Source organism: Taurulus bubalis (assembly GCF_910589615.1).
Source record: "Taurulus bubalis genome assembly, chromosome: 18".
NCBI classification, from domain to species: domain Eukaryota; kingdom Metazoa; phylum Chordata; class Actinopteri; order Perciformes; family Cottidae; genus Taurulus; species Taurulus bubalis.
Window position 1 is genome coordinate 4,579,454 of NC_136606.1, and position 72,089 is coordinate 4,651,542.

Genomic DNA, 72,089 nt, shown 5'->3' on the forward strand with positions numbered 1-72,089 from the left:
CACGACCTTTGCACTACGACCCCTCAAACCTTCCCCTGGAGAAAAGAGAGAAAGCCGGAACACAAGAAAAATAATCTGAAAATGTCTGAAAGCAGAGAGGGTGGAAAGAAATGTAATAAAATGAAATAAAAAGATGAAGAAATCCCTACGAGCGTTGGAGCGTTTATCAGGGGATATATATCCCCAACTAGTTGGCAAGTGTGCAATGAAGCCTGCCACAGTGTCACGCCGCGCTGTGGCTTTTAATAGGAACATGGCTTAAGAGGCCCTTACATCTTTCGTTTCACTTGAAGTTGTCACTCAGTAATCCCTCGGTAAAGTGTAATGCCGCCGGATTAGCGCCGCAACCCCAGATTTCCAAATTATCATCTGAAAAAAGCCACTGAATGATGTCGCTAATAGGAACCAAATTATGCAAAAGAAGCAGAAGAAGAGAGGGGGGGGGGGGGCTTATCCCCCTCCTGCTTCGCTTCTTTCAATTCGTCATGTCACTTTCTCTCTCTGTACATTTTAGAAACGGGCAGATTAGCACGCCGCCGCTGCGTTCATGTCCACTAGCTGCTCAGGAATTTAAAAAAAAGGGGAGAGAGAGAGAATTTTTATTTTTTTTAAATGTCCAGATGAACACACAGCATCACAGGAGGATTTATTAATAGGGGGCAGTCGCAGTCCATCTGTGGTTGAGCTCAGGCCTAATCCTTCCCTCCGACTCTGAATGAGACTGTACAAATTCCCCGTTGATGGCCCACGTCAACAGCTGCTGGAGTGGGCGGGGAGGATGAGAAGCAAAAAGGGAGCAAAAAAAAAAAAAAAAAAAAAGGCGAGCAAAAAGCATCCAAGGCCTCCTCCCACTGTCCACGCTCCCCGGAGTCATCTTAACCAAAGCCGAAACCCAGGCTGACCATGTTTGTTGTGATCACTAAGCCCGGAGACTTCCACTTTCAGGATAAAGATGATTTCCACCGGCCCTCCTCCAAACCCACACACCAAGTCTGACTTCTTTTCACTGTGCGCCTCCTCTCCTCCTCGCACAGCGCTTTCATGTGCCGTATCTCTCGCCTCTCTGCACGTCAGAAGCACTGAAAAGACTTTCTTCCTCCCAGAGTGCATTGCGGCCGCATCTCCCTACCTCGTGCCGAACCCCGAGCGCTACTGGGATTTCTTTGGTCCGCACAAAGGCCCAGTGTTGTGACCGCATAGCCGCTATCCCCGCCCGCCGACAGATCAATGCCGATAGAGGAAGAGACGGAGGGAGCAGACGTGTTTTTTATATATATTTTTTTTGCCGTTCCACTTCCTTCTTCAGACACAGCCAGGGGACATAAGAGGAGGGATGATGGCGCCGTCAACCTGCCCTCGCAGCACAATTGGGGCTGCCTGCCACGAGCCCGGTGATTTATGATGCCGTCAAAATGTACACTGTTTTTTCGGTTTGCTTCACCAAGGGTCACCGTGTTGTCTTAGATGCCTCTATCTCCCGGTCTCACATCTAAAAAAAGAGCAACTAATCTCCAGCAGTCAGTGTCCATTTATCTACAATACGCGAGTATGATGTTAAAATGCTAATCCCGCATTTTTAATATTCTCTCTCATGCTCCGATGCTGTGATAGAGTCCGTTCTCTGCCTTTGTTGCGGTGGTGGCGAGCAGTATCTTTAGATGCTATATGCCTACAAAGTCCTCAGATGTTAGCAGCAATTACCAGAGGAACCCGCAGCGCTGCATATCTACACAGAAGCGACTATTAAGGCTTTTGAATATCACCTTTAAATGGTGAACTGCCGGATTTATACCTCTACATATGCATGAAGTCGTGCTTTTCAAACCTCTGAGGAGATGGGTGGAAAAAGGAGAAAAAAGAAGAAGAAAACTCACACACACCTTGCGAAATTCTGGAGGAAGTGGAATTATCATAATTTAACGGGACCCCCTTATTTTTTGTGTGCATTTCCTGCCAAATCTGGAAGAGTAAATGTGACGTGACAAACTGTTTAGATGTGTGGCTAAGCAGAAGCTAATTCGTTAGCCACACATCCCCTTCCCCCCCTTCCACACTTCCCTCCACACCTCCTTCGTCGGGAGCGCCACCAGTTCATCTGCGGCGGCGCTCCGACAGCAAGAGGGATTTCTCTCTCCGTCAAAAGGGGCTCCGGCTCGGCTCGGCTGATTAACCGCGCTCACTGAGCATGCCCGGACGCCTGGGCCCCGCCGTTAGAGAGCGGCGGAATGGATTGAGCTCGGGGAGGGATGCAGGGTGTGTGGGGGGGCAAGAGGTAAGAGGTTTTTTTTTGCCGACTCAGAGTGCAAAAGCTGAGGTTGCATGCTAATAAACACAGGGTGTCACAGTGTCATGCAAATATAAACTCCCCTTGGCGATTTCTCTGCGTGTTTGACACACTCTCCCTCACTATTGTTACGGTGGCCTGAAGTAGGGTTTCTTTTCTTCTGGCATGTGAAATCCTTTTCAAATGCCTCACCGTGGTTTATTGAGTGGCAGAACTGAACTGTCTCACGGGGGCCCGCCCTCTACGACATGTGCCCGGTTTTCTGCTACAGAAACGTCTTGCGACATTCTCTACGCCACTCCATTAGCCTTCCAATAAACACGACGATTGAGCCCCGCGCGCTTCGCCTCGGTGCAATGAGTCATCCGGAAAAGAGAAGTCACATCGTTGCAATATTTCTTTTGTTCGGGGGAGGGTTATGAGCGTTCGCCAGCAAAGCGTTCATGATCTGGGATAAATTAGTCTCTCGGCCTCTGAGCTGCTGAGAATCCTTTAAAAATATTCCCAGCGACTAATCTGCTGATCAGCATGAGGTGTGGGTGCCTTCCTGTCAGCAAAGAATTATGTTGATTATTGCACAATGTCAGAAAATCTGCACCCTAGTTGGAGGTTCAGAAACAGTTATTGCTCTGCTTTTTCTCTGCATAATACCAATCTCCACTCAGCGGAGGGCAATCAGGATATATAGGTGTGGGAAGTGACCATGGCAATGGACAGATCATAATCATTTCCTTGTGTGTTTCCTTCTCTTAAATAGGAGAGCACTGCTGCTGCACCACAGTACTCACTAATAGCTGAAAAAGAAAAGGGGGGTATTTTGGAAACTGGTAAAATATCATTTTATTATTGGGAATTACCAGAGAAAACCATATCCTCATTTCCAGCATGTACACATAGAGGCCGAACACAAGTGCAAAGACCTTATCAGTTTTCTAAATTAGTGCTATGTGCATAGAGGGAACAGCACTGAGTCTGTCTCGGCGTTGGAGTGCAGATCCACTCTAATTGGCCTCAGTGTATGCTTAGGTGCCCATGCCAGTGTCCTATTAAAACATGTTAAGCACTTCATATATGGAGGCACTGTGCTGTAAATTAGATTACACAACAACTCCTTGGTCATTATGAAAAAAGTCCATCAGTTGGACGCTGCCGAGCAAAATGCTATAATTTCAGTTCAGCCTTGGCGTTATTTCCCCATTTCATCTTTCACTCGGTCTCACACTCTTTCGTGCAAGCAGACACCAGCCAATGCTAGCTCGGTGCATCAGTGGAAGCACCAATGGAAGCTGTGTGCTTCCATTGGTCATGTCTAGTGAGTGTCAGAGACTCGGAATTGAAGTTTACCTGCGTAATATTTGCTGAATTGCAGCAACTATTGAGTAGCAGTTGAAGGTTGAAGGTGGGGTTTTTTTTTTTTTTATTGTGTTTTATTCGCACGGCATTTTATATATATATACGTTTTCCAACTGTTGCCATGAGTACATTCACACAGAACAAGAGCATTACATGAAGATAACATTATTTTTTTCCAGAATGAGGTTCTTTTTTTTTCTTTTCCGCACCATCAAACAGTACTCTATATGTACAACATAGCTGTTGTATAGTGAACAACAACACAAAGTCTCAATAGTCTGAACGAAGACGGCAAACTTGAATACCTCTTTCCAACCTTGGCAAAGGCCGCACATACAAGATCCCCTTCAATTATCAGCTCTCTCAATATAAACTCTCTACACATATACACTGTTAAAAAAAACAATTTTTTTTACAAAAAATCACTCAAAGGAAACTCAATAAAATAGCTCACAGTTGCCTAGAGTGTACAATATTGTTCCTGAGAGACACTGCTCTGGGTCAATGGGGTCCTGTGGCCCGCTGCCTGTGAGCCTCTTCAAACCTTTTCTCGAGAAAGTGGTGCAACCGTTGGAAATTGTCATCGCTGTCAGCGTGAGTATCCTTTATCCGTCACTCCCCCGGCGGGTGAAGGCCTCAAACAGCAGGGCCTTTTCTCGAGAAAAGCCGGTTGACAAAACTCGTAAATGCACAGAATCAAACAGAGGTGCATTTGTACTGCTGATGAACGAAAACATTGATATTCACAGGAGAGAATAATGTGCTATCTTTGTTGTTGTTGTTTCTTTCGAAAATTACAGTCTATAGCTTTAAAGTGGCAGTGTCAATGCTAGGTATGCTAACATTAGCCACCGTAGCCTGCAAGCCTGTTGACAAAACTCGTAAATGCACGGAATCTATATGTCTATAGCTTTAAAACAGCAGTGTGAATGCTAGGTATGCTAACGTTAGCATACCTAGCAAAACTCGTAAATGCACGGAATCAAACAGAAGTGCATTTGTACTGCTGATGAACTAAAACATTGTTATTTGCAAGAGAGAATAATGCAAGAGAGAAATATGTGTTTTGTTGTTGTTTCTTTAGAAAATTACAGTCTTTAGCTTTAAGCGATATCTAGCAAATCAAAAGCCCTTAAACACATTCAAACTTCAGTCTTGACCACAGCTTATCTCCAGAGAAACCTCGGAAACCTTTAACACCGGCTATTTCCCTGCAACCCAACGTTATCTGCAGACCGCCGTGGCCACTTTGGTGCACTTTGTTCTCTCCCAGATCCGCCCTACAGCGGCGTTACAAATGAAAGGGGCTTTAATTACACTCTACAGAGGCTCCTTGCAGAAATGTCCTCATTCCCTCACATGCACCGAAGGTAATGTCACATGATCCGCAGTCATTAGAGGAGCGCGGACACATCTTTCGTGTGAATAGCCCGCTGATGGTTAACCCGTGGTCTTATTACCAGCTCCACATCGACTCAGAAAAGGTGGATGAGTTGTTTCAAATGCTCTTTGAGTTGTGTTTAAGGGAGATTTCAGTTTTTAATCTGCTTTAGTTGAACTCAATCCACCATCTACTGCAACTAAAACTCAAAATGTATAGCACTTCCGTCTTTGTCTGATTGCCAATGTTTTGTTTGTAGTTTTTTTCCATACAGGAGGACTTCTGAGGACAAAGTGTCTTCACATAGCCATGTCAAACCAATATTAAGGTCAGACCCCGAAGCATTGGAGGAAACGATCTACCATGCAGCCGCGAAGCTTGTGACCATCAGCTGTTTTTAAGTGCGAGTTCCTTCAAACAGTGCGCCGATTCAAGCAGCTCCTCCGAAGATAATTCACACAATGCGCCGTACTTTGTCGTAAACAAGCTTGTGACAGAATCGCTTTTCCTCGTGTCGAGCGCGGCAATGACAGAATCAAAAATACGGTCGACGTTCAGGCAGAGGGTTCCAGTTTATGCATGAGACGCGGCATAATTTGCGACTTGGTGAATATTTATGCCACAGAGGCCTCCGAGTTGAAAGAGCCAAACATTTTGCTGTGTTTTTATTTCTCCCGGGAGTTGGGAAAACTATGTTGATAAAAACTTATCTTCGCCTCACAGAACAACAGCGTATCTGATATTCTACTGAAAGAGAAAAAGACTATGATGTCTGTGATACGGGGTGCTTGGGCGCCTGACTCCTCTGTGCTCCCTTGTTCACTTTCCTGTAGCGTATTGATCTTTTTTCTGGGATTGTTTATAGGACTCTGTGTGTCTAAAAGAAGACCTATTGATTTCCTTTTTGGGGGTTTCTGCCACGGCGGAGCTCCAAGTCTCAGCCATAAAATCAAACACATCATAAAATAAGTCCACTCAATCTTTAATAATGAGTCTCCGTGGTGATAAATGCATCTTTAATTGTATTATAAAGCAACGGCGCAACCTAAATGATATTAACGACGATAGCGTGTGTATCCAAAGGTTGATATCCTTCCATCATTGTTTAAAAAAACATTAAAACTCATGAATAAGTCACACTGTTGCCCTGGATGACTTCTTCCTTCATTACCATGGACGTGGGTAGTGTATTTTACACATGTGTATGAGTACGCCACTGAAAATAGTCCCCAACAAATAGACTATTTAGTCCTGTATAAGTAACGTTTGTTTAAAACTACAGTGTTAGTGACCTGATTCTTAAAGAGTTCCTATTGGTTCACCAGGAACCAATGGGCTTAGAGCGCAGTGCCACAGACAGTTTTAATTTAAAAAAAGCACATTATATATTGTTTTTGGTTGCCTGTTTCATTGACTCTTTAAGATAATTTCCAACTTCATCTCCATATTTAAGATGAATGACCATCTGTAATGAGTTCCACTCAGACAGAGGTAATAACGGACGCTGGAGGGATCCGCTGCTAGCTTTGGGGGAGTGAGTCTGAGGCTGGACGGGTTTTACTTTTGCCAGGCGGTTATGAACGTCGTAGCTCATCGTGTCCTCCGTTTTTATCGTCACTGACACAGATTTTGGCAAGGTGAGACAGATTCATGAAATATGGACGTCTATAAACACAGAAGCCGGGAGTATCGGCAACAAATGGGGTTGGATTCCTCACATCTGATACTTTGAACAAATTCCTTTCTCTGACAAATCCTGAAGTATCCAAGCTGTCAGGCATTAGAGGAGCATACATTTGTACGGAGGTCGACCTCAACGTCTCCCCGTCGACCTCCGTGCCCCATAACTGTCATTTCTCTGTAAAGTAACACATGGCGCATGAGGATGAATATCTGGGCCTGTTATTTTAACATCAAGACAACTCCAATGGACTTTTTAGAGAAAATATAGAATATTTAGATTATTATAATATTTATAATAATATATTATATTGTAATAATTAGTATTATTATATAATATTAATATAATAAAACGTGTCAAATATAGTAAGAACGCTCCATATATTCTTAGGAACTGCGTGATATGACAAACTCCAATGCACATTTTAGAGAAAATATAGAATATTTATATTATTATATTTATAATAATATATTATTATAATATAATATGTGTATATATTATATAACATCAATATATAAAACGTGTCAAAGATCCTAAGAGCGCTCCATATATTCTTAGGAACTGCGTGATATGACAAACTCCAATGCACATTTTAGAGAAAATATAGAATATTTATATTATTATATTTATAATAATATATTATTATAATATAATATGTGTATATATTATATAACATCACTATATAAAACGTGTCAACGATCCTAAGAGCGCTCCATATATTCTTAGGAACTGCATGATATGACATATTCTTTCCCTGTTGTGATGTGTTTATGGGGCCAGGCTGTTAAATAAACTGCACCAAATACTGAGGCAACGTAAGCTCATTGGGTAGCGATGATGCAGTCAAGGGCAGCGGTTATTCGTCTCGGCCTGATCTCCTGATGGAACACGATGCCAAATGCAGACGTCCCTTTGGCTCGCTGCGTTCTGCGCTATAGGCGAGAGTTTGATGTTTGGTTGAGAGGACAGGGCCGCGGCAAAGTGGATGCTTGGAGCGCTTCCAGGGATTAAACTCATGAATCCAACAGCAGCCAGTGGTCATCATGACACAAACACTGCATGGGCGGTAAGGCATGCACGACGTGGGGTCTCTGGCTTCGGAAGAAGGAGGAAAAAAAGCAAAAAAAATATTGAAACCATGAACCCATAAACGCCTCTGGACTTGCCTTCCATCTTCGTATTGTACATTTTTATGCATACTCAATTTTTATTAAATGTGACAGATGTTTAGTGGCTGATGTCTCGCTGACGCTGTGTTTTGAAAGCGATGAGATGCGAATGATGAATACGAGACACGTTTTTATATTCCGGTACCTATAATACAATTATAATAATCATATTACAGTGTTTGCAAAGAAATATGGGAGCGCAGAGCAGCTAACGGCGATTTAAAACAAATAAGTACACATATATATTCTTGACGTCGTGATGACGACTTAATTATCCTTTTAACTAAACATAAACTTACTTTATGTACTTGTAATTATAATTAAATCATAATTGAATTAGTTCATAAACGGCTTCTGCAACATACGAGACTGATTGCGTATCCGGCGTGGACGTCCACCCTGATCTCTGATAGGTCGACGCCGGCAGCACCCACGCATGACTGATTGGCCGATTAGCATTGTGTCAACGTACAGTATTTAGATTGTAACACGTATCTTTGCAGCTCGTTCTCTTTGCTTTTGCTGGCGTCTGTTGATGTGAAAACTGATTATCATTATTGCACATTCTGTGTGGGCAGAACGCGTGATGGTAGCCACACATCCCTCACAGAGCAAAAATAAAAAATGCAAGATTCTATCGCGTCCGAAGAAAACAACCAATCAGAGACGAGGACTCAATAACCGCTTCTTAATAAAGCTCTAAGCTCCGCCCACCGACCGGAGCAAACGTTCCTATTTGACGGCCTCCTCGGCTCTGATTGGTTGTTCTTCTTTCACGTCCATGCCATTGGGAGCGCTAACAGGAAGTAGAGGAACCCGAGTACGTCGCCATCTGTCTCGTGGACTACATCAGGATATAGTGAGCAAATATGACCAAAAGTGATCTTTTTATACCAACCAGTAGCTTTAAATAAGGATTCTGACGAAAAAAACAATTCCGACATCATGGAATCATGACCACGAGGCACAGTACCGGCACAGCAACAACAGGACTGCATTACATGTACTCGTACATGGATCAGATATAACAGATTACAGTGTGTAATCTGGGCGGGCGGGGCGCGGGATAAAGCGTTTTAAAAGCTGCATTAGTTTGATTACTCTAAAACCGCTCAGTTTACAGACTCGCTCCGTAATCAGAATCCCCGCTTACCTTCTCCAAAACAGAATCTGACACAGTTAGCGGCTCCAACATGGAGGACGTGTTCCCTCCCTGGCAAAGGTAGAGGGACGGTGAGTGTCCTTTCAAAATAAGAGCATAACTGCAAGCTAAAAGATTGATGCCAAGTGTATTGAACCATTTGCTTGTTACGTAAGTGACCACGTTACATGTCAAACAAGTCCCAGTTGACTTGTGGACCTTAACAGCGGTCTCCTGGGGGAAAGTTTGATGCTTTTAGATTCTGCCATCCACCCCTACGTCGTCGTCCTGAACGTGGATTTGATCGCAGTGTCCATCCATGGCTCACGCTGACGCTAGTTACTTATATGAATTATCAACATGGATTATATAGGAATTATGGTGGATTACTTTTTGTGTCGGCATGCCTTCATGATGTATGAACAGTTTGCACTGTAGCATAATTGGAGTGAGGTATATAGGCCTATTAGCAATTACATGGTGCTATAGTTGCTGCAGAAGTTGTATTTATTTAGCTCATAAACTGAACTGTTATTGTTCATAATACAACCTTTAATAGAGGAGAGTGTCTGTATGGATGGTGAGGACATTATCGTTCAAGGAACACAGGCTAATGATGACAGGGTGATTTTTTTGTATTTATCCTTTTACTACATACATAGCCTCCTACACTTAATTAGCCATAGTCTAATCACACATGATCCAGGGCTTCAGTCTAACTCGAGGTGTTTAGGAAAATGAGCATTTATCGCTTGGTGCAAACCCACACTCAACCTCTGACTTTGCAACTATTAATCAGGGATTATGCAAATGTCAAGGGAGCGCATGCACACACACACACACACACACACACACACACACACACACACACACAGGCGCGCGCGCGCGCACGTACAGAAAAAACAACGCACTTGACTCTTGTTATTAAACTTGAACATCGCACGGCAGTTGAAACGCAGCCTCCACCTTCCTTTTGTTTCAGTCGGTCGTGCGCGCGCGCGCGTGTATCCTCCCCCTTCTCTTTTTTTTTTTTTTTTTTTTGCACGCCGTGCTCTGCTGGGGGACTCGTGAATGGCAGCCAATGGGAGGGTTGAGTCCCCTCAGCCTTTCAGCCTCCCTGACATCCACAGCGAGAAGTGATGCAGCGCGACTGAGACGCGCAGCGGAGGACCGACGGGCAGCACGCGCTGCAGCGAACGGATACACACGCTCTGCTCCAAGAAGAAGAAGAGGAAGAAGAGGACACAAAAAAAACACAAACAAATTTCCTCCCGAGAATAAACTTCATTATCAGGTGAGCTGGATCTTTTTTTGTTCGCAACTTCTTCTTCCTCTTCGTGAACGGGCTGCGGCTCGTGCGCTTTATTGCTCTGCAGCGTTTTTTTGTTTTTCTTTGGGGGGGCGGGGGGGTGAAACGTCCGAGTCGGGTTATTCTGGGTTGCTCACTCGCACGCGCAAAATGACCGATGCGAAAACAGTTGTTATGTAAGAGAGCTGCATCTCCTCTTGTGGGCACTCTGATGAAATCTCCGCTGGAGCAAAGTCAATAACACTAATGGCCGGTCGGGAGCTTCCGCGCTTGGAATTAGTGCACGTTAACCTCCGCGGCGGATTCATTTAAGTTATTGGGGTGGGAGGAGGAACGGAGGGAGAGGGAGAGGGAGGGGGGTGTAATCGATTGCCAGCGTGGGTTGATCAACTTTTTTTTGCATTTTCTTGAAACGACTCCGTGCGTAAATCTCCATCAATGTGTAGATGCAGAAACAAAAACGTACCCATCCCGGTGCAGGTCATGCACGACGCAGTACGTTCTGGACCCCCCCCCCCCCCCCCCCCCCCCCCCCCCCCCAAAAAAAGTGATGCGAGCCGGGCTCCAAAATAAATAAATAAACCTTATTTTGTCACTGTGGCGAACGTGCCCTTTTTTCTTCTTCTTTATTTTTTACGCACGCTTCGCTGGATGTGTTTTATGCGTCCTCCTCTTCCTCCTCCTCCTCCTCCTCCTCCTCCTCCGATATCTCGCTGCAGCCATGTGGCCAATCCGCGGGATGCGAATCGATGCAGGTGGGACGGCGTGCTCTGATGGAGGCGCGTGATGCTCCATCAGTTCCCGCAGTGACGCCCTGCTGCCTTTTCTGTGCTTAGTTTGAGGGATCAGGCTGAAAGGCCTTGCTTGTTGTTGTTGTTTTCTTGGGGGGGGGGGGGGTCCTCGGAGTTGACTCAAGTTTTCTAAAACAACGTGTCCAGCAGCGTTATTGACTATACAATATGATATCAGTGATGTGGCTGTGAATATTGAATGGCTCTCTCTCTGAATAATGCAGGCGGGGCCATGAAAGAATTAACTCGGAGTCTTTGCTCCAAAGTTGCAGGTTCTTGACAGAAGGATGATCAGTGGCTCTAACGGGACTAAGCCCATCCTGAACATTGCATTTCACGCAGTTAGCACAGTTAGCTCCATGTCAGCCTGGGGTGATGTGCCTGGAGGGCACTGAGCAGTTGTTTGGAGGGGGGTGAATATTGCGCAATAATCACTCCTTTGCGCACATTGACGTTGTTTGCATTACGCACAAGGGGCGTGTTCTCATCAAGGGGCGTGTTCTCATCTAGGGGCGTGTTTGGGCAATCACGTTGGCTCTGGAAAGAGAAAAAAGACATTTGTAAAGAGTAGGTTCATTCCCATTCATTCATTTTCTTTTCTTCATCAACTTCCTGCATGTTTTCTTTGGTGTTTGTTAGAAAGGCACGAGAGCAGCTGGGTGAACAGAGATTGTCTGAACCAGACCAGGTATATGTGGTCCAGGTTTTTCTTTTTCCTTTTCTTTTTTCATACGCCGGGTTTGAAGTTCAGAGATGAAAGGGACAGAGTCGAATCTGTGGCTGATCAAAGTCGTACAGAAAACGCGGCAGGTACTGAATATTTAAAGGCTGTGCAAATAGAGTGTGTGTTTGTGTTGTGTGCAGGTGTGTGTGTGTGTGTTGGGAACATACAGTACAGCAATGTGTGTGTGTTCATGGTCCGAGCTGTGTGGCCGCTTCCCATGAAGACATTCAAAGCAGCGCTGCAGTAAACCGGTTTGACAGACAGGGGAGCAGGCGCATCTTTTTTGGAACCAGAGCTCAGATTACAATAGACAGTCGCTCACATTTCATCTTCCTCTTCTCCCCAAATATCATCCGTTCAGCGTGCTGCAGCTTAGGGAATGTGTGTGTGTGTGTGTGTGTGTGTGTGTGTGTGTCGTTGACGTCACACAGGATGGCGGGTTTTTACCCGACGGGCCAGACGACGATGACCGGTGACCCGGCTTGATTGCATTATTCGTGCTCCAGATGGGCAGCATCATTTCTGATGTTTCCTGCTCGTCATATCGAGCGCTCTCTCGTCCCTCTCCTCTGCAGCATCTGGAGCTAATAAAATCACATCCCAGTGGCCGCTGGCTGCGCCGGAGCGCACTCTCCCTCCCGTGGGAATGTCCACGGCCTCCTCCTCCTCCTCCTCCTCCTCCTCCTCTTCCTCGGCTCGGATACTTGTGGATCGTTTGTCGCGGCCCGCACGCGACGCGAAGGAGGCTCTTAATGACACGTGTGCGCTTCGTCGCTTATTGCGGATGCTTTTTGAAGTCACCCCCCCTCCGCCCCCCGGGCCTTGCGGTTTGCTCGATGCACCTTTTGATTGTTTGAGTGCATTAGTCACGGTCTGCGCGGCGTGATAATAAATCATGACGTTGTTTGTACCGCCCAGTGCTGCGGGATTTCCCCCCTTCGGATTGTGCCAAATATATTCATCTGGAGTTGACGTCCATCAGCCGGGCTTCTTTCTCTTTCTCTGGGAACAATGCACCTGCTGTAAAGGACCCACTTCATGGCCACCCTATGAGGAATGGCTATATTTGCCCCCACCCCCATCCCGCCTCCCTTTTTCCTGCTCCAGCTACAATGCCTTTCCTTTTCCTGAGGCTTCTTGTGACCATTATAGAGCAGATTTGCAGCATGCACAATGGCAACTAAATAACGGCTCCATACTAATGAGACAGATTCCCCTCGGAGACGCCTATTTACGGAGCAGTCACAACCGGAAACCAAACGCAGGGAAAAGACAGCTATTTCTTCAGCGTTAGCACCGACAGGCCCGGAGCCTTGAAGACTGCTTCCCGTTAAATCTGTTGGCAGGGGGCCGGCGTCACCTTCTCTCTGAAGGTCAACCTTAATCTCAGATTGAATTTACTAAGAACGCACCTTACAATTAGACCGCACGCGCTGTGTTTTTTTTCCTCGGCAGGGTTTTAGCAGAAGGGATTTTTGGAGGGCGGCCCAGGAGAGTAGAAGGAGCCACCGTGGAGTCCGCCCAAAATCTCCCAAAAAAGGAATAAAGCTGAGAAGATAAACACACATGGATCAGACAGTTTACACCTCCCCTAACAATGAGTAATTATCTCTCCCCGCTTTGTGCAGGAGAAGACCAATTACACAGAAATGTACTCTCCCGAATCTGGTTTCAAAGTGGCAGGACGGAGATGTGGTGTGAACGTATGTGGTGCCGGATGAAGCCGATAGCACACAGTGTGTGGCTTAAGAGCTGCAGAAAAGAGAAGAGAGGAGTCCAGCTTTTATACAGTATGGCACACTAGGAGGGATGTGACTATGAAATCACTTAGATTCATGTCTTTGGGGTGGGAGACGGAGTAAATTGCTGCCAATGTTGAATAATGCAGTCTGCCAGCAGCCTTTTTTTCTCCTCTTCTTCTTCTTCTTCTTCTTCTTCTTCTGCTTCTGCTTCTGCTTCTTCTTCTGCTTCTTCTCCTCCTCCTCCTCCCTCAAACTGTGGCTTGGCTCCACATCTTTTTCTAATTATGAAGTGGCTGAGCGAGATAGCTTCACAGCTCCCCTATCCTGGTGCTGGCCGAGTAGCAGTCTAACTGAATTACCAACAAAGCCTTTCGACAGACTCGCGGAGTTTAGTGAACATCTTTTTTTTTTTTTTTTTTTTTTAAAGAAAAAAAAGAAAGTAACATCCCCTCCCTTACCTTATTCAGTCAGGGAAAACGCCGACACACACACATCTTGAAGTCGCGCACACAAGCACAAAATGCAAGCAAACAAACGCGCGCTACAAAGAGGGAAGGTGTACAGTTCTCCGCACGCTTCTCAGCACAATTTAACAAGATATATTAGTCACCCAGGAGGCAGCAGAACGCCAGGCATCCAGAGTACAGCGGGCTGCAGTCTGACAGTGGGAGATAGTGATTTACAACAAAGGCCCGTAGACCACGTTCACAATTTCAGAGTTGCCGAAATGACACTGGTAAAGCAAGGGGGCGCGAAAGTATATCCAGTATTCTGACGCCGCTTGCCCCCGGAAAAGGAGGCGGGGGAGGGGGGCAGGTGACAAAACGCAGCGTAGGAGCTATACCGCACAACGAGGAGCCGATGGAGGCGGAGTTCTGTTCAGAGGGTGTCATCTTAAAAAAATCTATGGGCGAAAAGTAGAAGGAAGCCACCTTCACCTTCTCACCCCGCGAGGGTACCAGTAGGGGTTGGATTGGATTTGGAATGAAATCTCTATATCCAATGTGTGTGTGTGTGTGTGTGTGCATGGAGCGTGTGTGTATCCAATGTGTGTGTGTAGAGGGGTCGTCCCCAATAATCATCTAATAGTGGAAATCACAGATCCAGATCACCATCAGAATCTAATCGACTCCTCCGCTCGAGGCCGATCTCGCCACCAACTTCTATGGAAATCAGCTCATGAGTTGTTTCCTGACACCGTGTCTAGATTAATGAACACGAGCAGTAGAAAAGAATATTACAAAAAAATGTGATCTTTATGTGAACTCGCTCACGTAGTCTTGTGTCAAAACAATACACTTCCACGACTAATGGATTTCCAATTTGGCTGCAAAATAATAGAAAAAGAGGGAAGATGTGCTCCTCCTCTGGATTCCATTGTTTTCATCAAAGTCATTCAAATGTTCCTACACTGGTCCTCTGCTGAACCGGCATCAGGAGGTGGACGTCCTGCGTGGCGCAGGAGGAAGAGTGTGAGTGAGTGCAGCAGACAGATCATGTCCGCAGGTCCTGCCTTCCTCCCTCTAGTTGGATTCCTGTCTGTGTAAAGCCCAGAGGCTTAACTCTGGCTGCAGTAAGTGGACTGAGGAAACGCTAAACACTGTCTTGGGGTGGATGAGGGGGGGGGGACTGCTGAACATGACAGCCAGTTAATAAGAGTATGGAAGACGGGAGAGTGTATGAAGGGCTGGAAGAAAAGAGGAGAGAGAGGGGAGGAGGGGGAGGGGGGGGGGGGGGGGCAACATTGTCTGACTTTGGAGACTTTTTTGTGTGTGTGAAAGCAAAGAGAAGGAGAGGAGAGGGGAGGATAGTATTGACTGTCGGGATGACGGGAGGGTAATGGGAGATCAGAGAGTCCGGCCGACGGGACGAGGAGCATTAGCGCCGACGACTGGAGCTCAATGACGACGGAGGAGGGAGAGACTTTGAGAGAGAGAGAGCGAGAAGGTGATAACGATGCTTACTCTGCCCCTGCGTGAGCTGTCGGCTTCAGGCAAACACGGGCTGCTGGGACGCCGCTGCGATGCCAGTCGGCATGTTAACCACCCCCCTTCACACACACACACACACACACACACACACACCCGGCCCACCACACCCTTGACAGTATGTGATAGATTACAGGTGTGTAATTGCATGTGTGTGTTTGTTTGCATGTGTGAGAGAGAGAGACGGCGGCGGGCGGCCCTTTTGTGCGTGCGGCCGCGTCTTTGTGTGACTTTTCACGTGTCAATTTTTTTCTTGGCAGCGGACGAAAGCAGAGTGATGTGATTTTCCCCTCTAACAGCCTCCAGGAGTAATGATCCAGGTTATTGCAGATGGCGTGCAACACCTCAACCCAGCGGGCATTGCCGCTGCGAAAAGAAGAAAAAACACACAACCTGTCCTCATAGGTTAGGCTTCAGGGAGACTGTTGTCTCGGGTGGCAGCGGTCGTGCGCACAATTTCTCCAGCTCCCCCGCCTGAAAGCTGTCACCTTCAGACTGGGGACGGGGGGGAGGGGGGGCTCCTCCCGTGGATAATGGTCTTCTGTCCGTGTCGTGAATGATACCTGGACTCCATTGTGCGGCCGTTTTTCCTCCGCTGTGCTATTGTCCCGCTGCGAGTTCCTTCTTTCTTCCTTTCTTTTCGTGGCGATGCACCGAGCGAGCCGCGATCTAAAAAAGGTGCAGTAAATAAACAGGCAAACACATCAGCAAAGGTCCCTATTTACTCTCAATCCCCCCCGTCCCCGGGAGTGCAAAAGAAGGTATTTTCTGCCGTCTCTCAAAAACATCAGGACGGCGTGTTGCGAACGAGGGGAAACAGAAATAAACTACCCGGGCGAATCAAAGCGGTTCGTACCCGTCCCGGGGTCCCGAGTACTCCTCGGGGGGAAAGGAGCGCTCTGCAGGTAATAACGCCGCGCTGAACAATACCCAGGGCGCCTGGCAGACAGGAAACCTGTCCCCCTCTTTTGAGAAAAGGTCACCCTTTGAGAAACCCCCAACAGCTGAACACTGCTCTGACATGAATAAGTGGCAAACGGATGTGTGTGTGCCGGCCTTCCAATTACCAGCCTCATGCCGCATGTCCGTCACGGAGGAATAAGGGGCGGACACGCCGGAGGAACCTTTGAGCCCCCCCCCCCCCACACCATGTGATCCAGAGGTGCTGCAAGCGCGCTGCAATAATTGAGCTTGATCTAATGAAGGTAACGCCGAACTTGTTGGGTTTGTTGTTTTGGCCCGAGGACAATGCGAGAGGGTTTTTTTTTAATCCGTTTGTTGAGAAAGATGCCGGGGGAATTTCTTTGAAATGGAAAAATTGCATTAAACATTCCATTTGTGTTAATTACATCGCCTCTTTTTATTAACATTGGCGCGGCTGCCGGTGGTATTGTGCTCAAAGCGAGAATATTAGAGGCGACCATCTTTGCCCGAGGCGCTCTGAAGCCGCCTGTGATGCCAATGAATACATGGCTACAGCTTTATCCTGACGCTTTGTGTCTAGACCTTTGGTCCTACGAGACAGCAGTCACTCAAGTTACTCACCACTAGATTCAATTAATCATTGCCTTAATTCAATCCCATGGTCGGGGCCGCCCAGCTGTAAGCCTCTAAGTGGGTTTTAAGAGAGAGCCGGAGTTCGGTCCTCCAATGCCGGAGCGGAAAGGGCTGCAGGGATTTAATGACACTCCAGAGGGGTCAAGGGTCAGCCTTTACAGAGTTAGGTGGAGTGGTTACTTGGGTTCTGGAGTGAATGTGGAAAGAACAAAACAGTACACACATTTGAGCCCAACGGGAAAAAAAAAAAAAAAGTGGACCCTTACATTCAGCCGCTGAGCTTCCAGCATCAGAAGGCGATGTCAGAGCTCGACCTGCAGGAGCAGGAGCAGACACTTGCCAGAATGCGGCGTGTGTGTGTGTATGTGTGTGTGTGTGTGTGTGTGGATCCTCCTCAGTCTCATAAATAATGGACGCTGGTGAAGCATCTGTCAACTTTTCTGTCAACGCTGTTCCAGATGGGAGTCAGACAGGCCGGGCGGGAGCAGTGTGTTACATACACATAACAAACCTCCATCCAGGGTGCCTCATGCACCCGCGCCCTGTTTACAGCAGCACACTGACACCCGGAGCACTCACCTGCACGCCTCAGCCCATCCGCTGATTTATTAGGCCCTGCACCGTGGGCTTCCTCTTTTGGACCTGCACACACACACACACACACAGACACATGTAATCAAAAAAGGGCAGGCGTGCTCTTAAGACCTCCCCTTGGTTCAATAAATAGAAGATGAAATAAATACATTCTGCTCTCTATATCTAAATACACACGAAGCCCTTTGAGTAAACACATCAGTGGCACCTCGTGTGTGTGTGTGTGTGTGTGTGTGTGTGTGTGTGTGTGTGTGTGTGGTAAGTACACACCGCCGGTGCCTTACTTGCTTGTTGACTTAAACATGGCAGCGCTCGCCCCAACACTAAACACTCGCTGTGAGTTCCTCCGCTCGCCCACTAAATCCTACTTCCTTGACATCTGGCCCCGGAGAAATCTGTGTGTGTGTGTGTGTGCGCGCTGTGGGCCCGGTGGGGTGGGGGAGGGGGGAGGAGGAGTTGAAGAAGTTTTCGGTCTTGCTTCCCTTCCCCTGTGGCAGCCCGGGCGGCAGGATGAGTGGGTCGCGTGCCGCCGGGTGGCGGTTACTGTACGGCTGCTTTATGGACTAAAGCACCGTCTTCCCGGCCTTGTCGTAATAGAGGATTCAGCTCATAAAGCAGCATCATGATTTGCAATAAGCAGAGTTAGGGGAGAGTAATGAAGGTGTAAATCAACTGAGCCATTCTTCTTTTTCCTACTCTTCTTTTAATCTGACATTGGCAGTCTCTCTCTCTCTCTCTCTCTCTCTCTCTCTCTCCTGTCTGCTCCCTCCTCCTCTGCTTCTCCCCACCTCTCTCTCTCTCTCTCTCCCTCTTGCAGTAATGGAAAGCTTGGCACTGTAATAAAGCAGAGTGAGCAGCAGTTTTAGTAAACAGTCTCGGCAATCATTCAGCCGAGTCCAACTCCTTTATTTTGGGTGTGTGCGCGCAGTATTTTATACCCCCCCCCCCCCTCTTCCCCCCCTTCCCACCCATACGGTGCTCAGGCTGTGGGTGTGGGGGCTAATGAATGAGGATGGAATGAGGAGTGTTTCATTCCTGTCTGGGAGAGGGAGAGGCAGGGACTCCTCATAAGAACGCCTTTGTTTTCTTCCTTTTTTCACAGACGTTCTGGACAACAAAACCCTTCTTTTATCCCAACGGCAGCGTTGGGAATGTAGATGCAAATGTGGCTGCACACAAGCTTTGCAAAATGGGACCACACAGCCGACGGCAGGGCACCGGGGGCCTCGCCTCGCCTCGCTCGCCGGGGCCCTTCCCTCGAATGAGGACGTCACCAGACATCAAGAGAGTAGGGTCCAATACTCCCGAGTTAAAATGTCGGGCCGGGAATCATGTTAAAATTCCCATTCCTCGCTCCAAATCGATCGCACGGGTCCCTGCTCTCCAATAGCCGTGGTCACCTAAGGTATTACTTCTTTAATGCAGTGGGGTTTCACTCTGTGACCGGTGAGGAGAGGAAGGAAAAGAAATGTATCTGGTGACCTCAAACACTACGAAATGATGGCTGAGGATAATGAAAGAAAGTGGCCTGAATTTTAACAGACATATATATATATATATATATATATATATATATATATATATATATATATATATATATATATATATATATATATAGGTTCATGAGCACGATTAGTTCCTTGAAGTCTGCCCATGACATTGGGTTGAATTATGTTCCCCGTCTGCCTGTTTAACTCCAGGTAGGCTCTGTGGACACGTTAATGCAGTATTGATTGTTTATCTGTAATAACACCATGCTGTTGCTGCGCTGGTGATACAGGGGAGGATGGGGGGGAGGGGCTCACGGTTCGGGGATGGAGGGGAGGTTTGCCGCGGGTGGTGATAGATAACGCACACGCCACCCTCTCTTGATTGGTGGCTGGCGATTTAGAATCTGGGGGTAAGAACGAGGTGGCTGGACACATCCTATTGGCGATAGCCCAAGTGTGAAATGGGAAATAGAAACTGGGGTGAAAACGTCGGTGCAATGTGGCCGCTGCTCGATAAGGAACTGTCTCCTGTCTCCGAAATAATTCAATCTCCTGCTCCAGAACTGTTTTCTGGTAACTTTGCCCGGGGTGCCAAACGACGGCGCCCCCCCTCCCCCGGGGCCACGGAGCCCATATGGCCGGCTACAGTGCGTCTCCTTGACCTATGGCCGGGCTCAGCCAGCCTCACTCCCCACCCCCTCCGGAGGAGCTTGGTAATTACAAACAAGATGGAAGTCACACCAGCCGTGAGGAAAGGTGAGCGTGATTAAAGATGTGTGTACAGCAAAGTTCAAGGGGTGCTCCGGCGTGTTGCCTCGGCAGCGATCGGGAATCAAATGCCGGCTCGGATCAATCAGGCTTCTTTGTTCATTAGAGGCGTCCCGGGAGTGGCAATCTAAAAAAAAAAAAAAAAAGAGAAGCAACCCGTCCACCCGGGCGCTCATTTCAATGATGAGGCCGCCGCCGCCGCCACTGCCGCCGTCCCCTCGGGGGATAACTAGCCTACGAGGTAAATAAACATGAGTCACGGTTTAAGGTCAGAGGAGATCACGGGCCGTCTGTTGTTCATCTGGGACGACGCCTGGATCCCCTTTGACGTGAAAGAGCCTTTATTTTACCAGCTCAAAACAATGTCACAGCAACAAACGCAAATATAACCCCAACCCCCACCCGCTCGATTTTCGTTTCTTGCTAACGAAAATGCGCGCTTTCCATTCCACGAGGCATTTGAATTCAGATGCCATCCCTAATTTAGGGGGCTTATTCCTCGAATTGTACTCGTATGATTTCCATTTGTTTTTCTATCCCGAGGCCGGGCTGATACCCTGGCAGAAGTCCTGCCTGTGACAAATGGCTTTCTTAACACTCCAATGCCTCAGTGGTTTTAAGTTGGGTGCAGTTTGAGAGAATTTTGTCCAATTTGGGAACAGTCAAAAGCCGTAGTGTCGCTGGCTCGTGAGCCCGTGTGAAGCCTCTGGTTTTAATAATGTAAAAACAGGCGCTCCTTACTGTCGCTGTGTTATTTTACGGCGGGCTCGAAGGGAAAGGTCATTACTGTTAATCGAGGATGGGGCGAGCCTTTTACCGCGGCTATATTTTAGGTGTGTGACGTCTTTGTTTTGTTCTTTATTTTGCTCCGTGCCATATTTAGTGTTTGTGTCTCACCTGCTGACCCGCTGTTACAGTCGATACATACGCCTGAATGGAAAATGTGCTTTCACGCCGCTCCCGCTCATGTAATTGTCACGGCGGGGGAGGCCGAGGCAAACGTGGGAACACAACTCCTTCACTGATTTTCAATTCACTGCGCCGAGTTTGACCTTTGTCTCGCCTCCAATCAATGCATCTGCTCTCAGAGACGCGCTATTCATCCCGCAAGCGCCGGGATCTCACGGGGGCTAACGTTGTAAGGAGGTAAACGACGCCGCTGATGTCGAAGTAACATAGCTATTAATTAGCGAATTTTTAATGTGGGTATTATTTCCGCATTGATGCAGCTCTGGCGTTTTTCTTCTGCTCCGGCCCTGCGTGGGATGCTAAACGTACAGAGAGAGAAGGTCGACTCTTGTGCTCGACTGCACACGGCGCACACACAAAAACACTCGGGAGGCAAACAGAGATTTGCATAGAGACGGAGGCTCCCGTTACCACCAGTGTATCACCACAAAGGCCCCAGTGGGGAAAGCAGGAAGCCGCCAGACCCCTCCATTGAGCCGCCTCCATCCTCCCACCCCTCCCCTCCTCTCGCTCTGCCATTGTCAATCCCTCACAAGAGAGCTGTGTTGGACCACACGGCCGCTGGTGACAAAACATGTGCTGTCCAACACACAGGGAAGCAAACAACCGAGGATGTCTCGTCTCCTGAAGTGTCACCGGATGAATGCCATTAATCTATTATTTCTTTGCTCTTTATGCGCGAGGATGTCTCGTGCTCCCATTTGTTCTCTCCTGTCCAGCAGGGAATGACCACATCTGTTTGCCACCAGGGTACCAGGCGTTATTAATCTTCGCGAGAGGACATTTAGCAGAATCAAACCTCCATTTATTAGCCCCCCGGCGCAGGATTTGGAGAACTGGCGAGTGGGAGATAATGACTTTAAGCTCCCATTTAGTCAATTAATTCGGAGAAGTGGAATCAGAAACTGCACGGCAAAAAATAAAAAAATAAAATAAAAAGTGAGGCTCTCTCCGTTTGTTTACGATGACGCCGTTTATTTCGGGGGCGGAAAGTCATTATTCGGCACTGAGAGCGAAAATGACGCCCGCCCTAATATACTGAGAGGATCTGGAGTGACTTCAGAGAAGAGGGACCCTTTAAAAAAATGATTGTGCTGAGAGGGTCCTCTTCAACCGGCGTGCAGCTCGGTGGTAAACACGGCCGTAAACGCTGCTGCAACTTCACGGAATCCCATCTTAGTTTTCGTCAAAAAGTGACAACGGGGAGAAAAGAGAGAGGGGGAGGGGGAGCCAAAAAAAAAAAAACAGAGCACTGTGCGGAGAGCTGGCAGCTCACAATTTAGCCCAGACTGTGGAGACATAAAATCAAGTGCACTAGAGGAAAGGTTACTTCAGGAGCCCTCGTGGGTTTCTAAACTGGGCCACTCAGACGATGGTCTGCGAGAGTGATGCAAGCTGCGCTGAAGGATGGCGCGGCGGAAATAACTAGAAAACAGGGAAAATAAGCGAGGTTGGTGGTGGTGGGGGGGGGAGGTTTCATTGGCTTGGCCCAGATTGTATGATTTATATGGGTTATTTGCTATGCATTTGGGCAGCGAGGCGAGGTAATGTGTTTGCAGTGAGCTCTGGAGCGCGGGCACTGGGACGAATGCTGTGGGCACCACCCCTGCCTTTACACGGGGGGGACGCCATGACGCTAAATTGTTTTGGATTACAGTCGTATTCAATCGCAGCCTCACATCCCCCCCGTCTGTCACGTACGATCAGGGGAATTGATGAACCGATGATACGAGGGGCTTTCGTACCAATTCCTTCTGTTTTAGCAGCTCGCTGATGAGTAAAAACAGCTTTGGTGTCGGGGATAAAGTTGATATGTTGGGCAACACGTGCCAGAGGGAAACTTAATGCGCCATTTAGAAGCAGGAGCGCGACTTAGAGGACCGTTGACTAAGTCTCGGTGCCGGTTCAGTGTCGTAGGTTGAATCCTAATTCCGACTCGAGGCCTCTGGTGTTTTTGCACCACAGTGCTGACATTCAGTCGGGAACTCCGCTTCAGCTTTGCATTCCAATTTGACTGGGGATTTTCATCTGTTTATTCGCCCCCGTCTTCCATGATGATTTTGCCCATCCTCAATCCGTAGACAGTTTTTGTGTTTTTGTATTTTGTTTCGTGGGTAATATCCCCCCATCTGTCTGAAATCTCCCGTTAGTGATCAATTTCCTCGCCTTAATCTGTGCGGCGTGTGCTTCTGTGTATGTCAGATTGGAGTGGAGTGAAGTTTTTTTTTTTTGTGAGACAATGCGGCAGTGTGTGTTTCTCAGCGACACACAAAAAAAAATCAATATATATTGACAGGGGATTTTTTTCTCCTGTTTCCATCTGCGTCCATCTTGCTGCAAGGACAAGGGACAGACGAGGCTTGTTTCTTTTAGACAGCTGCAGAGCGAAAGTTCACCCAGCTAGCCAGGTTTTTTTGGGGGGATAATTTGCCTCCGGGAGCTCGGTAGTGAACCGCTAACCCACATGGGCAATAAGACAAATGGAGAGCCACCGGATTTGGGTCGAGCGCACGGTTTCCCCGAATCACGCCTGGGATTTATCTGAAAGTTTCCCTGGAGAACGGAATACAAATGAGTGACACCTCCTCTGAGTTGTCTGGGTCGTATTAACAAACTGTGTCTGAGACGAGGTGAGGAAGAGGAGGAGGAGGAGGAGGAGGAGGCCAAAGAAGAGCGGAGATGGTGGAACAACCTGCTGCTGACACCTGCACACCAGCAGCCTTTAAGGGTCTCCTTTGTGGATTGTAACCACGTTACCTGTGGCACCACAACCCAACCACCAACCTCCTCCCCTCTCTCCTCCCTCCCTCCCTCCCTCGTCCCCCCGGCTGACATTCTCCTCTCTCACTTTTTAATTGCACCCCCGGGGCTCTTTCTAGGTTGCTGTGAAAGTCTTTGGCTCGACGGGCGCGATAGGGTGCTTGGTCGTGTCGCTCATATCCCTCGTTAGGGAAAAAGAAAAAGAAAACAACAAGAAGAGGGGGAGGGCGGGAGGGGAGAGGTAGACGGCGGGGAGACAGGGAGTATAGGCCCACTCTTAAGAGGTCACTCCCGAGTCTAGATTAGGCTAAAATTGTGTGGACCTGCACATGTGCACAGGAAAGGCCATTAGCCGGCCAGATCCAATATGTATTGACAAATGCATTTGTGCGCCTCTCCGTGTCCCCGTCTCTATCCTCGTGGCCCCGCGTTCGATAAAACCAATAGATACATTTAATAGCTAATTGTCCTGATTCAAAATGTTATCCCAAGCATTTCTTTGAGCGCAGAAGTCGCACGGGGCATTGGGAAACATTGGCAGCAGACACATTAATCTTGCTTACCCAGCGCCCAGCGCAGCACACGGAGCCTTATTGCTGCACGGCGACTCCACACAATCTGTGACAGGCAATTTAAAGCAATTTGCTTTTTTCATCAAGCGTTTTTTTTTTTTTTTCATGCAATTAAATGGCACATGATATGAAGCGACGACGGGGCAGAGAGACAGAGAGAGAGAGAGAGAGAGGAGGGAGGAAATAAAGGCAGCCTTGTGCCTTGTTGTAAACACTGCCTCTTAACTGGGAGAATATAATTATGGTGTCATGTTCTATTACACACCTTCATTATGACGCCGCTGCTCCCTGAGAAAGCGAACAGGGAAAAAGACGAGACCTGTGGCTCCTTTTTTTTTTTTTTTTTTATAAATACAAATAATCACCTCCAGCGACGGGGCCTTCGAGGAAGAAGAACACGCTCGCTTTTTCTCCTCGGCACATTTCCCCGTCATGGCCCTGCAGCCCGGCTCCTCTCAGGGTGTTTTACAGCACTGGGTTTTGTCGCTTGTTTTTTTTCTCCCTTTGGTTGGTTTAGGAACATCGTACTCATCGTGTTAAACGCTGGAAAAACGAACGCGAGCGCGGCCGCGACGCCGCCGGTGATCACTGATGAAAACCGTGTTGCCCAGCAACAACAGCCAGTACGGTAGAGGCCGAAGTTGAACCGGGGACTTAAAGTCTGTAAACGGTGATGGATGTTTACGCCGGAATATTCTTTCCGCGTGCAATTCAGCGCCGCTAAACGGGGGATTAGCCGAGAACGTTGTGCTTCTCGACCTATCCCGCCTTCTTCTAAATCCTTATTGTCGTTATTAATCTGAGTAATGAACTCGGGGGGGTCAAGGCCAGTGCTACGAATGAGATCAGAGTCTCCATCTCCATCTCAACTCCCCTCCCGTACAGTACGGACTCAAAGAAGCAGGCATTTTGTCGTGTAGCCACCGGGCAACATGTGGCGTCTCCTAACCAGCTGTGACATCTTTTGACGTCGCAAGAAAATAACTCTTTCGCTGACTTACTCGCGGCCGCGGTCCCTTGTCAAGAGAGTTATCGGGGCAGGAGGGGGGGAGTCGTACGACACGGCTTCCGGGGGAATGACAAATGTGGTCAAGGGGGCGAGCGCTCCGGAGGGACGGCGGAGGCCCTCCGACACAGGGAAAGCATTAGCTTTTCCACTGTGACATTATGAAGAAATCCATTGAAAAGGCCGCCTTCCCAGTGCTGGGGGAGTCGAGGTAGAAAGCTTCATGAGTCCACCCCAGAGACCGACTGGTATTTCCAACTCTGCCGAAGCCTACAGCAAATCAATAGCTCAAAGTCCCACTGGCTCCTCACCAGCGTCAATTAAGTAAATTCATAAAGTCGAGTGCGCTGGGAGTTGGGGGAGGAAAATAAAAAGGGAGAGAGAGAGAGAGAGAGGGAGAAAAAAGCATCCAGTCATGTAGCAAATTTGGATCGGAAACAGAGCTTCTGCCATGAGAGTTGCGGCTTAGTGAAAGCAGAGAGAGAGTGGTGAGAGACTATTTCTCCATGGGCGTTATTAAGAAGCCTGACAGTCCATCTCACTTTCACCTGCCTCCATCAGCACACGCACCGATGACCCGGGAGTCCTCCCCGACCTCCCCCCACCCCGTCTCCCCCAGCTGAGCCAGGCAGAGGACACATGCAAAGTGACTGGCTTTCAGCGAAAAGCCCAGCGATAATGCATATCAGCTCCGGCCTATGCAAGCAAAGTAGGCACAGCGGGCAGGGAGGGGGGGATGGGAGACAGGAGTGTGTGTGTGTGTGTGTGCTATAAACAGCAACGCATGAGGGAAAAGAGAAAGAGGGGACCTCACCTCCAAGCTTCAACCGCTCACAATTTGCCTCATAAGGGGAAAGCGGGGCATGCCTTGGCTGCCTCTGGAAGACAGGTAGCGTAATGGATGGGCCCGACTGCTGACGCTGCCCTGACAGGACGCTTCTACCTCTCCTTCACTCACCTCTCTCTCTCCTCTCTCTCCCCGTTTGCCCCTTAGTGTCGTCACAGTAACTACATCTGATTTTCAAAAAAACTTTTTAGCAAGTGTTCTGGGGTGGAGAAGGGGAGGGGGGATGCTGAGAAATCACATCTCGAGGGCGTGAAAACAAACACGGCAACTGATGAAACGATGCCAATTCAGAAGAAGAAGAAGAAAAAACACATGCAAAAAAAAAAGAAAAACGGGGAAAAATACATTTGTGCTGCAGGAAGTGGAACAGCTTGATTTGTTGCTCTCTCCTGGTATTCTAAAAGGCGAAGAACAAATGTGAAAAATAATGTGTGTGTACCTTTTCATCTTGTCTCTTCCTTGCGGAGAACAAACACACTCTGTTCCTCCCGCTTCTGAAGCTGAAGCTCTGGCGCTCCTCGTGGAAATGCTTTAGGTGCTTAAGGCTTGACCCTGTCGGGCCACCGTACAAAAGGAACCTGGACAGTGGGCAGTTATGTGCGAGGGTGTCGCTGTTCAAAGAAATGTAAATGTAGTCTATGAAATATGTCTCTATTTCCAGCTTGTTTTTCCTCTGTTATATAATTATAAACCGTCAGGAAAAACAAGGCAAAACTGACGAGGCAAAAATGAAAGAGAAGCTAGTATGCTAACCGGCTAACAAGTGAACAAGCTAGCATGCTACAAACACAGTCTCGTTCTCTGTTCTGCAGCTCTCTGGGAGACTTTTTTTTCACAGCAGTGTTGATAACTAATAATACTAAAAGAAAACCAGTTCACTAGCGTCTCTCGTCGTCTCGGTTTTTGGCGACGGGCTTGTGAGTGAAAGCCAACAAGATGGCGACGCCGTCTCCGCGAGCTGCTGCCAGAAGCAGACAGAGACGAACAGCGTCAACTGGATCAAACCCTCCGTTGTGTTTCTGAACCGCAAACAGCTTGACAGACTGGTGCATGGTGGGATATAAGCAGCTACTGTATTTTGTTCATCGAGGCCCACAAAGACACCCAGCCGGCATCAAGAAACCCCCCTGAACAAAATAAATAAATAAAAAGTTTCTATAAAGCTTTTTCCGAGTCGATGTGGTGAGACATCTGTTTGTATAAAGCTCAGTGGTTGTTCTGTGACATCGCTTGATGGCTTGTCTTTTTGTTATTTTATATACAGTATCGGGTTTGTTCAGATACTAAACTTAGTGCCGGCATCCAAGACGGCATCGTGGCGGGGGGGTGGCGGTGGCGGTGGGAGTGGAAGCGGCAGTCCTAAGCCGGCACCCCACTTCCTCTCACTTCCTCTTCCCTCGCTCCCTTCAGCCTGTCACATGCAGGTCAGGGTACTTAATTCATGTTCCAAAAGACGTCGCTTTTCCTCATTCCCCAACACAGGGGCCGACCAGACGTGGCATACATAGACTGCCCCCCCCCCCCTCCTCCTCCTCCCTCCCCACCAGCCTTCTGAGAACGTGCGATACGGAGGAGCGTTGCAGACGCTCCCCAGCGGACCCCGCTGATAACCCCTCCTACCGAAACCCCAGCCCAGGAACAGTGGAGGCCTGGATATCGGCCAGCCGGGGAGGAATAATGGGAACAAAAGCAGAATGCATGGCCTTCTTTCTCATTCTTTTTCCACCCGTCCTTCCCTTCCTCCTCCTCCTCCTCCTTCACCACCACCGCTCTGTTCCTCTTGTTCCGTTCCCTTCAAACGTTTGCCAGCAACATTCTGCGTCGGCCTTTGAGAGGGCGAGAGGAGAATAAAGAGAGAGAAAAGAGAGAGGGGAGATGGGTGGGAGAAATGATTGAGAGGCGGAGAGCGGGAGATATCCTCACTGCCCACGTCAGTTCCCTCTTCTCCGCCGTTTGCAAACAGTCATTTTGTTCAGTATCTTTACTCTGATCTTAAGGTAATAAACTGGGGTTGACATTGCCCAGGGTCTCCACTGGCATTCTGCTGGGTCCGATAACAAAGTGTGCCGAAGCAGATTGTTCAAAAAGATAGACTGGGCCCGCTGCACGTTGAGCCCGGCGCTCCATTAGATGTTGATTCAGGGGCTTAATGCAGATAAAGTGTGCTGAAAAACATGTGAGCCAATACCCGGGTGTGTAATATTGCTAATCCCATATTTATCAGGTCGGGCAGCACTCAGCCCGCCAATCAATCAGATGACTGACAGTCAACATACATCCGAGCGTGTGCACATGAATGTATATCAGGGCTTGTGAGGACGGACGGACGGACGTATGTGTGTGTGTGTGTGTGTGTGTGTGTGTGTCAGATTTCAGATCTGCTCTCCAGCTCTTGCCTTTTATCTGTCTGCATGTCTGGTTTTCACCAGTACAGAGATGCTTGATTTTGACAAAAAAAAAAAAGAAGAAGAAGAAAAGTCATTATTATCTCGATTATTCAACACGGCTGACTTTTGGAAACATCGTGCATTTAGAAAGAACCTTTTGCCGCCTGCACTTTAAAGTTAAATGCATCAATCTGAGGCACAGATGAAGAGGCGGTGAAGAACTGTGTGCCTTAGGAAACGATACATCACGAGCGCATTGGCTGTATAGATGATGACTCTTTTATTGTTTCTCATTCCTTGTTTACAGTGTGTGTGTTCACGGTTTACTTATTTTTCTTCATTTGTGTGCTTCCACTGGATTAATAGAGTTTTTTATTAACACAAAGCACATCTCGAGGAGTTCATTTTTCTTTGCAGTGGACTCAATTTAACGCGTACTGCATCTTCAGAGCCTGACCCCGCTCTGAGTTGGTTCGGGAAACAAAATAAAAGTAATCGCCGCCTCCACTCCCAGTATTGACGCTCCTCTTTTCTCTGTAAATGTTCCAGGTGCTGTTCTTCCGCCCCATGTGAGCCTGAGGAGCCCTTTCCCCGCTTCGCTAGATCACAGCATGTGGACCGACCCGACACTCTGACCAGGAACCACCGGGACGCGGGCCTCTGAGCGCGGGGTGGGGGGGCGGGGGAAGAAGACAGAAGGTCGTGGCGGCGCGGCCACCATGGACAGGAGGAAAGTCTGCGTGCTGATGGCGCTGTGGGCCGTGGCCCACCTCGGCTCTCCGGGCCACGGGCTCAGGGCCCTGCGGAGGACTACGGGGGGGCGGAGGGGGTCCGCGGCGGGGCTGACGGGACAGGACGCCAACGGGTTGCCGCTCCGGCGCTCCAAGCGCGGCTGGATGTGGAACCAGTTCTTCCTGCTGGAGGAGTACACCGGGACGGACATGCAGTACGTCGGGAAGGTAAGCGGCTCGCTTTTCCTCATTCGGCGACGCACAGAAACCAAATGCACACACAATAACCACACGAGGGCCGGCACTACATGAACACACTTTAAAAAAAGCTTCCTTTACATGTCTGTTGTCCTCAAGCGACCACAGTCTTTCGCCACAGTCGGCTGGGAAGCAAAGCTTACACGTCTGCAGGGAGACTGGTCTGGTCGGGCTGGTAATCTAGTTTGTTTATTCTTTGATCCAATCATTTCCTGACTGATGTGCTTTTTGTTTTTTTGTTTTTTTTAGGCAAATGTCTTGCGGGGCTGACGTCTGATGTAAATCATCGACCTGAACTAAGACGTTTAGAACTGTGTTCAGCTGGTTTTGTTGGTTTCTCCTTTAACTAACTCTGCATGAGTGGAAAAGGTTTCTATTTATCTAGTCTGACCTGTGCAAACTAGCTGTTTTCAAGAAGGTTCAGGTGTCTCAAGGATGCCGATGCACAGTGAAATCCCTCATAAACTGGAAAAAATTAAAGGAACAGTAGCCCCAAATATGGCATGTTTTGAAGTTAAATGCAGCTTGTAAGTTTGTAGCCGGTGCATCAACTCCACAGCTTCCAGCCTCCTGCATCCCTCTCCCTCATCCTGTGTGTTGTCCTCAATGTTCCAGTTTTTGTTTTGGAGCCACAGTCCACACAACACAACCTGAACTTTTCACATTTAAAAAAAAGTTGCTCTATGTTTTTGTATGGTGCTCATTATGTACTGTTTTGTCAATACATATTTATGAAGACAGATTTCCCCTTTGAATCCTCCCCATCCATCAATCCAAATGAATGCACATTCCACCAGATATTCTTTTATTTGCATACTACGGTCACACCAAAAAAAAAAAATCTGAATTTGCGACTATTTAGAAAACAGTTGGTTTCTACTCTACTACGGGTGGGAGGGGCTTACTGTGCCCTTTCCTCAGCAGCATAACGGCTGTCTAGTAAACACAACTGTCCGTTACCAACTCAAAGATCGGCACTTTAATGAGACGCTTCCAAATAAATAACTCTCCGAGAAGCAGCCCGTCAACGGAGAGTCGGCTGGCGCTCACGTATCAGACTTCCATCCGTCCGTCCTGCAGGCTTCGTCCGATATATATTGTTGTGCCTGCTGCTGTCGGCTCTGCGGTCCCTTCCCCTCAACATCAAGCCGTCCCAGAGCCGGGACGTCTCGCCCTACAGTCAAAAACTGTACAAGAAGACAGGCCAAATAATGCTTGCTTTACATGCAGCGGAAGTCAAGATATCAGTCTCCTCTTGCAACCTACTGTAATTGAGGAGATTGTGAAGCGTCGCGGCAAGGTCAGGACGGCTGAGGGGGAAGAAAGGCGGTTTTGTGCGAGCGGCTGAATGGAGCCCCGGCGCTTTGCATTCCTCTCGCGCGTCCGCGGAGGATAGAGTCATCCAGCCAAATGAGATCCCGCAACATGCGTCCTCCCCGAGCGATGGGGTCGACTTTCAAGCCACCGCGGTCTAAAAGGATTACCACGGCAGCAAATACGAGAGAGAACAAAACAAAAAAAAAGTTGAAAAGAACCACCCCACAAAAAAAATAAAATAAACCACACACACACGCACACACACACGCACGCGCGCAAAGTGAATGAAGATCAGAAGTAAGTACCGAGCGCGATCAAACCACTTTGGCTTCACAGAGTGGTGATTGATGTGCCAGTCGTCCTTTTAGCTTGTAAAATGACTAATAGCGAGAGAAGAATGGATTATCTGAGTGTGGTACACTTAGAGAGCCAGAGGCTGCGGCCTGAGAGCCTGTCTCCTGAAGATGCCATTAAGGCATCAACCCTTCCAGCGCCGCGCTTAATCATGACTCTGGGCGCGTGTTGTCTCCCCCCCCTCCCCCCACCTCCCCCCCAAGTACATGCAGCTGGGAGCGCCTCCTCATTGTCAGCTCACTAGCCGGTTGTCACACGGGATCGCGGCTTTATCTGATTGCAATTACTGTTTGTTTATTGCTTGATAAAGTGCACCGCCATGAATGACCCCCGAAACGGAAGGAAGAGCTTCTTCTTTTTGAGTTCGAGGCTTTAAAATAAAACAAACATGGAGAGCAGCCATCTGTGTCGTCAGGTGGAGGCCGCGCTCTCACAATGTGTAGAAGAAAAGAGTGAAGAAGAAGAAGAGGAGGAAAACTCACGCAGAAAACACAAAAGGGAAAGCTTTTGTCGCTGCAAGCGGCTTGGTGGCAACCGGAGAACACAGCATGGAGCAAAAGCACTTTTGTTAGTGGTGGGGGAGAAAAAAATGAATTGGAAATAACACAATGGCAGGTTATTATAAACAAGGGAGCAGCTCTTGACACAGTAAAAGATAGAATGATGAAACTACACTTGAATTACAGCATCCCGTCTCTAGTTATTTGGTAAACTCAACCCCCCCCCCCCCCACCCTTCCCCGCTTTTTTTGTTTTTTCTTCTTCATTCTTTTCTCGACGGCTTTATCGAGTTGTGAAGTGCGAACAAATGAAAGTTTAATCTTTCCTGAACAAAAGCAGTCAGGAACAGGAAGGAATTAAGGGAAGCGATCGAGATGAAGGAGGGTGTGTGTGTGTGTGTGTGTGTGTGTGTGTGTGGCTCGCTGTGGAGCTGGTTGGCTGATGATCTTGCTAATCTCGCTGTATTGGCCAATGATTTTTTTTCCTCTCTCTTTTCCTGCAAGAGGGGAATCGCACATTGCCTCTCTCATTAGCAGGCGAGCCGCATGCGGGCCTCGCAGGGCCCGGGCTGTCACTGGGGGAAGAGAATGTTTGTTTATTTCATTATTTCCTGGTTTACCAAAGGGCACACATCCACTGAAAATGGTTAATGGCCTGTGGTTTAGGAGTGTTTGTGCTGTACTATCATATCTCATAAAGTATTTACAGCCCCTGATAGGCCCCAGTGGTTCTGGGTCTGCTGGGTAGAGTCCTCAACGCAGTCCCTAGCAAGAACACACACACACACACACACACACACACACACACACACACACACACACGTCTGCAACACTAGCCTCCAGTAATGGGCGGGAAATCAGAGGAAAGACACACACAAAAAAAGGCAGATGAACGCCGACATAATATTCTGCCCAGTCCTGCATGACTCAGCGGTTGAGGCGACCTGGGGGAAGGACTCCAGCGTCTTATGGCAGCCGAGTGGAAAGGTGCAGGGATCTTTTTCTGTGTTTGTTTGTGGGGGGTTGGAGGGATTTTTGCCCCCCCCCCCGATTACCAGCTGCTCACCTTGGCAAAGAGGCGAGGAGCTTGCAATATGGCAGAGGCCCGGCTGTCCCGGCGCCTCGGCCTCCAGCGGCGACCCGGAGCACACGTTGGCCGTGTTTGTTGATTAGCCGATAAGTTTCTCTCCCGCTTGTGCGACCGGGAGGGGGCGACTTCAATTATGCTCCCTTTCTCCTTTCGGTGTGATGAGGTCATGCGGCGCCGACGCCCGGCAAACATCTGTCTGACAACGTGGCGGAGGGGAGCGATGTCTGAGCGAGATACGCCGACATCGCCGATTGTTTCCGCGCTATCGCCCGCCCACTGCTGTTTCTAACACCTGTTGCTTCTGTCGGGGGGAGATTAATTGATTTTCTATCATCAAACATGCTGCGCTGGTCTCTGCACGCGATAGTCAGCTGACCAGGTTTCACTCCGAAGAGATATGACGGCAAAGCGAGGCTGGAGCTGAAATATCTCTTTGCCCAAATCAGTCAAATTATTATAAAATGTAAATGTAAAGTCTTTTTTTTTTGTCATTTAATTATATTTTCTGTATTTTTTAAAAGCCTACACAATGGTCTAAACATTTTATTTAAAGCCTTTGAAGCCTTTTGTCATCTGTATTTATTTATTTTTAATCTGCACACCAAAGAATCCCAACGTCACAAACTAGTTACTTTCCAAATTTGAACCATAAAAACGTTCTTCAAAGAAAAAGTATTTTTATGATATTTTAGCTTACATTCCACTTGTCAATGAAAAAGAACTTTCCTTGAGAATTTTCCCCAAATCTACATATATTTGTTATATATACAGTATGTATATCAATACAATGGCTGCATCTAAAAAAGAAGAAGATGAGTAACGCAGGTTGTTGCACTAGCTTTTGAATTTTCTATATTATAATATTTTTTCTACACAATAAAAACGTTTTTTTTTTTTCTGTGTTATAATATCAAAATAAATTGTGAGCCTGAAATAAATATCAGTATCAGCCTTAAAAGGTCACCATTTACAGTGTGTGCATCACTGTGCCCTGTAAACAACCTCTCAGGCTGTTAAAACACACAAATACACTGAGGATGACCTCGGCTGCAACGCCCCGCAGCAAAGTGAATGCAAACCAATGAAAAAAAGGCTCGTAATGAAACGATAACATGCTGGAAATTATGCATGGGACACGAAGCAAAAACAACAAAAATAGACGTCAGATGTCCACAAGAGAGAAATATATGTTAACTGACATTTTCACCTTTAAGTCTCTGCAGCTCTGACCACATATCTCAAGTTTACACATCAACAGGCATTTGATAGGCTATTTCTGTGCACAGTCTGAGGCTACCATCTGGCTACATAGAAGGCAGCCAGTTCTCTACAGGCCGGGACACAAGGCCTTAAAGGCTAACTGGCTAATTGCCCCAAGCAGCCCATTTCCAGAGCCATCTTTTTTGGATCACTCGAGTGATGCACAAACGGCGGCCAGATCGAGTCTGCGCTAACATTTGCTGCACTTGAAGCTGATTAATTTCACAAACAAAGACAGCTCGCTGCTAAGTTCTCACACACAGATGTCTGATGAGAACCACTTCACGTCTCTGCCCACTTCAAACTGGAAGATGAGGCACGTGAAAAATCGTCTCCAGTGAAAAAATGGCAACCGTTGGAGGTTTTTATGGTATCAATCTGCAGAGAAGGCTAATTGAGTGGAAGGTTTTGAGATATATAGCACGTCATTGGTGGTATAATGGTTCGAGTGCATGCTCAATAGTTTGCCTCGCAGCGGATTCACTGCAGAGAAATCTTTGCGAGTCATTTCTTTCTTACATATGTGAGAATTCTTTCCCAATTTTGCCGATAAAAATCTGCGATTGAGTGCAACAACTTCCCTTGATCTTTTGCCACTCGAGATAACGACGTAGCATTTTCAGAGAAAAAAACAAACACTTTCTGTTGTGAACAGTTTGAAATAGTGTGTCACTTGTTTTGAAGGAAGCGAGGAATAGGAATAGTTTGACATTTTGGTAAATAGGTTTTAGGGAGTTGAAAGGAATGACATTACTCTACTGTACCGTAAATATGAGGCTTCCACAGGCTACCTGTTAGCTTAGCGTAGCCGTCTCTAAATGTCACAAAAGAGTACCAGCACATACTAGGAAAAAAAGAACAGATGTTCTACCCAAAATCATCTGCTTCTGAAGAGTTTTTCAGGGTTCTTTTTGAAACCCTTGGAATATAAAAAGGTTCCTGGTAGAACCGCCTGGGTGGGTTTTTAGACGAAACCCGTAAACTCTTTCCACTGAAAGTGTTCCTTCAGGAACCTTCAAAAAAGGTCCTACCAGGAACCAAAAAGGGTTCTCCTATGAGGACAAGCCAAAGAACCCTACATGGTTCCAATTGGCACTGCTATTTTTAACATTAACATATTCATGCTACGCTAAGCTAACTAGCTGCTGTCTGTAGCCTTATATTTACTCATCAGAATCAGCTTTATTGGCCACATTTACACACACATGGAATGTGTCTCCGGTTATACGTTGCTCTTACACACAATAAACAGGATGAATATAAAAAAGACATTAAAGACAACAGTAGTCAAAAAATGTGCAAGTAGTGCAGATGGAGGAGTTAACTGTTCATCCGAGTGACGGCCAGTGGAGAGAAGCTGTTCCTGTGTGTAGTGGTGTTGGCCTACAGTGCTCAGTGGTATCGAGTTACTACTTTAGCATATATATATATATATATACATATATATATATATAACCCAACATGCCAAACTATTCCTGTAAGAAATCGAGGCCTTTAGGCCGCTTTTCCAGACAGAATGACTTGATAAGATGGAGATTATTTTTGTCCTCTTCCTTCACAAAAGACCAAAAGTCCCGGTGTTAATGCACATGGCGTCATGTTCTTTGCCTTTTTATTTTTTTTAATTTTTTTTTACGATTTGGTACCATAGGAGGGCAAAGGAGAAAAGGCGAGCTATCGACGTGCCCGAGCTTGGCGGTGACCGTACTGAATGCACATGTGGCTTTCTCCGCTCCCCCTGTGACAGTTTAATTGTATTTTCGATATAAATTGATCAAAAGGCCATTGTGAATGCACGTTGGGCTGCCACATTGATTTCCGGGAGAGGTTTTTTTTTCTCCCCCTCTTAATTTGAGTTGAAGAGCTGCAGTAAATTCTCCTCTCCAGCTAGGTGGGCAGCTGGGAGGGACGGGGTCACTGCAGCAGGCGCCGGAGTTCGATACTCCGAGATGCCTTGAAACATCCTTCAGGGGAGGCGAGGAGGAACTCTTCAGGAGCACAAGATCTCTCTGTTTCCATAGAAATGACAGCCGACACAGCACATGTCACACGGTCTATCTGGCGTCTCAGCCCAGAAAGGAGAGGACTCAGCGGTTATTAACTGAATTGTCGTGCCGGCAGAGATAGGCGGCTTGATAGACAATCATAGAAAAGGTCATTGCGGCTATAACAGCGGGAGAAAGATAATAATGTTGAAGTGGATTGTTTTCAGCCGACCGAATCTCTGTTGGAGGCACGTACTGTAAAGCGGAATAGAAAACAAATAAAAATCTGCAGGATGTTCTCCTGGCTTGGTGAGACAGAGAAGAAAAATAAAATAAAAAATTGGATTGTTTTGACCAGACTTCGAGTGGGTTAATGAAACAGTGCTCCGCTCTCCATCCTAATCCGAAGATGCTGAAGTTCTGCAACACACACTCCGACTGGCTCGGTTTGACACACAGAGAAAGGAATGAAAACAGTTTTCCACCAGCATTCAAGCAGGCGAACAAAATAGTGTTAAAGATGCTAATCCACAAAGCTGTTCGTCGCGCGCGTGCCAGCTTTGCCCTGATATAACAGCATGAATTAGTAAAGCTCCCGAGCACCTGGGATGAAAAGCTTTTTAATATATGATGAGAAGGGAGACTTTGCAGCGTCGCTCCCACGTGACCCAGCTGAAAAAAAAAAAACGCACAATATCCCCCCTCAGTCTGTCCACCGGCGGAGCCAAGAGGGAAGCGCGTGTCGACGCGACGACGTCCAAAAAAGGAGAATAACGCTTTCAGACTTGCGGGATAACGAGGTGTCAACCGCAGAACCACCAGCGCACGAGTGGAACATTCACATGGCGTTCACGTGCCCTCTTTTATTTTGCCCTTTGCCTCCCCGCCTGCAATTATTAGTATGTCCTTGGTTATTAAAAGAGGGTAAAGAGGAAGTGGGCAGGCGAGCAGTGGGAGGGGGAAACGACTGGACCCGCTTTTGATGAGTTCTGTGAGATAAATATGTTGGGGATGGGGGGGGATTTGGCCGTGGAATTAAAATGTCAGCGCATGCTAAGCTGCTGTTCATGCAGAAAAAAAAGGAAAAAGAAATTAGAGAGAGAGCAAATCATAATGAGGAGCTCCACACACAGACGAGTGGACTCTGGTGGTCCTCTGGCATGTCGGTCATGATGCTGATCCATCAGGGATTGGCAGGCGGCGGCGGCGGCGGTGGACGTGCGCTCGCTCACGCTGGTGCTTCACAGACTTTTGACCCACCGGCATTCTGTTTTACAGCACTGTGAAAATGCCACCGTGGGCCTGCGGTGAAAAAAAAAAAAAAGCATGATGACAACCTGCATGCAACAATACCAGCGAACGCAACATTTATAAGCTCTCCGGCTCTGTGTGTGTGTGTGTGTGTTTGTTTTTCTTGGCAGGATGTGAATCTCACAGAGACGAGGTGAAGCCACGAATGTGTGTCGGGATGACAGTTTACTAAAGATGATATGAATCTGTTAAATAACATCAAAGCTGTCAGTGTGTCTCTGCCAAAGGCCCAGATTGGTCAGATCATTCATATGCGCGCGGCGTTTCAGAGAGACTTTAAGTGGAAAACTGGGATTCTACTTTGAAATGTGATATTTGTTGACATCTTTGGTACAAAGTGCTTATTGCGAGGATGTGTGTGTGTGTGTGTGTGTGTGTGTGTGTGGGTGTGTTTCTTCTTTTTTCGCTCTGCACTTCTCAAAGATCAACTGCCAATCAAACAGTGCAGCCAGCGCTGTGATGTTTTTTCCTTTCTTGGACTTTGAGTCGATGACGTGTCTGTTCGCTCTGGCTATTTTCTGCTCATGCCGACGCGGAGATCTCTCCCTGCTCAGAGCGCGCTGACACTCGCTGTTCATAAGAGCACATTAAGCAAATGTGAAAGCTTCCATCCACCCAAGTTTGAATCTCTCTGCTGTGCTATAATAATTAGCAATAGAGAGCTCCAAAGTGGAAATGTATTAATGCGAAAATGCCACAGACTGTTGCTTGAAATTGTTGTTTTCTGTGCTGCAGGTATCCACGCTATTATATTGTATACATATATTTAATATTGTGTGTTTATTTTTTTTTGTCACAGCTTCACTCTGACTCGGATCGCGGAGACGGGAGCGTGCGGTACGTCCTCACGGGGGAGGGGGCGGGGTCCCTCTTCAAGATAGACGAGAACTCGGGGGACATCCACGCCACCAAGAGGCTGGACCGCGAGGAGAAGGGCTACTACATCCTCCACGCCAAGGCCGTCAACCGCCTCACCAACGAGGCCCTCGAGGGCCAGTCCGAGTTCGTCATCAAGATCCACGACATCAACGACAACGAGCCCCGCTTCACCAGGGACCCCTACATGGCCAGAGTCCCCGAAATGTCCGACATCGGTGAGTTGCTGCAGGACGGCGGGGAGGGGGGGGGGGGGGCGGAGTCACTGGCGTGCAGCGGGACGGGGAAACGATAGGCGGGGCACGTGCAAAAATAAAACTCATCTTAAAAAGCACATTTAATAGAAAAAAGTTAAAGTAGAATATGAGTAGAATACAAGTTACAGTGGAAGAAGTAGCAACTAGCAGTTTTACTAGTTTTTTTTGTTTTGTTTACTTTGATGTAATATTTAATTAATAATGGACGGTTTATTTAATAGAACATCGTTTTGATTTGGGAGATTCCTCTTTGACCTTCACCTTCACGTCAAGGTCTGAAGACTCCGAGGTGTGGGTGAAAGCTCTGGAGGAAGTTTTAGCGAATCGACCTTGAGTTAATAATTTTTGGTCAAATCATTTTTGGAAATCATTAAATATTACATGAGTTTCTTTGAGGAGCAACTTGCTGAGTTTAGACTGTAGAATTGTTCACTAATGCGGGTCACCACAAGTAAACATGCAGCTTTTCTCCACCCCTGAGATATTATACAGGGAAATTAATTGAATGAGTTAATAGATAAAAAAAAAAAGACAGATTAGAAATTGTATCATAACAATAATAACACACGAATGAAAATAATGAAATAAAGAAATAATCAGTGATAATAGGCTTTGTGTGCACAGAAGGCTGAGAGAGTTGCATTTAGTACGTTAAACCGTACATATTGATCATGAAACACACAATAATTAAGTGTTTACTGTGTGTGTGTGTGTGTGTGTGTGTGTGTTAGCGGCTGGGTAAAAAGGCTTATGATTCAAATAGGATAGAGATGTTGTAAAATGCCATTCTTCCTGGATCAATGGGACTTTATCAATCATAATAACGACGCAGACCCAACAAAGAGACTAATTAAATGAGACTAGCAGCTGATTTACGACCGGAGAATAAACAAGGTAAAGCATCTCCGTGTGACGATGCTCAGCACTGGGTGCAGATTATCTTTTTAAATACAGTACCGTATTTATTAAAACGGTATTTCATTTAATTACCGGCATATTTCAGCTGCAGTGAGTCTGCAGAGTCAGCAGAGTGTCTCAGGCGGCGCCCTCCGCTCTCCTCGTCCTATCACTAGGCACCGAATTAAACTTTAATTCGCCGTGCACTTTGGCTGCGGCTCTTAGTCTGAAAAGTACATAGTGGCCTCATGAATATAGATAAACAATGCAAAAAAAAAGAGGCTGCTAATCAATACTTGCATGAACACACGGTTTAAACTGCGTGTGTTCTGGTTCTGCGGGGGCCCGAGGGACGCCGGCCCTGCAGCCCCGGACATGTGACAGAGTTGTCACTTGGTTCAGCAACCCCAAGAGACAGAGAGGCCGGCACTTATCTAAGGCCAGCGCGGGTGCCCATGGCAACAACCGAGGTGTGATGTCACCGCTCGGCAGAGCATGTGTTCACGAGTGACTGCGTCGCGGCGCCGGCCCTTTAAATGTGACAAACACTTTGAGTTTTTCATTGTCGTCTCACGGCTCTGACATTCTTCGCTCTCGGACTTTTTCGCGACCCGTCCCCTTTTTTGACAGCCGAGAGCGGTTACAGTCGACCCCATTTAGCCCCGCCCCCGCCCCACAAAAAAAGAAAAAGAAGCTGCGATTGTTCCCGACTTGTTTTGTCAGAATATTATTTCTTCTCAAAAAGCTTAAAGTCGGCCGATGAGATGGCTGATGTGGATCAGTGATATTTTCTAAAAAGCCGCCATGTCAGAAAAGCCTCTTTGAGTCTAATTCCCTAGTTAAAGGTATTAGCCAGCAAGGTTGGGTGAACTTGCTCAGGAACCCTCTCGAACTGTCACTTACACCAAATCAGACAGCCGTGGTCTATCTCTCTCTATCTCTCTTTTTGCTTCTCCGGTCTTCCGATTTCTTTGCCTCCATCCATACGGATGACATTGATTCCTAGAGAAGGAGTGAAACTCTCCTCTCGCCGCCCGTACAGATCACAGCCGACGTCGAATTCGAGAACTTCCGTGGGGTCGTTAACCCCTTGTATCGCGCGATGCTATATTTATGCCGCTTTGCCATTAAATATTTCTACTCAATTAATTTCCCCCTGCATGTAATGAGGCACCGCTTGGCCCCGCGAGGCGCCATTTGGGAGGTAGCACTTGGCTACCCGCTTCCCTTTGTTCCACTGAAATGTGGACTTCATCCCCTCTTCTGGAAGAGGAAATGGATCACATCAGATGTTTTGGCTTCTCAAACACCTCCAGGTCTGTGGATACGCTAATAGGCTTTCTTGGGGGTTTCGCAGTGAGAAACAGAGAGATATGCTTAGAAAAATACATTAGGACTTATCGATTAGCCGCGAAAATCAATCGTGTATACGGGCGTAAGTGGCCCGAGGATAACGATCGGTCTGCGTAATGCAAAGGGACAGAAATGATCAGTCATATTCTGTGAGCGCGGTCGGGAAGAAGACGCGACACCTCATCAGAAGGTGCATCAGCCTGACCAATTATCCAGCGGGGCCATTTTCATCAGCATTGAAGAGTTGATCGAATCTTTTTCTTTTCTTCCCCCCCCTCACAGGAACATCTGTGATCCAGGTGACGGCCACCGACGCGGACGATGCCACGTACGGCAACAGCGCCCGGCTGGTGTACAGCATCCTGGAGGGGCAGCCGTACTTCTCCGTGGATCCAGAAACCGGTCAGTGGAAAGTTCAACGTCCACCCCCCCAAAAAAATGATGCGCATGGCTTTCTAGAAGTGACCGTCTGCATCCAGCATGCAGAATCAAGTACAACGTCTCTTGATGTGATGAAACACATCCAAATGACTTTTAGTGCACTTGAATATATGATACATTCCCATGTGTTGTATCAAAATATGCAGGAAAAGCTCAGCTCGCTATATGATGAGGCACCAATTGCCCTAAGGCACTGTGTAAAGACATAATTTGGCCTTAAAGCAAAAAAATGGAAGTCCGATTTGTGAAATTCTTCAAATCTCTTGTGAAAACCTGCCTTTACTCATGTGGATGGACTGTGTTGGGGATTGAAATTGGTTCACCAAAGTCTTAGGCTCACACAATAAGTTGAGATGTTCACAGTGTTGAGATCTTTCCGGCTCAGCAGCAGCGAACGTAGACGTGTTCGTCCTTCATAATCAAGAGATCTTTGTTCATCTTGTTCCAAAACGTAGCGCCAAGAAAAGAGAGGCAGAGATTATAATGTCTCCTCAGTGGACCAGCATGCACTGCAGCCACAAAGGATGTTTGCTTCCTGACTGTGTGCACTTCTTCTTCAGAAGAAGAAGAAAGTCTTTCATCCTTCACCTACTCATGTAGCCCGCAAGTTTACACCCTTTTTTGTCTGGAGGTGGCCATTCCGCAGGAGACGTAACAAATCACTGACACTAAACTGTGAGCAGGAGGCGAAGCTGAGCTTTCACCAAGAAAAAGGAAATTACAACAATTTATCACAAAATTACCCCCCTGGAATGCTCGAGCGTCCCGTTTGAACCGGATCAAGAGCGGCGACTCGCCTGCCTGACGGGTTGGGTCGGGTCGGGTTGGGTTGGGTCGGGTTGGGTCGAGATGGGATGGGTTGGGTCGGGTCGAGATGGGTCGGGTCTGGTCTGGTCTGGTTGGGTCGGGTTGGGTCTGGTCGGGTCTGGTCGGTTTGGGTCGGGTTGGGTCTGGTCGGGTCTGGTCGGGTCAGGTTGGGTTGGGTCGGGTCTAGTCTGGTCTGGTTGGGTCGGGTTAGGTTGGGTCTGGTCGGGTCTGGTTGGGTCGGGTGGGTCTGGTTGGGTCGGGTCGGGTTGGGTCGAGATGGGTCGGGTCTGGTTGGGTCGGGTTGGGTTGGGTCGAGTTGGGTCGGGTTGGGTCGAGTTGGGTCGGGTTGGGTCGGGTTGGGTTGGGTCGGGTTGGGTCGAGTTGGGTCGGGTTGGGTCGAGATGGGTCGGGTCTGGTTTGGTCTGGTCGAGTCGAGATGGGTTGGGTTGGGTCGGGTCTGGGTTGGGTTGGGTCTGGTTGGGTCGGGTCTGGGTTGGGTTGGGTCTGGTCTGGTTGGGTCGGGTTGGGGGGGATTTGTAGAAGGACGAGTGGCAAATCACCAACCCCAAAAATGTAGCCGCTTGCTAGTTTTAATCATTAATGTGCGCTTTGGAACACATCCCGCTCGTGTCTTAAACAAAAGGGAAACAACGACCAGAAATAAATAAATAAAAAAGCCATTTGCAGATTAGCGCAGGGATTAACAGTAATATGGTTTATCCCACATGTGGTATGTAAGCTGACATCCCCTCTTTCACAAAGACATGCCTGGACATCGCATTATAAGCAGGATTGTGTTGTTCTCCTCCTCTGTGTGTTTGTGTGTGTGCATTGTCGTCATTAAGCAATAACAAAGGTAGACGGGGATTCAAAGCGCCATAAAGCCGCCGCACGCGTGTGGAAGATAAATCGTGCAAAAAAACAAAAGAAGTTGCCTGCGTTTTCCTTTCTGCCACACGTTCTGTACGGGAGGGAGCGAGGAGCAAAGGTGGAGGGCCGCGCCCGTCTGATCCGACTCTGAGTGATGCGCCTCATCCTCCTTCCCCATTGTTTGATGTGCAATGAATCATCTCTTCACACTGGGAGCGATGGTGTTTGTCAAAGCAGTTTATTTGGGGTGAACTTTGGGGTTTTTCATCTTTATTCTCTGCCTCCCTCTTCAAATTAAAACGTGTAATAGCAGACAGGATTTAAGAACCGGCTCTGGTGGGAGATGGAGCGCACCTTTTTGAATGCGCTGCCAATTACCGTTTCACTCAGTCTCTCCGTCCCGACTCCGAAACCGGAGAGATCTGACGAGATCGGAGGAGCGAGAGCAAACCGCTTGAAAAAGGCGGGAACGTTAGCGGAGTCTTAATTCCAAAGAGGAGATCAATGATGCCGAATGCATCTGGAGGCAACTTAAAGGGACACGCCGCGGCTTTTAGGGCCCTCTGGTCCACTTCAATTGAAATCACAAGGACGCAGACGCCACCATGCTGGTCCCGGAGAGGACTGACCTTTCAGCAATATAATGTTCCTGGTGGTTTAATTATCTGCCCTGTCGATGCATGAGTCCAAAAAAAAAAGAAATATCATTAATTCAATACAGCTGAGGCTTATTTTAGGACAATTCCAGGTGATACAGTGATCTTTGAGATCTGCGTAGTCCACCTGTGGAAAAGGTTATGTCATCCGGCGGGGTTTGACTTTTGAGAAGGTTGTACACAAACCGGCACGGTTTTTAAAGATGAGCGTCGGAGCCGCACGTCATATTTATTGGCTCCGCTCACACCGAGGATGCTTATTGGGATCACACAGCTGCATCCGCTCAGAGGGGTCGCACTGCGGCCGACGACTGATCTCATTTTCAAAAACCCGGAGAGAGCCACGCGGACCCGCTTCTGTCTTGTTTATGGGCACAGGCGGGGTGGCAGGTCGACACAGAAGTGGATTACATCATCTGAAAGCCGGGACAGATTAAATCATTTACATTCATTTCAGATGCAGCTCAGCAGTGTGTGTGTGTGTGTGTGTGTGTGTGTGTGTGTGCAAAAGTGTTTCTATAGTCATAAATCAGAAAAGTGTGAAAGTTTTCAAGGGCTCCTAACATTCTGAAAGAGGTCTGCATGATGGCCGTTCCCCTTGAACTATTTTGTCTCAGATGTTGCAGCAATTTTGCAGGTGATACCATTTGTTGCACAGATTTCTTTCAAAATGGAACATTATTTTACCATAATGGTCAAGAAATCTCTCCAAAATACCAAATGAAGGCCCCGGAGGAAGAAGCAATGCTGTGATCTGGAATCAAAGACTTTTGCAAGAATTGCACATTTTTATTGTCTCAACAAACTCAGATACACTGAATAATCATATCATATGAATCGTTTGCACATATTACGGTTACCGTGCACCGCTATCATTACAGCTGCATGCACTGTGCAACCTGCTGTTCTTATTGAACATGCATTCTATTTACAGCACATCTGGATGCACTTTGCTGCCGTTTGCCCCTTGTGGTCGGATTGTGAACTGTAGCGGTGCTACTTACTCACTATAATAAATAATAAAGATGAATCAACTGTAATGCCATTTAAGAGTGAATGACTTTCAAAACCATTTCTAATTTGTAAAATAACTGATAAACTGCATATATTAAGATTGCCAGTTATATATATTTAGTTTGACCATAGATCAAAACATGAAAACACTTTAGTTTTCCAGTAGTTTAGACACTCGGCTGCAGTTGAGGGTCGACGAGGTGCTGAGCACGGCGCGTTCAGGGAACCGACGAGTAAAACGGACAAACAAGCTTCTCAAGAGTCCGTCTGGCCGAATAAACACAAAAGTGTTTAAAAGTTTTCATCAAGGTCAGATTAAACACCGTCAATTAAACATTGACAACATCTTTTAGGACCGCGGCTAATGATTATTTCTCTTTATCATCGATCAGTCTTCTAGATTGGTCTATTAATCATTTTGTCTATAAAAAAATAATAATCCCGGAGCCACAGGTTGTGTTTGACCTTCATGTCTGACCTTCAGATATTCGCTTTACTGTCGCACACAAAGCGAATAAAAGCAGCACAATCCCACGTTCTGAGAGCTGGAACAAGAGGATTTATGGCTTTTTTGGGGCTTAACAGAGGACGTAAACTATCCACTAAATACTAAAATATCCGCTGATTAATTTTGATCTTAACCGACTTCATCTTAAAAGAAGAAGAAAAAAACACCTTTGTTCATCCTGAAACACAACAAGATTCTTGTGAGTCCACAGATTGTGGAAGAGCCCTTGTGATTTTTGGCTGTGTGAACACACTTGACGAGGCGGTGAAATAAAATAACCAGATGGGCTTTCTTTCTTTCTTTCTTTCTTTTTATTAAAATAAAACTCCCACCTCTTAAATCAGTGCGTTTCCCCCCTGCAGGCCTGATCAAGACGGCGCTGCCCGGCATGGACCGGGAACTCAAGGAGCACTACCAGGTGGTGATCCAGGCCAAAGACATGGCCGGGCAGAAGGGCGGGCTCTCCGGCACCACCACGGTCAGCATCGCGCTCTCCGACGTCAACGACAACCCGCCGCGCTTCACAAAGAGTGAGTACACACACACACACACACACATAAAGCACCCCCCCCCCATCTGGTGTCGGTTTGGAAAATGAATTTGGATTATTGCGGCGATTTCTGGGTTTTGTGCGACTGAGGCGGGCCTCTTAAAGGCAGGGAATAATTAAATATAGAGCCATATGACGGAGCGGAGGGTCCTGCAAAGTGCATCAGATCAGCCCCGTAATCCCTATTAAATAAAGAGAGTACATTCACTGGTGTTTTATCTCCCCTGCTCTCTCCCTCTCTCTTTGTCTATCCGACTCTATTAAGTCTTTCTTCTGCTGCCTTTTACTCCGTAAAGCCCATGTTCTCAATTTAGTGCGCCGACCGTCCTTGGTGCGTTTTCTTTTCTTTTTGTCACTCGTCAATCCTCCTCTTCTGTACTCACTTTTCAGTCTCACACATTGTCTCCCTTACTCTCCCCCCGTCTCACTTCCTCTCTCGGGCATCTGGCAAACGGCAGCCAGATCAGATTGACAGATTACTGGCGTCGTTGTGTTTTTCCCCCCTCGGTGGCGGCGGTGCAGTACAGTGGGCGACGCGCAGAACTCCCTCCTCCCTCTTTTGGGGGAGAGAGAGAGAGAGAGAGAAGGGAGCCAGACGCTGTCATCTCTCCACCAACGAATGAACAGTGCGAGGAGGGGAGGGAGACGGATAGGACAGGGATGGAGGAGGTGACAGGAGGGGAAGATAGAGGAAGAAAGAAGAGTGATGCAGGCGACAGAAAGACAGCCTGTGATGGAGGGAGTGAGGGGGGAGGGAGGGAGGGGGAGCTTAAAAAGAAGGAGAAAGAGGAAGAGATATTGTAATGGGACACCCAGAGGAGGTGGAGTGTCAGGAAGCGATATCATTGTTGTCTGCCGGAGTGATGCCTCTTCTTTTCCACCCATTGCTAAATACCTGTTAGCCTACGGAAACCTTCTCCTAGTGCGTCGCTTTCAGTGTGTGTGTGTGTGTGTGTGTGTGTGTGTGTGTGTGTGTGTGTGTGTGTGGAGGCAAAGTGTCAGCGTCACCGAGACCTGCCGACTCAGGCGTTGCCAAAACACTGTCAGCATGTTTTATTAGTGTGTCAGTGCTGTTTGTCTCTGCAGGCTGTGTGTATATCACCCCCCCCCCTCCTCCCGCGGTCCAGCTATTTATTTAAGCATACGAGATGCAGCTGCGGTCGACAGGCAGCCATCAATTTGCCCGACTCAAACCAGGAAATCATCTTGCGGAAAGAAAGAAAGAAGAAGAAGAAGAAAGCAATTAATTTATGTGCAGCAAAAATTGGCCCGAAATTTATGTTCCACCCTAAACTCCTGAGTAGAGAGTCAATAGCGCTTGTAGCGACTTGCCGTGAAAGGCCAAAACATCTGTTTTTTTTGGAAGTGAAATATGTTTGGGATGGCTGCTCCAAACAGCTGATCTACAAACGCCCCCCCCAAACCCCGGTGCTGCTTTCTGATTGGCTCTGACTCACCCTCCACCTGACTTGTATTCTCACGCCCCACTAACAAGGTCATAAAAGAGGTGGAGATGTACGACCGGTTGTCAGGGCCTCTTTGTCTTCGTAGCATTAATCCCGGGTGCATTTTAGGGCTTTAACGCTTCTCTACTTTTAATTGTGATGAAATAAATCGTCAAAGGATCGCATCTTGAGCCTTGACCTCTGCGGTTCCTTCATCAAATGCCAAAATCTCGAATATAATCCCACTTTTCTCTCCCCTCCTCACCCTCCTCAGCCCTCTACGACTTCAGGGTGCCCGAGTCCATCGAGCTCGGGTCGGCCGTGGGACTGATCCGGGCCCTGGACGCCGACATCGGCGAGAACGCGGAGATGGACTACCGGATCATCGGGAGCGACGGCCCCGGGATGTTCGACGTCACCACCAACCGGAGCACGCAGGAGGGCGTCATCGTGCTGAGGAAGGTCAGCGGCTCTCTTGATTGGGGGCCGTGTTGGGGGGCGGGGCCGTGAGAGGGAGGGTGTAGCTCCGCCTCCCGGGGACTCGGAAGACATGTCGAGTTTATTTAGGCCTCTGAATAAAGATAATAGATTCAAGTTATTATCATTAAAAGGTCTCCATCCAGGATTCAGAGCAAATCAAAGATTGAGGGATTGCCTCCACACAGCTCTCAACATGGCGATGAGCTAGCCTCTGTATATCTTGACAATGCTAATAGCTGCTAAGAGGTTTTAGTTGTACATGACAGCAGGAGAGTTGGAGGTTGTTGCAGCTCTTCATCCTCACAGCTCACGGCAGCTCCTCCTTTTCCTTTTCTGCAACGTTTAAATCGGATTCGCTGCAAATCCCGAAATGTGTTTTGTCGACATATTTTGTGATAAGCAATCCCAGTAGGTGTCCTGTGTTTTGCCAGTTGAAAACCTTTGTTGCAGAGCAGCACGACACCAGTGAATCCCTTTAAGTGGATGAAGGCAATTTGAGTGCTGGCGGACTCCTTCACTATCAGGGGAAACTATTCTAAACAGAGGTAATTAGAGCGTGGAATGGTTGGAAAAAAAATAATAATAATCCCCACAGACAAGAGGTTTGATTTCATAAAAATCTTGAAAGGACAACATGCTGTAATTTAACATTATCTGTAATTATATCAAGTCTGTATGAATTAAACCAACAAGGGTTTTAAGTGTTATAGTGCAGCCAAATTCACAGCATGGATTAAAGGTTAAGGTGTAGACGGCATGATAACAACATCATGATATTTGTGCTAGAATGATGCAAGAAATTCCATTCACATAGTTTTTGCTTCACTTTTCTCTGTCATGCTTGTGAGAGGGAGAGAGAGAGAGAGAGAGAGAGAGAGAGAGAGGAACTTTGTTACGTCTGTACGCTCCGGCAGCCAGCGGATGGACATGTGGAGTTATTAGATTCAGACTTACACTTCCCCCCCCCCGTACACGTGTTTTTGAGCGAGGTTCATTTTTCCCCTCGGCTGAGACCAAAGCAGAAACATCGCGCCGTGTTTCAGCGGCCGTGGTTTTAAGCGCGCCGTGTTTCTGACGTGCTCAACAGAACCCGGCAGTCGCCTCATCAAGCTCACGCTCTGCAGCCTCCCATTGATCGCCTCCATCATGCCACCGTTAAGTGCAAGATGGGCATAATTGCCTTTTTGCAGGAAAAATCCAGATGGAACGAGACGTTTTTTTCTTCTTCTTCTGAACCCGATGCGACTTCCTGGGAGGAAGTCGCATCGGGTTCAGAAGAAGAAGAAAAAAACGTCTCGTTCCATCTGGATTTTTCCCACTTTCTTAGGCCGTTCCCCCCCAAACGATGGAGATATCGTTACATCGTTCATTTGTACAGTACAGTCTCACTCTGATCCAGCTGATCCATCACACGTGGAGACGCGACAAAGCTGCTTCCTTTCAAGCTAACAAATGGGTAGAAGGGAAAAGGTCGAGAATAAATATACATTCTATTAAATATACATACATGTACAACAACAACAACCGCTTTCACAGAATGCATTATGATTGTCATCTATATATATTAGGTGCTGGGTTCACATCATTTACATAGAGATGTTGCGGTGCTGAACAGATGAGTCCTTCAGCGTAACACCAGATATGCTATATCGTTTTGCACATTTCAGTTCTTTTTTATATTTGTATTCTTTTGCTCTCAAATCTAGAAATGTTCACGACATTTTCTTTTCTTCTGCATAACTATTCGTACTTTTCCGTCATGCAGTCAAATGAAAGGTCACGCCAACGTCTCAAAGTCTCGTTCCCTGTTGCGTATTCACTAATCTGATCTCTTCATTTAGAACAACAACAACAACAACAACAAGTACGGATGTCAGCCATCAGGAAGTCAGGTGGAAAAGGAAACAGGAAGCTGACTGAAGACATAAGAAACGTGCACTGCGAAGCATTAACGCTTAATAACTGCAACAACAGGACTCCATACAAGACAGTGAAAGCATCACCTGAACACACACTATGTGTCTCCTCTGCATCCTGCCTCGTTAAAACTAAAAGGAGCGTCGGTTCTCCACCCAGAGGCCACGGCGGCCCCATTGTTCTGGTGGCAGCCGGTAATAAAAAAAGGCCTTTAAGGTCTGATCTCAGGTCTGATCCCTGCAGCAGCCGTGTGTGTCCATCAGCGCTCTTGTTAGTGTCCTTGAACACGACACTGAGCCGCTTTCACGCGCGCTCATTAGACCATCGGCGGTTTATTAATGCATAAAAGAAAAGAAAAAAAAATCACAATCTGACCTGCAATCCGAGTTCTCACAAAATCAACAGCTGAACAGCGTTTGCTGCCGCATGCAAATGAGGCTTTTTTATTAAAGCCAATATTAAGGGGGCAAACAAGAAGTCACTGCGGAAACTTCTTTTTAATTCAAAGGGGGCGGGAGGAAAAACAACAGCAACAAAAAGAAAAGATGTAACGGCCGCGGTGCGTTTAAAGGTCCGTGTCACCGCGGTTCATCGCGCCGTCAGCTCGCATTAAGCAAACGGAGGTTTGGCGCGGTCAGGGACTCCTGCTCCCCGGGTCCAGATGCTCGGCGCCGTGTTCCCGTTGGCGAGGTTCTACAAGAGCGTTTCATGTTCAGCTGCGCGACATCTTTTTTCAGGTTCCCATTAAGTGCTGCATGTAGCTGGAACCAGTTATATATATATATATATATATAAAACAATAAACGGGTACAGAAGCATCCATCGCACATGATGCGTTCAAGGGCAGTCAGAAAGATGAATATTTTCGGAATAATGATTTTTTGTGCCGCACACGTCACACATCTATCTCTCTGTGTGTTTCACAGCCTCTGGACTTTGAGAGGAAGCGTCAGTACAGCCTCCGGATCCAGGTGGAGAACGCCCACATCAACCAGCGCTTCTACTCCTCGGGGCCCTTCAGGGACGAGGCCACCGTCAAGATCACCGTGGAGGACGTGGACGAGCCGCCGGTGTTCGAGCGCGCCAGCTACGTCATGGAGGTCAAAGAGGACGCGGCCAGGAACACCGCCATCGGCTCCGTCAGCGCGTCCGACCCGGACGACAAGAAAAGCCTCGTTAGGTACTGAACCCCCGCCGTCCCGCCTTCAGGGGCCACATCTGTGTTCCTAGCGGGTTTTACCGGTCCCACAATAAGGAGGGGCGGAGCCAGATTATGAAATCTGTCCACACGTCTGGTGTCTCAATTTTGGACTTGAAACCTGAAGCTTGTGCATTTGTGATCCAGCTGCAGTGAAAGGGTAGAAAAAGGGGATGTTTGTGCTTCGTTTTGAATAATAAACAGCATCAATATCCATAATGCGCCCTCAGTAGAGGGACACAATGTTCCGTTGGACGCACCAAAATGCTGGCAACTACTAAAATGTTTAAAAAAAAACAAAGTTCACTGACTGGACTTGGTTCAAAGGGATGCAAGTGTTCTATTAAAATGGGGGTAATGGCTGCAGCTTCCACTCCGTCTCAAAGACTTCTTTTTTTATGACGCACTAAGGGAGTTGGCTCTCAAGGTTGAAGTTCCACCACTTTATTGCAGGTGTCAAATATGATATCATTCTCTTTTTATCGCCCCATCATCAAGGAGGTAGCTACCCCGTGGCATTTAGAGCCACGCAGCGGAGGAGGAGGAGGAGGAGGAAGAGGAGGGCCGGGGAGCCTGGGGGCCGCCTGGCATGAGGAAGTCACTGAGACGCTTATCTTTACGAGCTCGGCACCGCACGTTGAGGCTGGATGTAAAAGCCTACTTCCCTCAGTGAGGATGCCTGCATGCGTGAGCATTTATTATGGGATGTTAGTGTCAACCCCCAAGCCAGGACGCTGGTAAATATATATTACTGACAATTAAGCCCCTGGAACGTGAACGCTATTCAAGGTTTTTAAAACCTGAATAAAGGAATTGTGTTTGAGTTTAATAGTATGACCGAAGTGGGAAAGATACAGTAACCTAGAGTAAAAAATAAATACAAAGCTGCTAACTATTTTATTCGCCCCGGTTTTGAATGAAGCTTTTTTCGTGCGGCGGTATTCTAAACGCCGTGTTCCCGTCTCCGGTTTACCAAGGGCAGACTTTTGCAAAAGCATTGAGAAGTTTTGATTAGTTTGGCATGAAAATTGCACAATGCAGCGATTGAATGTGCATTCAAAGTGTGCTGCGTCCTTGGGGTTTCGGGTTGTCCGCACACACACACACACACACACACACACACAAGTGCTCGGTGAGTTTTTTTTTTGATGGTTTTGAAAAATACATTTGTGTTTAAAACTAGGCTGAATTTCAGCTTCACAGTTCATCTTGACCTCCAGGTCCACGACGTAGCTCTTCTGAAGGTCATGTGACAAGGTCACAAGATCATTAGTAGCTGCTAAATGGACCTTTAGTGGAGATTGTCTTGAGTGATTTGGTCTCCCGGGTTCCATGCAACCATTTTTTAAACAATATTTCTTTGTGTTTCTTACGCTTTTTTGTGCCCACGTCTCCGTTATGTTGCATCCACGTATTTCCCAGGTCAAACTCCAACTCCATTCACCTGCAAATCCCCCGAATCAGCACTTTTGCTGGCTTCATACCGACTCTCGAGGAACATCTTCTAAAAAAAAACACCCCACCGCTGCTGCAATGCCGGGCGGCCGGGCGGGTCATGAAAGAGGATATATACGTCCCAACCCTCCGTGTCCTCCCGGCCTGCTGAGAGCAGCACTTTGGGTGCCCGGTCAGGACGCGGCGCGCTGCCATCTCTCCGTCGTTAATCAGGGGGGGGGGGGGGGGGGGGGGGGGGTGCGGGCCCGGCGCCGGCTGAATTATTGGGAATATTAGAAAAGCAATTAGTAAAGCCCGCGGCCTCGACGCAGATTTAACGAGGTTAGAGTTACCGGCGGAGACGAGGAGGGAGTGTTTTAGATAGAGACACTAAACATGGTCGATGCGGGAGGATGGAGGGGAGGAGGGCGGCGGTGCGTTTGAGAGCCGGGGTTCACAGTCGCCCCCTCGGGGGTCTCCTCCCTCTTACAGCCGGCCCTCCTGATGCCCGCTACTCCATTAATCACACTGATGTATCACAGCAGTCTGGGAAGCAGAGGGGGAAAAAAAACCAACACGACTGGATAACCTGTTGGCTCGTGTGTGTTTGTGTGTGAATGCAGACACTCACACACATCCATCCCCACCATGGGACGGGACCGTATATGTTCATGGCTGCTGCTTTACTTCTTTCTCCTCGTGCAGGTGTTTCACGTGGGTTCAAGACATTTGCACTTCTGCATTTGATTCCAGCTGTAATGCGTTCGGTTGTGGGAGAAAGGAAGATGGTCACTTGAGTAAAGACCGAGGCGGCATCCAATCCCTGGGTGTGGATGCAGGTGGTGGGCGGGGCTTTACTTCACACTTGATCCCCGATTGGATGTTTAAATACAACTCAAGGGCAACTTCTAGGACATCCTCCTGAATCTGTATATACATATATTCTATTTTTTTCTTCTTTTTTTAACGTTATCTTAAAATTTATGTAATTTATGTGTTTTTTTGTGTGAGAAACTTTAACGCCGCCCTCCTGGACATGAGATTTAAACTCTCAGCGGGACGCCGCTGGTTTCGTGTTAAATACAAAATGGTTTGTTTGCGTGGCAGCAGATGTGTCAGAGGTCCAAACCCCAAAACTATCTGCCTGGTTGGATAACACAAAAGGGTAATTGAGAAAATACGGTGTGGGTTTTTCCTGATTGGAGCAGAGTGACCCTCCTCACAGCAGAATGAACATGTTGAGAAGCGCTTTATTACCGCCTGGAGTTTGGCTCATTTATGCAGGTACAAAATAAAAGTGTTGTTCTCTTTAACAAAGATGGCCTTTCTTCTCAGGGCAAACCGCTGCTTTGGATTGATAAAAAAAAAAAAAATTTTTTTTTACTTAATGCGTTTCTTGTGTGGTGTGAATAGCAAAGAAAGGGAATAATGGCAGAGTGCAGACAAGTCCATCACGCTTTGTCAGACTTGTTTTGAGTGCCTCCCGCCCGCTGAAACCTCGCTAATCACACGTGGGCGAGACAGTAAAAGGGACTATTTTCTAACAAAAAATGACTGCACCCTGTATCCCTCACCCCGGGAACACCACCCAGCCTGAGTGCTCGAGTCCAGAAGCCAATCTGTGTGTGTGTGTGTGTGTGTGTGTGTGTGTGTGGAGCAGGTACTCTATTGATCGGCGCACGGACATGGACAGAATGTTCAACGTGCACGCGGGCAACGGGTCCGTGTTCCTCCTCCGGGAGCTGGACCGAGAGGAGAACGCCTGGCACAACATCTCCGTCATCGCCACCGAGTTCAGTAAGTGAACTTCCTGTTACCACGCCGGGCCAAAGGGGATTTTTTTAATTTTTTATGGGGAATAAATTCTGGTTCGTTTTTTTTTTTTTTTTTTTGGAGAGTGCTAAAAAGTCTCCTGTAGAAAAAAAAACAGGCAAATATTAAAAGGGCTTTTAATCCTAATGTTTCCTGGGATTGTAATATTACAAATGTGTGAAGAAAAGTAGAGCCTGAAGGAGTCGTTTACTCCTTAACCGTGCTGCTTCATGTGATATTTATATATATATATATATATATATATATATATATATATATATATATATATATATAGTAATTTACTTGTCACATATCATTTGTATTTAATGCTATGAAGATCCCAATTACACCGTTGCCTAACAACGTTGCCGTTGCTTGTGTGCAAGGAAACGGGCAACCAACAACACACACACACAAATATTGACGTGTGTAAATCTCCCCCGTGTTTCCCAGACAACCCGCGCCAGATCAGCCGCGCGCCCGTCTACGTCAGAGTGCTGGACGTCAACGACAACGCGCCGGCGTTCGCCACCGGCTACGAGACGTTCGTGTGCGAGAACGCGAAGGCCAATCAGGTTGGTGCCGCCGCCGCCGCCGCCGTCACGGTTTACCCTCGACTTCCTGTTCCAGCCAGTGATGAGCAGACAGTGTGTGTTTTAAGCTGGAAGAAGTACCTCAGTAGACGGGAGCGTTATGCATTATTAATTATGCATTATGCTCACAAACATCTCAGGTGGATAAAAAGAGTTTCCTCCTCCGAGTAGTCAAGAACACATCAGTTCAAAAGGAAACAGCTGCTCCACAGACTTCATTTGTTGCATGTAGCGCTCACACATACAGATGTTTTTCAGTTCTTCTGCTGCCGATGCTTCCAAGTTGGAAACCCACAATGCAGCAAGGAAGGACACACACACACACACACACACACACACACACACTTTGACACTTTAGAGAGTCTTCGCTTTCAGTTTCACGTGTAAATTGCGCCACATATTTTGTGTGTTCACACTTGGGTCCGACTCACATGCTGCTGTTGGAAGCGCATCGTGGCTCATGAGGAGTGTGATGATCCCGGCTCCGACTCGTTAGACTGTGAAGTCAAAGCAACAGGAAGAGATCTTAGATATTGGAGCAGCAGCAGTGGAAGAAGAGCTCCTTTTTATTTACTAAAAAGTAGCACGTTTGAGCATTAAATTGCACTTAAAGCGCCAAAAGTAAAAGTACACAGTATACAGATTAATGTATTTGTACATGATCCGATTAGAACTAGTGATGCATAAAGTAAGCAGCTGCTAAAACGAGTCCCGCGCACTTAAAGCCCTTTATGTACTGCTGGGCATCATGCGGCTTAATAATGCACCATACAGAATGAGTTGATCACGTTCATTATCAATAATCCGAATCTGACAGGTAGCTACGAGCTAACGCTAATGAGTAAATGTCGAGGAGTAAATTGTGTAAAAGGGAAAGTACACAGTAGAAGTACTTAAGTTCTGAAGCAATGAAATGCAGCTTCAGCATCTGCCCAGAAGTGCAAAAAGAAGCAGTAAAAGTGCAAAGTGCTAGATAAATAAATGTAAACAAAATATATATATATAGTCTTAAGCAGTGGTTCTTAAATGGGGGTAGACGGCTATATTCCCCAAATATGGCGACATACCGCGAGAACACAAGCGCCCGCAGCCGCCCGATTCTTTTCTTTCCCGGCTTCACGCGTTGCTTCTCTGACCGCGCCTCTTTCTTTCCTTCAGAGGATACAAACCGTGAGCGCCGCGGATCCCGACACTCCAGTCGGGGGCCACCGGTTCTTCTTCAGCCTGGCGCAGGAGGCCTCCGGGAAGGCCAACTTCTCCGTCCGCGACAACAAAGGTGAGGCGCGCTCTCGTGGTTATTCCCTTTGCAGAGATGGCTCCCACGAGGCTCTTCCACCTGCCTGCTGTTAAACGGAACCCCATCTAGCGCTGCACTTCATTTTGTTTGCTGCACGAAAAGCACATTCACAGGCCAAATGCAATTTAGCGGAGAGTGTATTGAAATATGAATTGGGATCGCGTAGTAACCGGACGTCCCGCCGTGTGTTTCCAGACAACACGGCCTGGATCCTGACGCGGAGGAACAGCTACAACAGCCTGCAGCAGAGCATCTACCACGTGCCGGTGGTCATCTCGGACGGGGAGTACCCGATGCAGAGCAGCACCAACACCCTCACCGTGCGCGTGTGCAGCTGCGACCGCGAGGGCAACATGAAGCTGTGCAACGCCGAGGCCCTGACGGCGAGGGCGGGGCTCAGCACGGGGGCCCTTGTGGCCATTTTGCTTTGCGTCATCATCCTGCTCAGTGAGTACGGGGGCAACTGACCGGCAGACATTTTGGTTTTTTTCTTCCAATTTGAGCTTTTTGAGCTGCAGAAGTATTTGATTTGACGGTTTCCTGAAGCGTCGTACTTTAAGAGCACGTGGCGCACGTTGGTGGAGAGGCGGGTTCACGGTTCCCTCCTTTAAATCGGGTCCATCGCTCCCGCCGGCCGGGTGCAGCTGCAGAAGCTCGGTCCGAACCGGATTCAAACGCTTCAGTGGTTCCTCATCACGCCGTATCAGAGGAGGGAGAAAACGGTCCACTGCAGGATAAAAAAAAAAGAAAGAAAAAAAGGAAATAGCACTTATGAGGAATTTATATCTACTGTGAGTAAAAGGTTTGAATTAAATTACGGATGAAAAAAATAAATTAAATGTGTTACAAAAAGTGGCTTTAGGGCCGGAGAGTTTTCAAAGCTTTCACATTGAGTCTCTTCAATGAGCGCTAAGGAAGGGAGAGGGAGGGGGGGGGGGGGGGGATAATTTCAGGACTTCATTTGACAAATTATTTTTTTCAATATACTATAGTGTGACTTGTGTTTTGACTTAAGATTTCTTTCTACATCCTGTACTGTGACTTCTTTTACAATCTTTTGACATGCTTGACTTTTCTATGACTCATGATATTTTACGACTTTTCTTTTGACATACTGCCAATTACTTTTATTGACGCGCTCTACTATAACTTTTTTATGGCTATTTTTTTTACATATATATTTAATGACTTTTTTGACATTATATACTATGACTTTTCATCAGTTTTTTTTTTCCTCCAACATTTGTTTTGTAACATTTTAAAACGTTTTGGGTATTTTTCTAAATACTTTCCTATAAAGTTTTTCGACGTACTAAATTGACTTATTCTTACATTTTTCAACATACTTTAACATACTTTTTTGTTATGTGTGTGTGTGTGTGCGTGTGTGTGTGTACTCGTATTCTTTTTTTCAAAATGCTATACTTTGACTTTTTTTTTAACGTTTGACATGCCATGACTTCTTTATGATTTTTTACAAACTATACCGTGACTTTTGGGGGAAATCTTTTCAACACGATACACTATGACCCTTCTTAAGCAGTGAGAGAGTCAATGTGTTTGAGGTCAACTTGCTGATATTCACTTGGTGCCACATTGTATTCACAATACAGGAGCACTCCAGTAGTTTAAATCCATCCATTACCTGCTGTCGTGCTCCTGTAATGTGAATACCCAAACTTTATTCCTCAAAAGTCATGGAGTTGTGTTTCTGGCGCACAATGTTTTTTCTCTTAAACTGCATTCCTTTGTGATCTCGAGCATCGCGGCCCTGAGGAGGGAACATACATAATGCATCTTTGTGGTAGCTCAGCCTGTTTCTACAAAGTCAGACAAAGTCCCTGAACATCAGTGAACACTTGTGCAACATCAACAAATCCCCCTGGAAAGGCACTGGCCTTCTGGAAAGCAAAACAAAAAGGAGAGGGAGCAAAGAAACATCAGCTAAAAGTCACCAAAGTGTATTATTTGCTTTGTTTTGGTCCCGCAGTGATCGTGGTGCTGTTCGCGGCCCTGAGGAGACAGAGGAAGAAGGAGCCTCTGATCATCTCCAAAGAGGATGTCAGAGACAACGTGGTCAGCTACAACGACGAAGGCGGCGGAGAGGAGGACACGCAGGCCTTTGATATCGGCACGCTGCGCAACCCGGAGGCCATCGAGGAGAGCAAGCAGCGGCGGGACATCGTGCCCGAGACCTTCTACCCGCCGGCGGTCCGGCGGCCCGCGCCGCCCCCGATCCGGGACCACAACGGGGACGTGAGGGACTTCATCAACCAGCGGCTCCAGGACAACGACGGCGACCCGACGGCGCCGCCGTACGACTCCCTGGCCACCTACGCCTACGAGGGCAACGGCTCCGTGGCCGAGTCCCTCAGCTCGCTGGAGTCGGCGACCACCGAGGGCGACCAGGACTACAACTACCTGAGCGAGTGGGGACCCCGGTTCAAGAAGCTGGCGGACATGTACGGCGGCGACGACAGCGACAGGGATTCCTAACGAGAGCCCGCAGAGAGAGAGAAAAAGTGAAATGAAAACACGTTTAAAAAAAAAAAAGACTTTCTTTTTCCTCCCCGCCCCCCGGGGGCAAATTGTTGGTGCATGTTGCGTGGCGCGGGGAAGAAAAAAACGGCCGAAAAAGGGACCCGAAAAACTGAGCGCCGTTTGTCCACATGCTCTTTTTCCGCCGCCACCGCTCCGCTCACCACCCCGCCGACCCGCCGGTGACCAGACGTAGAGCTTCGTGTGTCCAGTCAGTGTTAGTTGCGTTTTTTCTTTTTGTTGCCGGGGTGCAGTGAAAAGATACTTTGTGTCGAGACTTATTTTTTTTGTGTGTATATGGAGTGTACATGAGGCCCAAATATATCTATGCCGGTATTTTTCTTTTCTTTTTTTCCCCCCAAAAGCTGGTGGACTCTTCAACAAGCAGCTTTGTAAACCAACACATACGCCGATGTATTTTTCAGTGTTTCTGGGACAAAAAGACATGCTGCATATTGTGAGTTCTCTTTGCTTGTGTACGTACGGTAACATGATACAATACGCTGTACAGTGTTTGTTTTTTTTGGGGGGATTTCAATCGTCCGAAATGATCCCCTCGCACCGGTTGTCCGTTGGCTGGAGCCAGAAGTGCCAGGAAAAAGGTGGAAACAGATTGGACGATATCACGATGCGCGTGTCGCCGTTGGAGATAAATATGGAATTCATGGCCGCAACAAATGTTCAGAAAAACACACCAGTTAGTCTTTTTTTTTTTTGTCGTATCAGATTTTTTCCGTCACCAGCTTTGAGCATTCGCTGTGAGGTGAGCCAAATACCAAATATTTCTTTATTGAGCCGAATGTCTTCAGAATATTTTTTTTCTGGCTGAAAAATGAAGTGTACACACAAAAAATATGTTATTTTCTAACATACACTGATACAAATCCTCCAATCTAATGCGCACCAGGCTCAGTGAGAGGAAAATACTGGTCTTGTTGGACTTTTTCTTTCTTTTTTGGTTCATCTCGGCCACGGCGGTGTGTAAACGATGCTCACAAGTCACATTCACTCCCAGAGCCGATATGACGCCGCTGAGCTTGAAACGACGTCATCAAATTAAGAGTTGGATGAAATGCTACCATCAAAATTAATCATGCAATTTTATTTTATCTCGTTAGTTGGATTGGGATTTAGATTTATTATACTCTGATGTTTCGTCACATGAAGTATATAAGCTTAACATATGGACAAAGTCTATGGTATGAATAGAAAAAAGTTGCCTTAATTAGGAATTAGAAAAAAGGCCGGACGTCTTGAGATTTACTTTATTTGGAAGGAAAAAATAAATACAAGTCTAAATAACCATTTAAATGCATCACATTACACACACAGCATTCAGAAAATAAATATGTAAGAGTTTTTCTCACACTTGGATCAAGACTGCGTGTCCTGAGGAGGCTCAGTCGAATGTATAATAATGTAACATAGCAGTCGGTGGAAAAGTGCCAAAAAAAAAAAAGAGCAAAGAACACCAGTATTTTCCTTGAAACCTCCTCCCACTCCCCTGCACCGCTCCGTGCCCTTCATTACTTTGCTGTATGTAGTGTCGGAACATGACGCCGGTGTTCGCCAAACTGATTTCCTGAGGGACGAACGGCCTTTTCCATAAAAAGGGAGGGGGTGGGGCTTATCAAGGGGCACCTGACCTTTTGAGCGGTGTCGAATCAGGCTCTTAAAACCCAGAGGTGTGTCCTCGGCTCCCAGAGAAGGTCAAACACATTGTCCTGCAGCCGGAACACACAGCGGCGTTATAAAGGAAAGAAACGCACAACACAAAATATTATCAAATTACTTCTTTTTTTTTTTTTTCAAACTAGGAAAACACAGTTTTTAAATAAAGGTTTGAAGCTCAAACGAGCTCTGCCCTCGCTTTGAGCAAAAGGCCAAGCGGAGAAGAGACTTGACATTTATCAGACATTTGGAAGCGGTAATAACAAGAGCATGACGACGGCGGCGGCGGCTTTGTTTATTACCCGCCGCTGCCGTGCGTGGCCCTTTAAGACCGTTGCTATAATACGCATTTAACGGGCTTTAGAAACCCTTCACTTCCCCTGAGAAACACCTGCTTCCCCCGCCTTCGGAGGTGCAAACGTGAAGTCCTCCAGCGGGAACTCACCGAGAAGAACTTCCTCCTCCGGTCCGCACCGCTTCACCGTCTCGTCTTCCACCAGGAAGACGGAAGCAGGCGGCGCCATTTTTCTTTCTTTCATTCTTCTCGATGGCGACGCCGATGTCCTCTTTTCTCCAGATACAGTAGACCTGTGGTTGTTGATGTGTAGACGCGGTCCGCCACTACTACTACTACTACTACTACGGTATATTATGTTGGTGGCAATGTGATTGAGCAGTGGCGTTTTGTCGACGTATAGAAACAACCCCCGAGAGGTTGTGGTAGTGTAACGGGGCCCCGCATCATCGGCCGCCCATCAATCTGCTTTGTAAAACGTGATATTTTGTACTGAATATTTATATGACACAATTAAATATCTTTAAAAATCTTCTTTGTGAGGTGTTCTTCCCCAAAAAGAGAGAACATTTACACAGAAGGGGGCGATAACTTGACAGGTTTGCTGTGCGCTTGGACTCCTCTTCCTCTACTCTTCTGCTCGTGAAGGATGATTTTACTTTTATATATCTGGAATGTGAGCGCAGCCACAGGCGGGCGAGCCAGAGCCGTGCCATTCCTCACAGGTATTTATGAATCTACAATAAATCTCAGCACAAAAGACTCCACTCCACGCGTCGGATAGTAATTCATACGACGGCCGTTGTTAAATAGCTGGATCCAGAGGCTACCGAGCTGAGGAAATTGTTAATTAGACAATCTATAATTAAGATCTGTCAGACAGCCAATCGGATTTGGAGAGAGGTTTAAAAAAAAAAAAAAATGAAGAAAATCTCATTTTGATTATTAGAGGATGAGTGGCAGATGTGAGACAGATGGTGACATTATAGCAATTGAATATAATTGACTCAACCCTTTTTCTTCTACTTCTAGATTAGGCCTTTTAGCAGATTACAATGAATTCTCCCCCAAAAAGACAAACGCATTTTCCCGACTGTTGATGTGAAACTTTATTTACAATATTAGATTGGATGGTTCCTTCATTTAGCATTTTGTTTAAAAACATGTCTTTTATTTATTTATTTGTATCATGTGTGCGTAATCGTTGTGAACTCCTGCTGTGGTTTTGGATTTTAAAAAGACAACTCCGTATTTAAAGATCAGGCAACAAACATAAACATAAGACAACATAAGGCCACCTTTGACAAGCGCTACAGTACTAAACGGCATAAAAACATGACGGCCTCTCGCTTCATTCCTAGTTCCGTTTTGCTTTCTGTCACACCAAACAAATTTCACCCTAAATCTCGTCTGGACTAACCCTCACCTGTGGCCCGTCCATGTTTAGCTACAACTTTGGGGAGTCAGTCATCAGCGCTAAACTATCACGTCTGTATTGGACCGACTCTCGCATGGACGGCTGCCACATGTGCAGTCGGGGGAGGGGGGCGGGGCTCCTTGATGTGGCTCGTGATTGGGCCGCCCCTCCATCCCAAAAAAAAAAAAAAAAAAAAAAAAAAAAAAGGCGCTGTCACTTCCTGGATTCCTCCGGCTCGTCGGTCTCCTTCTCCTGCCGCTCCCGCTCTCGTCTCATCTCCTTTAGCTCCTGTCTGTATTTCCGCTCGATGAAGCGCTTCTGATGAGCCATCTGCGGGAAGTTATCTGGTACAGGGAGAGAGAGGCAGAGCGGGGGGGAAACAGAGGAGTCGACCAAGGAGAACAGATAAAGAGAGAGAGGGGGAGGAAGGGGGTGAAGAGACAAGGTCAGTCTCCAACTAGGGCTCAAACTGCACAGACTGTAGTTTTCACGCTGTCGCCCAGGTCACACGCCAAACGTCGCCCTCGTGTTGCGACCGCATTAATAAAGATGAAGCCGCGAGGAACCAGACGAGCCTTGTTTGGTTTCGGCGCGACGACGGCGAGAGATCCCATGACATGATTACGAGATCCGCAGGGGGAAAGAAAAACAAAGCCGGACACAAGCGGACGGGATGTTAACGTATAGGAGGCGGAGGAACTCGCTTCCCCTGCAGTCGGACAGCAGACGATCAACACGCGCTTTTTTTTTTTTTTTTTTGGTCTCACGCTGCTTTGAAAGCTCGAAATAGAAAACGGACGATTGGCAGCGCTCATTCACGGCTGACAAATGCTCCGACTTGTTGAAGACTTGTTGGAAGAGAGAATGAATGCGACATCGGTCGTTAGTTTCCAAAAGAGGAGGTGGGATGTTCTGAAGTCTCCGTTTTGGGTTTTTCTGCTGAATGCCAACTTGGCCGGCGTCACAGAAACTCAAGTTTTGGACCAAAACACAGAAGGTGTCTGTGTGGATTCAGTGAGGTTTAGGAATGGCACCTCTTTTGAAGACATTTGCTATTTTTGACTGAATCCCCCACAACGCCTTCTTATAAGCCGGCCCTGGTGGTCATTGTTGGTACTGCATGTGAAGCTGCTTCTCCAGAATGTCAACCTTACATGAGCTAGGAAAAAAAAAAAAATATGACAGGAAGTAGTGAAACGTTCCCATTAAAACGCAAACGAGTCAAAAACAAAGAGGTCTAGAGTTTACAAGCGTCAATGTGTCGACCTAGAAAAACCATCAAAATACACATTTGAGCAACTGGAATCAGAGCGTTTTGCATTCTTACAAAAAAAACCCCAAAAAACGACACAAACAATTGTTCTTTTATCCAAACTGCTGCTAATTAATTTAGAAAATGAATGAATCAAATTAGTGTTTTTCTCTCTCTCTCTGACAATTATTCTAATGACTAATTAATCTTCTGATAAGTTCTTCAGTTGATCCGTTAATCGTTTATCCTGCGCGATATATAAATAAACAAAAGGAAAAAGTTAAAACGTGCCCGTAACAAGTTCCGAGAGAAGACAACGACATCTCCAAAAGTCTTCTTCTGCTCTATAATTTGCGATTATATCAGACGGAGAGAAGCCGGATAACCAATAAAAGCTGAATTTAATCCTCCAGTGTGAGCGATGCATTTAAACTCATCCCGTTTGGAGGCACCTGGAAGGAGGCGACCGGCTCTGGCTCCCCGCCACGGCAGCAGGATTCGACCCAGCGGGCAGCGCTGTTTTTGTCACTTTGTTATTTAGAGCTCAGGTAATTTTCCATTAAGTGTTTACATCACTGGCTTTTTTTTTCTCCACTGCACACTTCAATTTAAAAAGCGGCACGCATCGCAAGAGGCCCCGGTGGTTTGAGTCCAACTCGCTGAGACTGTGCAGTTTTTCCGGTCGCTGACCATGACCATGCAAACCTCGACAAAATAATAAACCAGTCTGCTCAATACTTTGTCCCCCGTGGAAGTTTTAAAGTCAGCTTGTGATGGAGAGTAGAGGACCTGTGCCTGAATAATATTAAATAATCATAAAAACAATATCTAAAAGTTGTATATTACACAGAGACACATTATATTGTCTCTGCCTAAGTCACTGGTACGTTCCCACTGAAGCTTCAGCAGCTGGTGGAGACTTAAGAGACTCGAGTCCCGTCTGAAGAGAGTAAAAACACAATAACTCCTCCACTAACCTCGGAAGGAACGTTAATAAAAACAACTTCCAGTTTGTTCTGTGTGGATCCTCAAACACCCCGAAAGCCGAGCCTCACATATTGTTTCCTTTAGAATCTAACACATTGTTTCCTTTAGAATCCAACACATTGTTTCCTTTAGAATCAAACACATTGTTTCCTTTAGAATCCAACACATTGTTTCCTTTAGAATCAAACACATTGTTTCCTTTAGAATCTAACAAACACATTGTTTCCTTTAGAATCCAACACATTGTTTCCTTTAGAATCTAACAAACACATTGTTTCCTTTAGAATCCAACACATTGTTTCCTTTAGAATCCAACACATTGTTTCCTTTAGAATCTAACAAACACATTGTTTCCTTTAGAATCCAACACATTGTTTCTTTTAGAATCCAACACATTGTTTCCTTTAGAATCCAACACATTGTTTCCTTTAGAATCCAACACATTGTTTCCTTTAGAATCCAACACATTGTTTCCTTTAGAATCCAACACATTGTTTCCTTTAGAATCCAACACATTGTTTCCTTTAGAATCCAACACATTGTTTCCTTTAGAATCCAACACATTGTTTCCTTTAGAATCCAACACATTGTTTCCTTTAGAATCCAACACATTGTTTCCTTTAGAATCCAACACATTGTTTCCTTTAGAATCCAACACATTGTTTCTTTTAGAATCCAACACATTGTTTCCTTTAGAATCCAACACATTGTTTCTTTTAGAATCCAACACATTGTTTCTTTTAGAATCCAACACATTGTTTCTTTTAGAATCCAACACATTGTTTCCTTTAGAATCCAACACATTGTTTCCTTTAGAATCCAACACATTGTTTCCTTTAGAATCCAACACATTGTTTCCTTTAGAATCCAACACATTGTTTCCTTTAGAATCCAACACATTGTTTCCTTTAGAATCCAACACATTGTTTCCTTTAGAATCCAACACATTGTTTCCTTTAGAATCCAACACATTGTTTCCTTTAGAATCCAACACATTGTTTCCTTTAGAATCCAACACATTGTTTCCTTTAGAATCCAACACATTGTTTCTTTTAGAATCCAACACATTGTTTCCTTTAGAATCCAACACATTGTTTCTTTTAGAATCCAACACATTGTTTCTTTTAGAATCCAACACATTGTTTCTTTTAGAATCCAACACATTGTTTCTTTTAGAATCCAACACATTGTTTCCTTTAGAATCCAACACATTGTTTCTTTTAGAATCCAACACATTGTTTCCTTTAGAATCCAACACATTGTTTCTTTTAGAATCCAACACATTGTTTCTTTTAGAATCCAACACATTGTTTCTTTTAGAATCCAACACATTGTTTCTTTTAGAATCCAACACATTGTTTCTTTTAGAATCCAACACATTGTTTCCTTTAGAATCCAACACATTGTTTCTTTTAGAATCCAACACATTGTTTCTTTTAGAATCCAACACATTGTTTCTTTTAGAATCCAACACATTGTTTCCTTTAGAATCCAACACATTGTTTCTTTTAGAATCCAACACATTGTTTCCTTTAGAAGTCGAAACAACAGAAAAACGTGTCACCATCCAAATACTGCAGATAGTGCATGTTATCCTCTGATAAATGAGGAACATTTAATTATTACCGTTGTCCAGACTGTGTACTCACAGCTGATAATTCGGCGCCTTCGGGGGGCTTAGAGCCAAATATTCTGTCTATCCGGTGTGGATCTTGTGCTTTTGTGGATCCACAACCCGGAGAAACAAATAGTTCTCAAATGTTGGAGCGACACGTTATCCATCTGGATTGTGTGCACAGAGGGAACCTTTTCTTTTGCGTGCTTTTCCTGAATGTTGTGGAAAATCCCATTTAACATTTTCCCATCAAGTTAGAAAATGCAGGAAATTCGCCTTTTCTTTTGTTGGATCGGACAAAACGAGCGATTTATAAGTGCCGCCTTGAGCTCCGAGATGCTGCGAGGTATCTTTATGGACTAAATAGTGTTTGGTCTCGGCGTGGGCCGAAGAACAACGCATTCCTCAGCTGGGTAGCGATTAACGACTAAAAAAAGGTCACGGAGCACCACCGGCGCTCCTGTAATCGGAATCCTGAAACCTCCGACGCTAAACGAAACCCTGCGATTCACAGGTTTGTGTTTGACTTGTGAACAGTGAAGAGGAGGAGGTGTTCTTCTTCTTCTGGCAACGCTAACTCGTGCAAGATAACGGCGATATCCTATTAAAAAGGGAGACTGATCAAATAAAAGAAGAAAAAGACATTCTGGAGAAAGAATGCGCTGAGAAAATAATAAGTGTGGAAATTTGACACTGACACACACACACACACACACACACACACGCACGCTTTCGATGAGCAGGGGAACACTTGGTGAGCCTATGGAGCGAAAACTACATATTGCCGTTAAACTATGGAAATCACCAGCGTTTTCCCCCAGGAGATGACTTGAGAATAACGCACTCGAGGGGCGTAAAAAAAAAAATGCTTCGGCCATTTACATTGTTTAACATGCGGCACAAGAGGAGCAGGCGTCCAGGAATAGGGCACAAGACTTTTCCTTTGGAAAGAGAGACGCATCCCTGAGGAACTGGGCACCCGGATCACCCCGATGACCCGGGGTTTCAGGCCTTAACGCACTTGGTGGGGTGGGAGGGGCCAGCTGTGCAGCGCCGGGACGCTCGCTCGCTCACGCAGCAGCTGGATGGTGGACTCTAATGAGGGATCAGCCCCCTACGACCCCCACCAGAGCACGCAGCGTCCTTTCACTATTCCGCATGGGCTCGGGACGACCCCACAACACGACTCCATGACCTCGAGCTCGCGAGCATCCCGCCAGCACAGCGGTGTCGATGAAGGGATTTCCCCCGCCGTGCCAAAGGCCACACAACCAGCTCAAGTATTCAATGGAGATCCTGCACACTCTACTTTACTTTGCCTATATCCACCCAGTGGTTTTATCCGGAGATTAAGGGGTTTAGTGAAAGCTGAGGGGAGAAAAAAATAAAAAAAATAAATAAAATGGAGTTGTCCGCTCCCCCTACCCTTCCAGCGACTATCCAGACCGCCGCTCCTTATTCTTATTCAACAGCTATTGCATTGTTTGAGAAAACAAGCAGCTGCGAGGAAGCTATAAAAAAACGATGTGAAGGGGAGAGTGTTGGAGACTTTAAAAACAGAGACAGCACTTTTCTGGAAGGACGCATGACAAATGGTTAAAGCCGTTCTCATGTATATTTGATGCCGCCTTCGAACCAAAAGGTGCGCGTTGCACGGAGCCCGGAGCCCGAGGAGCTCGTCCACTCGCCCCCCCTCCCCACCCCGCCCCACTACCTGGCCGCTCTCGGCTCGATTTGTTTGCACTCATCTTCCTCACCGTCCGGGGGCTCGGTTAACATTTAATTCCGCCTCGGCAGGTACAAGGCAGCAGACTGTCAAAACGTGGGCCGTCAAGTGATGAAATGTGAATCGGCCGAGCCACCGGCCGGGGTCGGCTGCAGACGGCGGCGCGCGCCAAAAGTACCGGGCCCTCGCTCTATTTAATGAGCCCCGAGCTGTCTGACTGACGGCGGAGCATTTCTGTCTGGCAGGAAAGAGGGAAGAAGAGAAGCTCTGCAGCAGAAACCCCCCAAAAAGTTATATCCTGCTCAAAGTGCTCCGATACCCGAAGAGGCCTTAAATAAAACATGGAAATGAAGCCCGACACGTTACTGGGAGGCGTTTTTTTTTTTTTTTGCTTTCTTCGATCCGAGAGTAACACAAGGTAAGGGGCTGTTGTACAAGAGGAGTAATGGTGAAGCCGATGCTGCAGGGAGGGCCCAACAAGACAATCAATGACGAATTACATGACACCGGGGCTAATGTCCTTGATTAGTCTTAGCATGCCAACAAATGAAGCGGCGCCCTCCACAACCGCACGAGAGACAACGGTGCGTCAGGCCGATTTCCGAGCTGGAGCGCCATCATGGACGCTCAGATCCTTCAGAGGACTGACCTCGAACTTCTGTCGAATCGACACTTTGTTCCCATTTTATTAAAAGGCTCACGTCACGATACTGGTGATCTTTATAAAAGTGTGCAGCCTCTCTGCGTCATTTCCACAAGTAATTAATTAACGCCGCATAATTGTCAGGCTCACCTCGGGGAGAGAAAAGAGTGCACCGAGTGACAAATAGAAAGTCAAACAAAGCCCTCCAACTGGAAGTATTTTAGCGCCGAAAGGAAGGAAGACTTGAGATGATTTTTAAATTAACTGACCTTTTAAAAAAGGCATCGCTAATCTAGCCACACGAAGCAGCAATTTATGAGGGGAGAAATGTTCATTTACTAGCAATGAGCATCTATCAATCATGGTGACAGAGGTGTACACTGGGGAGAGGAAATGGGAGGAATTAAGGGAGGGAGGACGACGCAGGAGAGAGAGAGTGTGCACTGAACTACGCCCCCTGATAAGGAGGGAGGGAGAGGGGGCTTTAAATAATGCTACCGCAACGCTAATGTTTCACAGAAAGAAAAGGCTCGGGCGCACAAACGGTATCAATCACAAGACGGCTGGAGGCCTCGTTTATGGGCGCAATGAAATCAAAGTTTGACCCCCGCGCCCTCCTGCGAGTTCGACAGGCCCGTTTCCAACAAAGCCATTTGCGCCTCACCTCCGAGCTAATTAGTTGAGTAAAGAACAAATTGTACATTTGATTAATGACGCGGTCAAAAAATGTTCCACTAGAGCACATAGCCGACTCTTTACAGTGTAATGCATGATGTTATGCATCCGCATACATATGCATTGAGGCGAATGGGAGAAGATGGAAATGGTCTCGCGGATGCGTTTCCGAGAGGCCTGTAATTGTATTTTTTTTTTGTGGGATTTGGCAGCCAAAGAGACTTTGAAAAATGCCCCAAAAAAAAAAAAAAAAACACTGTCTATTTTCCTTAAGTGGCGGCTGATGACGAGATGAAAAACAGCCAAGGAGTGAAGCAGCGCACACGCGGGGGAGTCCTTCAAACCTGAAGAGGAGCGCCGGAGAGCTACGAGTACGACGCCCGTAGACCGGGCTCCACACACACACACACACACACACACACGCACAAAAACCTAAAAAAACACAAACTTTGCGCGGCCCTCGACACAAACTTCCCGCGCTCTCTCGGTCGAGGATGCTCAGCCCCCCCCCCCACCCCACCGCTTCTTTTATTGGTTCTCTTCTCTCCATCCCTGGCGGCGTCCCATGGCTGTGCTCTGGGCGAACACTTCAAACAGCCTAATGTCCTATATGTCGCAGCCAACCGGCTGCTCAGGCCACAACTCTCTGCCAGCCATCTTGCATACTGTACAGCCAAGGCTAATATTCAACACTGAGGCAAAGCGTGTGAAAGGCTTAAAGTGTGAATATGTATGTGTGTGTGTGTGTGTGTGTGTGTGTGTGTGTGTGTATGTTGCCAAACAACTCACATTTTTCGAGCGCATCCATCGCAGCTCCCATTTCCGCCTGTTGGATGCTAGATTAGAAACATTTTTTTAAAAAGGAGACAGAGGGGGAGACAGAGAAAAGGTCTTTAGCATATTCAAAATGTCCCCTTTTTTTTTTTTTTTTTTTTTTAAACACACAGAGCCCACTATTGAGCGGATTATCAGAAGTGCTTTATATTTGTTTTGAAAGAGCCCTTTTCGCCGAACAATCCCAGGTAGCACAGTCTCAAAAAAAGGTAAGCCCGTTTGGCGGCTCGGCGCCGGGCGCTGTTTACGCCGGCAATTCACCGTCCCTCCGTATATATTATGTGCCGCGTGATCAGAGCCCGGCAGCGGAGGTGGCTGGCAGCTTAAGTCATGTAAATACAAAAACAGTAAGCTGTCAAAGATCCTATGGAAGGGACAAAGTTATCGCCAGCTTAGAGCGAGAGGGAGCGCTTTCAAGTAGGGGGCCGTGGAGGGGATTTCCACATGTGGAGTGTGTGTTTGTGTGTGTGTGTGGTGTGGAAGATGTTTGATGGATTTACGTTTCATTTCTCGCAGGCTCAGCTGCAGCTTTATTGTCAACCCCTCCAGCACGGAAGAGGCCTTGGCGCGGAGATTCACTTTCTTTGCTTTACAAAAGGCGTGAATGTGCGAGCGCACACAATAAATAAATAAATAAATACAAAAAAAAAAAACGGTGTGCAGCCCTGCTGCTGTTGATGTGAACACAATAGTCCAGGTAGAGCCTGCATGCACGCATACTGTGTCACATGGTCACAGAAGTGATATTTCCACGGCGCAATTTACGAGGTGAATCGATCCCGAATCGATTGGTTTTCATTCTGCATAACGTCCCTCCCAACGAGATCTTAATTGCTATAATAAACACCATCAATACAGCCATTATTCCTGAGCCCATTTAGCGGCGTCTCATTATATTCCGCCGTCTCACTCACCTTGGGCCTTTGCCACAGCCGATTCGCTCGCCTTTGAAGTACACGGCCACGGTGTAGGTGCGGGCGTGCGAGGGCCCCACGGTCTGCAGGGTCCTGCGAATTCAAACACAGAAATATTGGGATGACAGGGAGGAGGAGGGTCGAGTTGAGCAAACAATAATAATAATACCCGGGGAGAAAGGCACAAGGACACTCGGGGACATTGTCCTTCGGAGAAATAACCACACAAAAGGGAGGTGAGAGAAAAATAAGTTTTCTATTGGAACAAATAGAATTCATCTCAAGCGGCGGGGCTGAGAGGAGCGAGGCTCTGGTTCAGTGGCGCTCTTTGAGCACGTGCAGAAGTCATCCGAGGGACACACAAAACAACGTTTAAAGCCTCCCAACACCCATCATCTTCACACGCCGAGATCTCTGTTTGGTTAAAGGAGCGACACGTCGGGAGAGGAATTGAAATCAAAGATTGACAATAGTCTTTGAGGGGCCCGCGGGGCCTCGGAGCGCTGCAAGGATAAACAAAGAGGGACCGACGCTCGACTCATTTACAGATGTACCTCATTTAAGGAGGGAGGCGGGGAATAGATAAATAAATAAATAAATCAAGCTGTCAAGTTTGTTACATTCCTGCAGGGACGCGACGGCAAGACAGCAGACAAAACTTGGGCGATGTTTGAAAATGTTAACATTAGTATAAACATCTCATACCCGAGCTGCGAGTCGCCTGAATTATTCACGGACAATTTACTTATTTCAGGAGAGCGATCCATTTTTAATGCAATGTGGTCACTTATGACACTTTATCAATAATTCAGCGGCCATTTTCCCCGCTCACAAGCGAAGGAGCGCACGCGGCATTATGCGCGACGTTAACAGCCAAGATCTCGACGGGGGAGAGAGAGAGAGAGAGAGAGAGAGAGAGAGAGAGAGAGAGAGAGAGCGCGTGTCACCTGGAATTACCGCGCCGCTAAAATAACGTCAAAAATAACGTCAAAAATAAAAATGGTGGGAAGTTGTCAACTTCAAGGCTGCACACGGACCGAATTGTGCGAGGGAGAAGAAGCACCGCAGAGCGTCTGCACGGGCTCCGGCTCGCTCTAATGGCAGCTCCTTGCAGGCCGATCTCTGTGCACAATGTACAAGTGTGTGTGTGTGTGTGTGTGTGTGTGTGTGTGTGCTCCCTGGTGTGTCCTGCACAGGCGATGTACAGTAAAGTGATGGTGCTGGGGTTGAGGTGCAAATCTGTCATCAAGCAGAGACATTCACCAGGGAACCTTTAGCAGGGGCTCGGTGCATTAACTCCTTTTCTCCTTTCCTCCCCCCCACCCTCTTTGTGTCCTTTCCCGCCTTCCCTCGGTCATTTAGTCGCTCCTTCTCCTCTCCGACTCCCACTCTCGTCTCACCCTCTGTTTCTCAGATTGAGACGGAGCCTGAAGTCGGCCTGACAGTGGGCGTCTGGGCCTCAGGAGATGTAGCGGTTCGTCCTTTTGAGCACAAGGTTGGCGGTTCGATCCCTCGTCCGCATGTCGAAGTGTCCTTGAGCGGGCCGCCACCTTCGATGTACGAATGTGTGAGTGTGTGTGAAGGAGAGGAAAATTAAAGTGCTTTGTCCGCTAAGGTAAAAAGGCACTATGCAGTCCATTTAAAGACTTGATGCCATCAGCCGCTATAAAAAAAAGCGGCCGTGACTCCGGCGCATCGACCGCCGGGTCAGGTCATCTCATGAGGAGGTTGCTCAGGAGTCACCGGGTGCTCCGATGTGTTTGTCGAAATAGGACAAACCGAGAAAAAAAAATTGCACT

At 47.0% G+C, this 72,089-nt stretch overlaps 2 protein-coding genes across 2 annotated transcripts in view; one reads left to right on the forward strand and one right to left on the reverse strand.

Annotated features, from left to right (window-relative positions):
• Positions 1–29,232: 29,232 nt before the first annotated feature.
• On the forward strand, positions 29,233–58,219 carry LOC306750629 (cadherin-6-like; the record flags this gene model as incomplete). The annotated part of the gene is made up of 11 exons (XM_079234092.1): positions 29,233–29,472; positions 38,118–38,412; positions 40,984–41,103; positions 45,360–45,527; positions 47,267–47,454; positions 50,316–50,569; positions 53,682–53,818; positions 54,287–54,408; positions 55,585–55,702; positions 55,919–56,170; positions 57,714–58,219. 11 exons carry the CDS (start codon positions 29,233–29,235, stop codon positions 58,217–58,219), a joined length of 2,400 nt encoding a protein of 799 aa, XP_079090218.1.
• A 3,628-nt stretch (positions 58,220–61,847) lies between these two features.
• drosha (drosha ribonuclease III) overlaps positions 61,848–72,089 on the reverse strand; it is a gene marked incomplete at its 5' end in the record, with an annotated part of 88,610 nt that continues 78,368 nt past the window's right edge. The window contains 3 exon segments of the mRNA XM_079234091.1: positions 61,848–61,988; positions 69,332–69,378; positions 70,291–70,383. Coding sequence (XP_079090217.1) covers positions 61,858–61,988; positions 69,332–69,378; positions 70,291–70,383 — 271 coding nt within the window. The 3' untranslated portion in view covers positions 61,848–61,857.